Raw genomic sequence first — 52,574 nt, 5'->3', positions numbered from 1 at the left:
GAGGGCTCCCTGGGTGGCCGCGTCCAGGCCTTGCCTTCTACTTTCTCCGGGAGGACTCTGGCCTGGCTTTCCAAGCCCCGGGGCTCTGCATCTAGAAGATGCCTGCCCCCGCATTCCTCACGAGGCGCTGTGGCAGCGCTGAACCTCCCTCAGCAAAGTAGAGGAAAGTGTAATGTCCTGGTTTGGGAACACAGACGGTGTCCACATTCCTCAGGAGCTCAGGTTTCCTGGCCTCCCTGCCTCTCCTTTTTAGGAGGTTCATCCCACCCACGTTCCAAGATGGACTTGCAGGTTCTCTGGTCCGTAGCACACAAAGCCGAAGGGTACGAAGGACCTAACCTGGGATCTCTGCAGAGACTTGTTGGGAGTGTTCCCTTGGATGAGCTTTCTCCTTAGCTCTTAAATGGCCAGTGCTTCTCTATGCCTGCAGCAGCTCATCTGAGGTGAGGCAATTTGTGCTTTGGAAATGATAATTACCCCTCTCCAGTGCAGGAAGTCAGTATCGGGAGAACGAGGAACGACAATGCCTGTAGCTGGTTCCAGGGTCGCCCACCTCTGAAAAGGTGGTGATTGGATGCTTTTGGTTATATGGAGTCTCTAGAGAAGAAAGGGGTTGGACTGGGGGCTACTGGGTTTCTTTTTGGGTCAGGTCCTGAGCACATACAGTGCCAGAAGTCTCAATTTCTCCACCACTTCCAGATCCACCAATAAATGAAGCCCCAAATAACCACAGGGGAACTCATTTCTGAGATGATCTGGGTTCTTCCACTTCCAGTGTCTCCAGAAGAGAGAAATGGAGAGTTCAAATGAGGCTTTTCCAGGAACCCAACCAGATCTTCAGGTGCATAGTAGAAAGGCCTGCACCCAAAGATACTGAGAAATTGTGGCAAAGAGAAACATAACTGAGGTAGCTCAGAGATGTGTGTGGAGGGGCGCACCGAAGCAGGGGTGGTCTAGAACCCAAGGCTGGGCTGGATGAAAAGATGAAGACTCTGCCCATGTCCAGGGAAAAGGCTAGGTCGGTGTCTCAGTCAGGGCTCCCATTCCTGCACAAACATCACCACCAAGAAGCAAGCTGGGGAGGAAAGGGTTTATCCAGCTTACACTTCCACATTGCTGTTCATCACCAAAGGAAGTCAGGACTGGAACTCAAGCAGGTCAGGAAGCAGGAGCTGATGCAGAGGCCATGGAGGGATGCTGCTTACTGACTTGCTTCCTCTTGCTTGCTCAGCTTGCTCTCTTATAGAACCCAAGACCACCAGCCTAGGAATGGCACCACCCGCAATGGGCTGGGCCCGCCCCCCTTGGTCACTAGTTGAGAAAATGCCTTACAGCTGGGTCTCATGGAGGCATTTCCTCAACTAAGGCTCCTTTCTCTGTGGTAACTGCAGCTTGTGTCAAGTTGACACGCAAACCCAGCCAGTAGGGTAGGAAGCACATACGTACACACATACATCTTTTTTTTTTTAGAACAACTCAGCAAAGTAAAATTCCGGTTTATTGTTGGACATTGTTTCACACATACATCAAACAGGCCAAACAAACAAACAAACAAACAACAACAACAAAAAACCCAGCAACTTCATAGACAAAAAAAAAAAAAAAGGAAAAAAATCTTTTTATCTTTGGCCTTTTTAGCCATCTCATACAAACCAACTACTTATAGTACAGCTAGGTACATACATAAAAAAAGTTACTGGAATGCTCAGAATAAGATTGTTTTTTGTTGTTGTTTTTGTTTTTTTTAACAAGGTTTTTTTTTTTTTCTCCTTTGAGAGTATAACGAACATGGTCACACCACAAGTAAAATCTGAAGTAGGACAGAAAATGCTCTGAAGGCTGGTTGGTCACCCGTTATCATTAAAAATGGCTGACCCCTAACAATATGTATAAAAATATAAAATGTAAATAAAAAATACAAACAAATTTTTCTTTTAAAGTATTTTTAAGAAAAAAAGCAGGGCAAAAAAAAAAAAAAAAAAAAAAAAAAAAAGCAGGGCCTGGGAAGTTCTGGTTCTTTTCTCCTCCCATGTTGCCAATTCATGTTGTGGTTTTGGTGGGGGAGAGCATGTCATCTGTGGGTGGCACTGCCCGCAGTGGGCGGGCCGGGACTTGCTTCTCTACTCGAAGGTGACCACGTTTAAATTCTGAGACGGGAAGTGGAGGGTGAATAGGTCACGGTGCGTAAGGTTAGCTTTTCCTTTTGGTGTCTGGTCATCCTCATCAGTCTTCTGCTTCTTGGTGTCAACATCATCATCCTCATCATCCTCACCTATCCACTTGCCCGTAGGAGCCTCAGCTTCCTCATCTTCGTCTCCATCTTCCTCCTCACCATCACCTTCTTCCTCCTCCTCTTCCTCCCCACCTTCTTCCTCTTCTTCATGTACCTCATTGTCAGCTCCTGCTCCCCATTTTCCTCATTTCGAGCGTTCCCATGGGCAGGCGCACCTCTTCCATTCTCGGCCTCCTCCACAACTTCCTTCTTCTCCTTCAAGTCCTTGGTGGTGATCTCCCAGCTGGTGTCCACTGCCGCGTCTGACATGGTAGGGCACGCCGGTGGTGATCTGATGCTACGAGTAAGGAATTAGTCGAGTTTCAAGGACTCGGGAGAGAAAGCTGCCAGAGTCCGCGTTGGAGGAGACAGTGGGTGGCGAAGGTGAGCTCGGAGCACGACCTGGGAACAATGCAAAGATGGCTTTTCGGAGCAGCCAGTGGGGGCCACATACATCTTTTTAAAAGTTAATTTAGCCTGGTTGTTGTTGTTTGTTTGTTTCGTTTTGTTTGCTTGTGTGTGTGTTTTTTGTGTGTGTGTGTGTGTGTGTGTGTGTGTGTGTGTGTGTGTGTGTGTGTGTTCTAGGACAGCCACGGCTACATACTGAGACCCTGTCTTGAGGAAAAAAAAAGAGTTTTAATTCGGTGAGAAAGACCTACCTTTAGTCACAATTTGACCTTGAACTTGCTACATAGCTGAGGATGGCCTGAGCTTTTGGTCTTCCTGCCTCTACTGTCTGAGTGCGGGAATTATCGGCGTGGATTACCACACTTTAGACAGTGCTAGGGACTGAACCAGCTCCATGAACACTCTGCCAGCTGAGCTACACCTTCAGCCCAAGTGCCTAGCTGTTTGAAGGCCTCTGGCTTTCGGGAGTGCTGGCTGGATTTTATATACTCAAATTGAGATAGGCCTCATCCTGTCTTTATCCTTCCTTCCTCCTCCCAACCTCCTTCTGTGATTTTGGTTGTTGTTGTTTGTTTGTTTCGTTTTGTTTGCTTGTGGTTTTTTTTTTTTTTTTTTTTTTTTTTTTTTTTTTTTTTTTGAGACAGAGTTTCTCTCTGTAGCCTTGGCTATCCTGGAACTTGCTCTGTAGACCAGGCTGGCCTCAAACACAGAAATCTGTTTGCCTCTGCCTCTGAGTGCTGGGATTAAAGGCTGTAGCCACCACCACCTGGCTTTTCCATCACGCTTTCTAAAGGTGCAGCGTGGTGTCCTCCCACATCAGCCACACTTCCAATGGAATGACTTCCTGATTTGAATCTGCTCATTTGTGGTGTGATTATAATCAAGAAATCCTTCTGTGACTGCTCCTCAGCTGTAAAATAGGGACAGTGACAGTTTTACCTTGGTGGATTGTTGGGAAGACAGAACCAACGGGTGAGAAGTTCACACTGAAGCATGTCTATGGAATTCTGGGCTTGGTCCTGTCATACCAGTAGCACAGAGGGGCAAGCTTTTCAAGTTGGTCCTGTTTCCCTCATCCCTTATCTGCTGTCCCCAGTGTCTTTGGAGCCTGAGGCCAATGTACTAGAGCGTACTTGGTCCAGAGCTGAGGCCAGAAGGGAGAAACATATTACGTGCTCAGATGTTATCTATTCAGGGTTGAGCTGTGGGTAGGGGTAGAAGGGAGGTGTCACTTGCAAGAAAGAGGATACATTTGAGCATTTATTAATAGGTTCACAGCACCATACTAGACAGGGGAACCTGAGAAGGGAATTATCTGAGGAAAAAAGGATACATTCTTTTCAATTAATCCCTAATGGTCTTAAGAGATGCCTACTTGGTTTACGCATTATTATTCCAAGATGGTTTTTGTTTTTGTTTTGTTTTGTTTTGTTTTAGTTAAGGGCAAGAACCTAAGAGTTGTTAAGCTCGTTGCCCAAAGTCATACAGCTATATGTCCAGGACCAAGGCTACAATCCAGATGAAGCTAGCCCTAGGTTCAGATCTTCGACCTGGTCCTGGCCTCTTCTGCCCTGCCCAAGTTTCATGAGTACATGTGCAATAAGAAGGATGGGGGGTGCGGCTGAGCCCGTACCCCTCCCCCTGAGCCCGTGCCCCTCCCCCTGAGCCCGTGCCCCTCCCCCTGAGCCCGTGCCCCTCCCCCTGAGCCCGTGCTCCTCCCCCTGAGCCCGTGCCCCTCCCCCTGAGCCTGTGCCCCTCGCCATTACCAACCGCTCCACTTGCTGACCATCAAAATTAAAGCAGTGAGGTGTTGAGTTCATTCGGCCTGGGGCTCGGGTATTTGATATTTTCATCTCTTTGAATTTCTGTTTTCTAACCTGCAAAATGCCTATAGGAAGAATTGGAAGAATTTGTTTCATTACGTTGTTGTCAGGCTTATTGGAGACAAGAAAACCTTTTATTTTTTTTTTCTTTTCTTTTTTTTTTTTTTTTTGTTCTTTTTTTTTTTTTTTTTTTTTCGGAGCTGGGGACCGAACCCAGGGCCTTGCGCTTGCTACGCAAGCACTCTACCACTGAGCTAAGTCCCCAACCCCTATTTATTTTTTTTAAAGATTTATTTATTATATGAGTACACAGTCGCTGCCTTCAGACACAGCAGATGAGGGCATCTGATCTCATTACAACCATGTGGTTGCTGGGATTTGAACTCAGGACCTCTGGAAGAATAGTCAGTGCTCTTAACCGCTGAGCCACCTCTCCAGCACCCAAGAAAACCTTTTAAACTTTGATTGCTCAGTAGTTCCCAGCCCCACCATGGGCAAGAGAAACTCCACTAGTCTGAGGTGGGTCTGAGTAAGATTCAATGTGTGGGCCTCTAATGTCTGTCTTCTGTCTGAGCCCTCTAAAAGCCAAGGGATCCATGGATACTCTCATAGCAAAGACATGATGAAGGGCCAAGTTAATCTACGCAGTGACTTCTGACCCCTGAAAAATTTCATTTGGCAGATCCCATATCAAACATGGAGGTACCTTCAAACCTGTGATCAGAGGTGCAGCGTTGGCTGGGCCTGGGAACCCAGTGGGTCACTCCTGCTAGGACTCGCCCTTTAAGACCAGCAGAGACTTTTAAAGGACTTGACCAAATGAGGGGAGTTTGGCACAAGAACAGCTGTCAAACCAGATGGAACCAGATGGTGGCGAGCCTCTGACCCAGGAGCTTGAGTGGTGCTGGTGAATGAAGGCTTAGTCCCTTCTCTTGAGACTTTAGTAATGGAAAACGCCTGCATTCCCAGTGCTTCTCTGTGAGTTCCAGAGCAGTCTGATCTACTCTACACACTGAGTTATAGAGAGACCCTGTTTCCAACAAATGAACAAACAAACCCTGCCCCCCCCCCCAAACCTAAACACAAACAAACAAAAGAAACCTTATTTTCTCTTGTGTTAGAAAAAGGTACCTTCTAACCTGGTGGTGGCAGTGGTGCACGTCTTTAATCCCAGCACTTGAGAGGCAGAGGCAGGTGCATCTCTGAATTCTAGGCCAGCCTGGTCTACAGAGTGAGTTCCAGGACAGCCAGGAACAAACACAAAGGAAACACAAAGGAAGCCTGTCTCAAAAACAAAACACAACAAAACAAAACAAACGAAATTTTTCTCTCTTTACCCAAGTCTTACTTACCTACCTCTCAGTAGGTCTTCAGTGCTCACTAGGGAGATGAAATCCCCATGAATCTTATGTCCTGGAAAACTGCACTTTCCAAAGTGAGTGCATAATAATTATTAAGGTGGTTCAGGACCAATGGCCTCTTTGGTTACAACTGATCACACTCCAGATCCCCCCAGACCTCCCCAGTCAAACGATGGGAACCTCAAGGACTGTTGCAAAGTGGTGTGACTCTCTTTTCTAGTCCTCAGTTAGCCCTCTAATTTGGTATGGGGGGTGAAGTAACCAGAGAGAGGTTTGCATAGCATCTCAGGAACTGTGCCTGTACCAGACACCTGGCAATCAGAGGATGTTGTCTCTCTGCTGTTTCCTGGCCGGCCGAGTTTGGCCAGCAGTTTACCTCGCAGACTGTAAAGCGAGGCAAAACCATGGGGTCTAACCAAGTCCTGTGTGTCTGAGTGCCAGCTCCTGACTCAGTCCCAGAAGGATCATCTGTCCTTTGCAGATTTCCCAGGCTGTGCTTCCACCCCACCCCCATCGCTTGATGGCTTTGTGGGACTGGACTTGGGTTAAGGAAAAGAAATTGGTTGGGGCCACATCTGTTCTGTGTCCTCTCTTCTGTGAACATAAGCTAAAGGTTATACCTGCCGAACCAATCAGGGAGTGTTCGGTGGTAATGGGACTTAGTGCAGCTGTGGGCTGGTAGGGAACGGTCCTGAACACTCAAGGCAGGGACTTGCTACTTTGGGCAGATCCTTTTGGCTGGGTCCATTGCACAGGATGGTACAAAACAACTGGCCACCTAGACTTAGTGTGGCTACTTGGGACCTTTTTCTGGTTCTCAGCAACTCAGAATTTCCAGGAGCAGGGACCCAAGGCTTAGAAAGTTTCCCTGGGACCTTGAGGAAGCAAGTGACCTGAATTTCCTGCGGATGCCTTTGGAATGCCCCAGAAGTGGGTGGATGGCACAGTGAAGAGTTCAGAGTTGTGGTTATGTCTGCATGCCTAGGTATTTTGTCTGTCTGCCTCTTCCTTGAAATTCATCAGTAAACCAGGACTCAGATTACAGAGATCGAGTTCCTAAGAGCCCTATCCCAGTACACACTCTCCAAAAGCTCTCATCTTCCTTCTCCAGATTTGCTGTGGCATTAGTGGCAGTCATGGAATTCTGGTGATCCAAGACTCCATGGCTCTAGTGAATCAGTATAGTGGTGAAGCCTGCCTGGTGAGGATGGACTGCCCTTGACCAAGTGTGTAGCCCTTACCTATGTCTGCCCTACCTGTTTTCTCTCAGAATTCTCGGACTACTCAATTAACCTTCTGTCTCTCACTGTGCTTCTCTGAATGATGAGGATAAATAATAGTCCTGCCTCAAAAATGCTCTGCATGAACTTTTTGAGTTTCATCACAAAACAGCGCCTTCCTTGTGGAAAGAGCGTCATAAATGTGGTCATGCTGCATGCACGCACCGTGCTAAATCCAAACTCCCTTCTCTCTTTCATTCACACCCAGTCGGCAAGAGACACTGGATTCAGGCTCTGCCACCCCTGTAGAGTAGGTGATCACAGTTAGTTAGGTCAAGGACCTAAAAATGCCAAGAAGGAGGTGGCTAGAGTTTACAATTACTGTTATATTTTCTGAATAGCAAGAAGGGAGGAGCTCAAAGGCTTCAAATACAAACTAGTAATAAGAGTATGGAAATGAATGCTTTGGGTTAATAAGTAAATTCCTTATACACGTGTGGAAGTATCGAACTGTGCCTCCTGAATATTTTTAACTTTATGTGCTAATAAGGACTTTTTTTTAAAGTTAGAGAGACTATCCTAACTTGTATATCATTAGTATATGCACTCTCTGTCCTGTAACTTGTAAAATTAAATAAATAATAAATAAACATACTAGGAGAGCTGCAATAATCATTTCTGCTTCTATCATTCTGTTCCTTGCTTGGTATGAAAAAAACCTAAAAAAAAAAAATCAAGGATCTGGAGAGATAGCCCAGTGGTTAAGAGCACTAGCAGCTTTTCTAGAGGACCTGGATTCATTTCCCAGCATGCCCATGGAGGCACATAACTGTAATTCCAGTTCCAAGGGGTCTGATGCCCTCACACAGACATAAGTGCAGGCAATGCACATTTAAGAAAACAAACAAGGCAGCCTTAGCCACTTTCTCCTTTCAGAAATGCGTTTCAAAGGCAATGAAATGCAGTGATCACATGCCTTTGTCCATGACCCAAGGAAAATAGTTCCCGCTGTACAGTGGGAGACACCTGATAGACTCCAGGGTCTCCAAAGCGCTGTAAGGCAAGTCTACCAGCCTGCCTGGCTCCAAGTGTCTTTTGTGGAAGATAGGGATGATGATAACCAAGGGCCTGGGACGGATCGTTGAGAAAGTTAAAGGAAGTAACATGTCGAGGACCTGCAGCTGGCAACAGAGAAGAGGAAAACCAACAATTTGCTGGGAGGTGATGGAAATCAAAAGACCAAAGCAATTTCCCAACCAAAGCTAAGGAAAAAGGAGGAGCTCACACCCCTGACATTTCCCATGCTGATGCCTGAGGACCCAGGGAGATATGGAAGGAAAAGACTAAGTTCAGATGCAATGAGTTCCAAGGAGGGGTTCAGGGTGTCAGTTAAGGGACAACACCTTACTGCTCTAAGGCTCAGTCATGTCTCCATCAAGCCTGGGGATGTCTTCCTGCAAACAGAGGTTAGTGTCTCCAGCGTCAGTGTACAAGGCTATTAGATTCTAGAGGAGAACCACCCTCGGTGCCAAGTTGCCTCAAATATGCTGAAGTTGCTTCTGAAATGGGAGGGAAAACCTAGAACCATTTCCCCCCTCATGCTGTTAAAAGCAGAAGTCAGCATTCACATAGCTTCTCATTTCATTCTCCTTACCTGCACATAGACACAGACACATAGGCACATAGGCACATGTGCATATATGCCCATGTGCTCAGATGTGTCAGTTTCCTTTTTACTATTGTATGTGAGAGATTTTGAAGTTAATCAAAACCTTTTTTTATTCATAGTCTCCATTCAAATCTTTCTCACATTAAAAACAAGCCCTCCTGGGAGAGAAAACTAGAATTGGGGGCATTTTGTGAGTGAGGTAGAAACCTAGTACAATGGAAACTCCATGTAATCTGGGAGGGTAACACTAAAGACTCATATTAGTGGGGGAAATGGAGGCTGAACAGGCCATCCTCTGAAATCAGGCAAGTCCTCAAGTGGAGGGATTGGGACACCAACCCAGCCACAGATACACTGAGTTACAGTTTGCCATGCCTGTTGGAGGTGCTGGGATTGAGGCCTAGCAGAATCCTCATAAGAGACCAGACAGACTTCATCCAGCAACTGATGAGAGCAAAAGCAGAATCACAGAGCCAGTATGACTGAGCTCAGGGAGTCCTACAGAGGAGGGGAAGGACTGGAGGAACCCGAGGAATCCAAGAACACCATAAGAACATGGCCAATAGAATCAACTGCCTGGACTAATAATGTAGGCTCACAGAGCTCAGAGATGGGTCTGACCTAGGTCCTTTGCATATGGGAATGGGGGCTATCTGACACTTTTGCCTGCCTTTGGGACTCTTTTCCTCCTACTGGGTGGCACCACCTAGCCTTGACGTGATCGTTTGTGCCTGGTAGCTTGCTATGCCGTGTTTGGTTGATGTCCCTGGAAGCCCTTCTCTTTTCTGAAGGGAGGTGAAGGAGATGTGGATCTGGAGGAAAGGGGAGGTGTGTGAGGGGAGAGACTTGGGGAGAGGGGAGGGAGGGGAAACTGCAGTTGGGATGTAATATATGAGAGAATAATAAGTAAAAAGGAAAAAAAATAAACCCTCCAATTGTCCAACTTATCACCTGTAGTTAATTTTGCAAAAACCTATTCCATTATTCCTTGAATTGTGATTTCCATCTTCTCAAAAGTGTGAAGCAATCAATTATATTAGCCATATGGTTTGATCATAACAGCTAATTTCCATTTCATAACATAATTGTTTAAAAACTGACAGTTTATTAGGTAAGCTATTTAGGAAAGTTCTCTCTAGCTCCGACTCTTTCACAGCATGACTGAAATAACAACAAAACCCCAAAGCCATTAGACTATTGGTTTCCACAGCCGTAGGCTCTGAGATCTTCTGCACTGGGTTTCTGTAAGGACAATCTTCTTGCCTTGCTATCCGGGAATTTCCAGTGGTGAATGCTGGACACAGAGCACCTTAACTTCCCTTGCTAGGCACAGGCTTCAGCAGTGAGAGTTTAACAGAGCCACTCCCTTATGTTGGACAAGAGCACTGGATAGAAAGGCCGTGCTGTCGTACATTACTGCAAACAAAACACGTCACCCTTCAGTGAGCTTAGTGCTTTGACCATTAAATGTAGTCCCTCATGCAAATGACGGTGCGTTTAACTGGCAAACAGATGTTCCCCACCATCATCTCGGAATTAGAAAGCTGTGGCTTATGGTTTGCTTTCAGCTCTGGATGTCTTATTTCCCCAAGTATTTAGCAGAATCAGTTCTGGTTTTCTCTCCCACTCACTTGAGCACTGATCCCATTTTGGCCTTGGAACTCTCCTTGGATCCAGGAATAAACGCTCTGGACACTATAGTACGTACCTTTTGAACCTCTGAAAATATCCATATGAAAGAGATGCTGACCATAACAGTCAAGCACAGTATTTAAGGTAAGCCAGCTTCAGGGCACTCTGGTTTCAATGGGCGTGGCTGTCGTGAGTTGCTCTGTAGCTTCTAGAGTACAAGAGTACAAGAGACCCACCATGTCAGTTTGCTTTGCTCATGCCATAGGTCTAAATGTCAGGTGGAATCGCTAGTCTTTTAAAGGGCACAGATGTTAGACTTTAGATTAGACAGTTGAGAAGGTGTGAAGTTTTTTTTTTCTTCCAATTAAGTAGAACTGAAAATTCTTGGCATTGAGTGCATATGTGTGTGTGTGTGTGTGTGTGTGTGTGTGTGTGTGTGTGTGTGTGTGTTGTATATCTTCTATTCTTGTTGATTATATTTTTTGATAATGATGTAATTTGCAGGCATTTGTTAAGAGCTTGGGTAAGGGGCTGGAGAGATGACTCAGCGGTTAAGGGCACTGACTGCTCTTCCAGAGGTCCTGAGTTCAAATCCCAGCACCCGCATGGTGGCTCACAACCATCTGTAATGGGATCTGATGCCTTCTTCTGGTGTGTCTGAAGACAGTGACAGTGTATTCATATATATAAATAAATAATTCTTGAAAAAAAAAAAGAGCTTGAGTAAGTTTGACACATCATCCAGCACTGAAGAAGCGATGTATCTGTTAAGGCTTTTCCATGCTCATTGCTAGGTTAGCTGGACGTGGTGGTGCACACCTTTAATCCCAGCACTCGAGGCAGAGGCAGAGGCAGAGGCAGAGGCAGAGGCAGAGGCAGAGGCAGAGGCAGAGGCAGAGGCAGAGGCAGAGGCAGAGGCAGAGGCAGAGGCAGAGGCAGAGGCAGAGGCAGAGGCAGAGGCAGAGGCAGAGGCAGAGGCAGAGGCAGAGGCAGAGGCAGAGGCAGAGGCAGAGGCAGAGGCAGAGGCAGAGGCAGAGGCAGAGGCAGAGGCAGAGGCAGAGGCAGAGGCAGAGGCAGACAGATCTCTGTGAGTCTGAGGCCATTCTGGTTCTACATAGTGAATTCCAGGACAGCCAGAGTTACATAGTGAGACCCTGCCTCAAGCAAAACAAAACAAAACAAAACAAAAGCAAAGAACAAAAATTGCTGTTGTCTTAGTTTATTATTTTTACTCATTTTTGTTCCTGCGCATCATCTGATGGCATCCCATATAACTCCGAATAAAAACTAGCACCTTCCAATTGCTAAAGATTAAACAATTTGGTCTTGGTGAAATGTTTCTTGCTGCTTTCTCTGTAAAGATAATTTTCAAATCCGTTTTTACTTCCAATCCCTTAGTTCCCATCAATAACATCTCTGAGACTAATTAGATGTTATTAAATGTCTTGGCCATAGGTTTTGGCTTATTCCCTGACTAGCTCGTAACTTATTTAACCCATTTAAATGACTCTATGTCTACCATGTGGTTAGTTACCTCTCCTTCTGTCCCGGGCCTGCTCCTTTCTTAGAAGTTTAGCATCTCCTCAGAGTCTCCCTGCTGGTTTACATCTGTCTTCTCTCCCCCAAACCCCCTTAAAGTTTAACTTCTGTTTTATTTTTCCAAAGTATTTTTCTTTCTGCCTTCATGAAATCACCTCTTTACATGGGCTTTGGTGGAGGTCGTGGTGCAGTGCCAACAGGTCTGAATCCTGGTGGGAGTGTTCGATCCTTCTAGGCTTCAGAAGATCGATTCCTGACGGCCTTGCTATGAATGGCCAGCTCATGCAGTAATGCAGCTTGACATAGAGCTTGGGAAGCACATACAGGTCAAAGATGATTGCTTCAGATATGTCCCTGACAGCAGCGGCTTCTACAATGTTCCGAATGACAAACTTCTTAATGGCCTTATCCTTGGGCACGGACAGGGCGCAGTTCCTGCAGTGAATTCGCTGCACATGGCTGCGGCCCTTTTTGGCACGACCGGATTTCTCCTTTTTTTTTTTTTTTTTGGTTATATTGGAGCCAAGACTCGGAAGAGTTCTCCATTTCTCTTTTATCGCTTACTATTTCCCAGAATCCGCTCTCTTCCTGCCAGCGTCCCACCTTCTATTTCCTGTGCCAGTTCATTGGCCATCAGCTGTTTTATTGACAGGTGATGCTTATAAGATAGTCTCTCTACATTTCCCTCTGTCTATAAATCCATCTTGCTGTTCCTTGAACATACCAGGACTGCCTCTCCCTGAGACCTTGGTCCTTGCCACCTCACTTACTTGATGGTAGCTCCTCAGGAGAATATATGAAGTCCCTCCATACCCTGCCCCTTTAAAAATATTTACTTAATGTATATGAGTGCTCTATCTACTTGTATACCTGCATCCAGATAGTTGTGAGCCACCATGTGGTTGCTGGGAATCGAACTCAAGACATCTGGGAGAGCAGTCAGTGCCATTAACCACAGAGCTATTTCTCCAACTTTTCTCTTCCCTTCTTTACTCAACCAAATGTCACTTTTTCTCAGAAAGACCTTCATTGACCTGTCAAAATCCACGGCTCCTTGCTTTTGCTAACTTATACAACCTATTCCTTCCTTGTTTTTCCTCAGCACTTCTGGGTATATGATGTGATATTTTCTATTACTTCTTTGGTTCAGGTCTCCTTTCACTAGACTGTAAACCCCATGAAGCAGAAATTTCCGTTGCCTCACTACCGAATACACTGGCATAGGAACACTTTGTGAATCACAGCACAGGGCTCACAAACGAACAGATGCTAGATAAGTGGTTATTGACAAATGCATTAATTGGCTGGGAAAGGAGACCACACTATGTATAATGGGAGAAAATTGCCATGGAAGTCAGAAGATCCCCTGACCTTGGGCAGGTTGCCACCAACTCCATTGTTTGTCAGGTGAGGACAATAGAATAGGCTTCCATTCAGGACCATGTGGGGATGGACCAAGTTGATACAAGGAAGACGCTCTCCAGAGTTAAAACACCTTTTCCAAGGCACCAAAGAAGCCCTCAGAAAAATGAGTTAAGGAGATAAAACGAGTCAGGTGTGTACTACAAAGGCCAGAACTCTTTTTATTTTTTCTCCTGTGAACTATGAAACCGAGTGTGTGCCATGCTTAAACTGCCTTTTGCTCTTGCACCCAATAGGTGTGCTTTGCTTCCCATCTGAGACTAGAGGTCAGGGACTCATACATGCATCTGAGGTCTCACATCACCACTCGTTGGTGAAGTGGAGATTTCTGGGTTTTTGTTTTTGTTTTTGTTTTTTAACTAGGTCATATCATCATGTGATGCTTTTCTGGAAGCTGTCTTGTGAGAGGATGTTTTGCTGGAGCTCACTCTTGAGAGGGCATGTGCTGCTTTGCTGGATCGGACACTTGAAAGGGCGTGTGATGTTTGGAAAGAGTATAAATGGAATCCCACAAACAGGAGAGGTCCCTCTTGCCTTGTGACACCATGTGACACTTCACTGGTCTGCTGGTTCTCCGCTGGTCGGTCTTCACTTGGTAGAGGAAAACATAGCCAAGAACTTCTCGTGGTATTCTGACTGATTCTGCTAATTCAGCTGAGCCTTGTGGTTTCTGCTGGATCGAGCCTCCTCTACTGATTTGTGTCTTGGCTATTGAACTGGACTGGTGGCATCCTGACAACAAAGAGGAGAACTGCTCCAAAGAACTACTACTGAACAGGTCTACACCCCCTTTCTTCTATTAATCTTCTTTCTCCCCTACTTCTGGTTGGTGGGCTTCTAAGGGAGGTTAAAGCGCTTAAGAAGTCTAAATAAAGTAGTTTTGGAGAAAAAGCTAAGCCAACATCTTACACTATTGAGGGCTCACTGTATGCCACACAAATGGTGTTTGCATGGTTATCATCACAACATCAAAACACCTTTGAGCGTATTTTGCTGGAGGGGAAAATGAGGCAGAAAGAGGTAGGAACCTATTCTGAGTTTGGCTGGTGGGGCCAGGATTTGAACTTAAGCTATTATTTTAAAACTCTGATAAAACAACTACTCTGTTATGCTGCCCAGGGTAGAGTAGCTTCCTATGAATCCTTGCTGTAGTATAGAATACCACAGTCAAATCCACAGCCATATGGGTCTTTCTGGTGAACATACACCAGAGGCTGGGCCAGCATGGGTACTCGGATGCCTCTGGGTGTTGTTTGGCTTTGCTATAGGCTTTAAAGATTGTGTCCCTCCCCAGCACTGCCTTATACCTCACACTTATATGAATCACAAGGCAGTCACATACGCTATTGATAAAAATTTAAATTTCGAAGCATATCAATATTTTAAACCTGTTGATCAATGGGGTCAGGGGGAAAGCACCTGCCATCAAGCCTCATGCTATGAGTTTGAATCCTGGGACCCACTTGGTCGTAGGAGAGAACTGACTCCCACAACTTGTCCTCTAACATCCACTAGCACTCTGGCTCCTGTGTACCCATACCGTCACACAAAATAAATGTAACAAAAATGTTAATAACTGCACTGGATCACATAAAATATTTAAATGTGAGTTTTCCTAATGATACAGTTGATCCACATTCCTTGAAGCGTGTTATCAAACTCCAACTTTAAAAATTGGTAAATAAAAGGAGAAAGTCAAGAATTTAGGGGTGGAGAGATGGCTCAGCAGTGAAGACCCACTAGAGGCTCCAGCAGACTTAGTTTTGGTTCCCAGTCCCTCTAACATAGCTTACAACCATATGTAACTCTAGTTCCAGGGGACGGAACTTTGACCTCTGTGGGCATACACATCTAGTCAGACACACACGCATACAAATAAAATAAGTATTAAAAACTTACATTACCTTCTAAATTAAAATTTTATTTATTACTGTTATTGTTGCTCTCTTTCTCTCTCTCTCTCTCTCTCTCTCTCTCTCTCTTTCTCTATCACAAAGAGAGAAAGAGAGAGAGAGAGCATAAGTCTCACTGTGTGTGTGTGCGTAGAGGACAACTTCTGGGAGATGGTTCCCTTTGTCTACTGTGGGTTCCGGGCATGGGTTAAGGATAGAACTTAGTCCTTAGGCTTGTGTGGCTAGTGCTTTTACCAGCAGAGACCACTTACCTACCCTATATTGCCTTTACAACCTTATTGTGATACTGCAGAGTGCAGATGACAAGTGAAGGTGTAACTGACATGGGTACAGCCATGCCAAGGTCCTAATGCCTCAGACCCCTGGAAATAGCGAGGCCTTCCCCGGGTCAGGGTCAGAGGATCTGCAAGGCCTACCTTTGGTCCAAGTTTGGATATTTATGAGTGTCTGGCCTTTAGCTAAATCTGGTGTCTGTAGAAACTATCAATTCCATCTTCGTTCCTCTGAATGACCGTGTCGAAGACTGCTCGCTACCTGTGGATTGTAGATAACCCTCCTCCTTCTGGCTTACCCTGGACATAACAAAGGTCCTGAGCTACCCGATTGCTGTTGTACCTCCCCATCAGAGTGTGCTGCTCAGTCACTCACAGGTTTTCCATGTCTGTCATTTGTTCCCTCCCTCATCCTCCAAGGCAGCTCAATCCCAAATCCATGCAGGTCGCAGAAAGTATGATTAACATACAAAGCTCTACACATGCCTAATGTGTATGAATTTGTGAGGTTTGACACATGCAAATAGCTGTAATTACAACTAAGCTAAGAAACTTTGATTAGCAACCAGGGTTTCCTTTTAATCCTTTGTATGTAGCTAAAGTATTTAACACATTTAGATATTTTTTAATGGTCCTGGACTTTCAGCGCAGAGCCTCTACACACGTCCTATGGATGAGCCTTTACACATGCTCTACAAATGACAACTGCTCTACCACTGAGCTGTGTCCACAGTGCCCCTTCTATCCCAATATGAGGTATACATACTGTATTGTTATCCAAAGAAGCAGCATTTAGCATACCTAATGGTTTAAACCCACAGAACCCATCATTCCCTCCACCCTCTGAGTGTCTGGCCACTATTCCTATTCAGTAATTCCATGCATTTGAGTATTATAACTATGTCATATAGGTGGACACATGCAGCAGTATAGAATAGCTTATTTACACTAAAATTTTCACTTAGTGTAAAAATCTTCCACATTGTTGCAAATGGAAGGGTTTCTGTCTTTGTTTCTGAAGCCTGAAAAGTAGTCCAGTGTATGGACACTTTCTGTGTCCATTCATTTCTCAGTGTTCTCCTCTGTATGATGTCTACTGTGAACAATGCTACATGGTTGCTTAGACATCACTTTGAGCATGTACTGACCTGCATTCTTATGAACATGTAGTCAACAGCAACTCATATAGTAGCTCTATTTTTAATTTTTAAACTTAATTTGCATTCTATTTTCCATAATTGCTAAAGAATTTTATATTTTTCTCTTTTTATAATTTTTTGAGACAGGGTCTCTCTCTTTTTTAAAAAAATCATTTATTTTCTGTATATGAGTACACTGTAGCTCTCTTTAGACACACCAGAAGAGGGCATAGGATCCAACTCAGATGGTTGTGAGCCACCATGTGGTTCCTGGGGATTGAACTGAGGACTTCTGGAAGTGCAGTCAGTGCTCTTAACCACTGAGCCATCTCTCCAGTCCTTCACTGTGTCTTTCTCTCTGTCTCCTTATGAAAGTGGCACCATGCACATCATGGAACTGATAGTGTCTCCTTAGCATTATATTTCAACATAGAAATGAGTGAAAACAATATTCTTGTTTTGCAGCCTAGGATGATTGGGCATCAACAATACTGACCCAGGAGAGGGAAGCAGCACATTGAACACTTCTTGGTGGAAGAGCACAGCACAGAGTGTCCTGCTGTGCTCTCACGAAAACTGAACTTGAGTATAGCCATGCTTAAAAATTCAAAGGAGTATAATTTACAGAAAATACAGAGGACTGTTTAAAGATATTTACCAGCAAAATCTAGTTGGTGGGAAACTTTAGAGACAATCTAATTAATTTTTTCTTTAAAATTACATTTATTTGTGAGTGTATGTATGTGTCTATGTATATTGTGGGAGGGGACATACCTTACCACATGTGTCAAGGTCAGAGCACATCGTGCAGGAGTCTGTTCTCTCCTTCAACACTGTGGGTCATGGGACTTGATCTCCAATGGATGGTCCTGACAGGAAGCACCCCCTACCAGTTGAACCATCTCACTTACCAAAATTTGTTTGACTTAACAAAAAATATTGCAAAGAATAAGTGAAAATTGAGAGTCTCTGATTAAAAAGATAAAATACTGGGGATGGAGAGATGGCTTAGTGTTTATGAGTGCTGTCTGTTCTAGAGGACCTGGGTTATATTCCCAGCACTTACTTGTAAACTCAGAGTTCTCTGTAACTCCATTCCCAGAGGTATGATGCCCTCTTCTGGTTTCTTCTGGCACGGCACATATTTGGTGAACAGACCTACAGACAGGCAAAACACTCACACTTTAAAAAAAGATCTAGATGATTAGTTCACCTAACCTATTACTTACATTTCTGAAATTCCCTCTAGTAATGAGTGTTTCAGAAAATGTTGGCAGATACAAAACATGTTTTTGTTTAACTTTTCATTAAGCTAAAAGGAAAAAGGCTGACAACATTTACATTGCTGAGGTTATAAAGCCACTATAAATCTTGTTCGCTGCCAATGGCCATATAAAGTCACATATCACTTGGGAAACTCTTACAGTGCTGAGCATATGTCTGTCCTACCACCAAGATGTTTGCTCTTTGTTCTGCTGGGAAGTGAATTGAGAGAACATGTATTTGACCGTGCAGCTACATTCGCAGTCCTGCCCTTAAAGCAGATTTCAACAAGAATGTTTGTAGCCATGCTGGCCCTGATGTCTTGTTTCCGAGCATAATTTCCCTGATGTACAACCCCATTCATGATGCTCATATGTCTTTGTCAATGCCAGTGCAGGTCCTATTATTTTTATCTTATAATTTAGTTTCTTCTTCTTCTTATCATCATCATCATCATCATCAATCATCATCGGTATGTATAATGTTTGCATGTGTGTGTGCAAATATATATGACATGGTTCAAAGGGAGGTCAAAGGACAAGTTTTGGAAGTCAGTTCTCTACCTCCACTGTGGGTCCTGGGTATTGAACTTGGATAATTGAATTCAGATCTTTAGGCTTGTATGGAAAGCATTTTTACCCACCAAGCCATCTTCCTTGTTCAAGGTTATTAGTTTAAGGGCCATCTTAGTAACCATTTCCTCTGGATAATTTTCAAGCCCGGTATCTTATGTCCACCTCAAATAGGCTGAGTGAAGTGGCGATTTTGATTGTGTCATGTGATGTTTTGCTGAAGAAGATCCTGAGAGGACACGTGATGTTTGGATAGACTATGAGTAGGACCCAACAGACAGTGACAATATGCATGCATAGCTAGCTGTGCAACACTTTGTTAGCCTCAGCCTTTGCTAGGAAAGGCATGGCAGAGAACTTCTCCTGCCTTTTCGGCTGGTTCTTGGTCGCTCCTGCTGACTCTTGCTGATTTGGTAGAGGCCTGGCAGTTTCTGCTGGATCGTACCACTGTTGCTGACTTATGTTTGGTGACACTTTTGACCTGGTCTGTTCAGATCCTGACACTGCTGAACTGGACTGCTGGTATCCTGACAACAGAGATCGGAATCACCCTAAAGAACTACTTCTGAACAGGTCCACATCCCCTTGTCTTATTACCATCTTTTCTCCCCTACCTTTGGATGGTGGTCGAGAAGTGGGATCAATGCCTTTGAGAACCCTTATTAGAGTAGGTTTTGAAAAACTAAGCCTATAACTGAGTGTCTATCCTCTGTGGACTCATGATACTCTGAACATATCTTCTACTGCTTTGTCACAATGCTATTAAATGCTCTGAAATGGCTCCGGTCCCCTACTGGACAATGGCATTCCTGAGCATGGAATTAAGTCTTACTCATTTTGACATCTTGGCTGCAATCAAATAATCAACAAATTCATTTGTATTTTGATTATTTTTTTTTCATTTTCCTCCCCATCACTGATCTCAGTGGACCAGGCAGGATGATTTATAATGTGTGGCTGAAAGACGAATATGGGAAATAGTCCCATTTGAGGGCTGATTTCCATTCAAGTTAATTATCAGAGCCAAAAATTCTCAGGCTTGGGAAAACAATTACAGGTAATCCAATTTAACTAGCTGCATGACAGTTGGAGACCTTTCAATATTTCTCCGAGTTGAGAAGCTGTGGAAAAGTGTACACCAATGGTGATAGAAAACAGGGACTCTCTAACTGTCTGGAGAGCCTATCATGTCCTCTTTCTTCCAGTTCAGGATGCGTGGGAATGATGCAGCAGGGTTACTTGAATTGGCACACATGTGTTTACATACAGATGCACATGTAACCCACCCCATGCTGTAAGTTTAAATTTGCAAATGGCTTAAGATGATGAACGCAAGCACTTATCTAAAGTGTTAGGTGTTAGCCGGGGACTGAGACAGTACCCTGAGAGAAAATTATTTGTAATTTGAAGTTAAAACCATCTTCCAAAGAAGGGGCTCTAAGCAAAAGAAAAGGAATTGATAGATTACATAGAGGAAGGTAGGGGCGGAGAACCCACCCTACAAGTGGCTGCCAGCTAGAACCAGCAGTTTGGGCACCCTCTTGCTGATGAATGGAAAAACAGACTATGAACTTTGAGCCAATTGTATTGCATTGCCAACTTCAAGTACTATATTGGTCACCGAGTTTTGGGAACTCTTGGGGTCAGATCTGTCCATTACAAAGTAAGGTGTGGCTGCGTTGAAAAGTGGAAAATTTTAACTTTGTCCAGAGGCATTCTGATGCACCATGGCAAATACTCTTTGGTTGTTTTCCCCAAAGTTGAGTTGAATCCAGCCATTCTGGGAGTTGTTGATTCTAGCTTTAGCCCTGGGCACATAGAACAAGTTTTAATTGCCTGCCCATTAATGACCTTTGACTCTTCCAAGGCAGTCTGGTTGTGTGATCGGAAATCACAGAACTTGTGGATACTGTGTGCTTCATACAACACTGGCCCATGGTAGTGCCTCGCAGATTGGAAAGCTCTGGAGTGCTGGGTCTACAGCCGTGTGCTACCAGGTGTAGTACATTTTGAAACGTCACAAACATCATCCAAAGGAGTATCAAAAGGGTGGGTGGATTTAACTACACTCTGTTCGCAATGGAGCAAACAGGCAAATGGAACAAGAATTCATATTGCAGGGTACTTCATGGATTGACAATAGGAAAAGCTGGTTGAAATAGAGCAGAAACACTATTTTACAAGAATTTAAACTTGTCAGGGCGGGGTCCTGGAGAGATGGATCGGACAGAGGTTAGGAGCACTCACTGTTCTTGTAGGTGACTTGGATTCAGTTCTTAGCGTCCATGTCTGGCAGCTTTCAATTGCTTGTAATTCTAGCTCCAGGGATCTGATATCCTCTTCTGGCCTCTGCAGGCACCCATTATACATGTGCATACACACAGAAAGAAATAATGTAAGTCTTAAAAACTGAATTAGAATAGACTCCATAACCATCTGGTATTGACTCATCAGTGTCCCCGGTCAGAAATGCACATGCTAGAAACTGCAGGGTTCTTCAGCATGATTTTGAGGTGTGGGTCAACAGTGGCTGTGACGCACCATTGGCACTGGACTACCCTGTGCTAAGCAGCCATCTTCACAAGACCCTTCGCGTATGTTTGGGAATTCCCTCTGATCTGTGATTCTTGGTGGTTCTGACAGACACTTGATCCTTCTGCCCCAGTTTCTCAATTCCAGCCATTCTATACAATCAGTTACACAAAGGAAATAGTTGACCCAAAGAAAGTGGCATGCCGTGTCTTGCATCCAGTCCAGTTTGGGTTTAATGGAAGAGTTACAAAGGTGGTGTCAGTTTGGGTGTAGTAAGATAAGCCTGGATGTGTATTATATTGGAAGAATAAGCAAGAAGGATGTTGGGAGATTTATCTATCCTTCTGGGGTTTTTCTTTTCATTCTCCTCATTGTCCTTACACATGTGTGCACATGTGTAAGGGTGTGGTGGTTTGAATGAGAATGGCCCCCTTAGGCTCATTTGTTTGAATGCTTGGTCTCTAGCAGTGGAACTGTTTGGGAGGATTAGAAGGTGTGGACTTGTTGGAGAAGGTGTGTCACTGAGGATTGGTTTTGAAGTTTCAAAAGCCCATGCCAGGCCCAGTCAGTCAGTCAGTCAGTCAGTCAATCTGTCTATCTGTCTTTACCTACCTATCTCTCTATCTCTCTACCTATCTATCTCTCTGTCTCTCTATCTCTCTATCTATCTCTATCTCTGTCTCTCTGCTTACCACCTGTGCATCACGATCTAAGGCTCTAAGTTTATTAACTCCAGCAACATGCCTGTCTACCTTCTGCCACAGTGATAATGGACTGATTCTCTGAAACCATAAGCAAGCCACCTATCAAATGTTTTCTTTAGGAGGTTGCCTTAGTTATGGCGTCTCTATGCAGCAGTAGAGCAGGAACTCAGACAGAGTATAGATAAGAGGCCAGAGGTGGACACTAGATATCTTCCTTTGAAACTTTCCACCTTTCTTTTGCTTGAGAAATGTCTCTCATGGAACCCAAAACACACCCATCGTACTAGCTTGACGGCCAGCAGTGCCGGGGATCCACTAGTTTCTCCCTCAGTGCTAGGGTTACCTATGCAGGCCACCACACTGGCTTTCACAGGTGTGGGGGATCCAAACACAGGTCCTTACACCTGCATTGCAAGCACTTTATCCACTGAACTGCCTCCCCCATTTCCAGCCTACATACCCTTTAAAACATGAGTTTTTATTGTTTATTCTTTGGCAGTTTCTCAGATGTGAAATGCATTTTGGTTACTCTCACTCTCTCTCCTGTCTCCTGTATCCTCCGCTCCTATAACTCCTCCCTGATCCTGACCTTTCTCTTTCTCGGATGCATCACTTTGGTTTTGCTGTGTTACCCACTTAGTTTAACCGTTTGCATGACCACTGGGGCTATCTATTGGTTGCTGGCAGGATCCGCAGTGAACAAAACTGAAGGTAATATTTCCTCCTTTCATTAAATTTCTCTGCAGAAAATAGTTCCGCAGTGAGGGGTAGGGCCTCCCGACTCCCCCTCCACCCTCACCTGGCTATCGATGGCTTCGTTCTTGCGCAGATATAGCATAGTCATGGATAGCTGTTTAGAGTGTGTGACCGCAGTGGCCGTGTGCCTCCCAGAGGAAAACTTTTTTCAGTTTTCTCTGTCTTCTAGCTCTTACACAACCTCTCTTCTGCAGCGTTCTCTGAGCCTAGGAGCCTTATTTAGTGCTGACCCATCAACTGCCACTTATTCTCAGCCCCTGAAAAAGCCACAAGTCTCTGCCTTTGTGGGGAGAAACATCTGGAGCTAAGGGTGAGAGTGACAACTGTCTAGGGGGGTATATGCAGCTCAACAGCAGCACTGGGTTTTTCTTCAGTCCTGTGACATTCTCCACCATGGAATTCTAGTGGGCGGACAGTTCCAAGCAGTCCTTGTGGAGTAGGTCTCAAACCCAAGGAGAGAGAAGTTGGTTATTCCTGTAACGGCTGTGCCAGTGTTGCCTATGGGTGCATCTCTCCTGGCACCAAACTGCAGGCTCTTTGTAAAAGATTTACTTTTTAAATTATTTTTAGTTAAGTGTATCTGCCTGGTGCCTGTGCACTGAACGCAGGTTCATGTGGAAGTCAAAGATGTCCTATCTTTCTGCAGCTGGAGTTGTAGGGTTGCGAGACACCCAACATGGATATTTGGAGCTCAACTTGGGTTCTCTGCAAGAACAGCGCACACTCTTTAATTCTTATCTCTCTTCATCCCCACCTACACATTCCTAATGCTTCTTTCGGCGACAAAAATAAAAGGCAATGATAAATATAATTCAACTCACTCGAAGTAGTTTAAACCAGTATTCAAATGTGCCGGCTAGTCACGTGACATTTCAGTGTGGCACAAACTACTGTTTCTAGAGAGGAAGCTGCCTCAGAAGAGAAAAATACTGCCATAAGATTGGGCTGTAGGCAAGCCTGTGGGGCATTTTCTCAATTAGTGATTGATGTGGGAAGGCCCAGTCCATTGTGGGTGGGGCTATCCCTGGACAAGGGTCCTGGGCTCTATAAGAAAGCAGGCTGAGCAAGCCATGGGGAAGAAGCCAGTAAACGGCCCTCCCCCACGGCCTCTGCAACAGCTCCTGCCTCTAGTGTCCTGCCCTGTTTGAGTTCCTCTCCTGGCTTCCTTCACTGGTGGACTATGATGTGGAAGTGGGAGGTAAATAAACTCTTTCCGGGACAAGTTCCTTTGGTTACAGTGTCTCTTCACACTAATAGAAATCCTAAGCAAACATCGTCCCACTGAAGCTGGTGGGGTCAGAGTGTTAGAAAGGAAGAGCAGCAGACGTTTCCACTGCCCTTTTGAGGTTTTAAGTCCGTCTTTGACTTAGACCTCTGACCTCTCTGCGTTTACTTCACCGTCTCCCATTTCCTTCTTTCTCTTGCTTCCCGGTGCTCCTGACACTTTCACGTGGTAGCACTGGGGCCAGTCTTTCTTTTGGTACTGGGGACTAATTCCCAGGCCCCGTGCGTACTAAGCACATGTTCCACCATGTAGACACACACACGGTTGGGGAATTTCTTTTTGAACTCCTAAGGCCTGTGTTCTACACACAATGATTCTGACGTAACTGTTCTGGGATACAGACTGGCTGATCGTGTCTGAGAGTGCGGAGTCCACTGTGCGACCAGAAAGACTGCTTTCTATGGAGAAGGCCGCTGAGTTCCAGAGAGAACGATGTCCTCCCTATGCACGGTGGGTGGAGCCAATCGATGGGCTCAGGCCTCCTGACACCTGCCTAAGGGCTCTTTGTGGAGCTAATCTTTGTCATTGCTTCAAGTGGCTACCTTCTCCCTGGACACAGGCCATATATATATGTGTGTGTGTGTGTGTGTGTGTGTGTGTGTGGGTGTGTGTGTGTGTGTGTGTGTGGGTGTGTGTGTGTGTGTGCACGTGCGTGCGTGTGTGAAAATAGAATCATGTTCCTGTGTGCCATTTTGGTAAAGAGAATAATTTTATCCTTTATGAGTGAAAAATAAGTGCTGTTTTTAAACTCTTGATACTTGATTGAATTGGCCTTCACAAGTCAAGAATACTCACCAGGGATTCAGGTACCTGCTTCAAACAGTTTGCGGTTGTGGCTATGTAGGTGAGGGAGACCGGCACTTTTCATTATCCAAATATTCCTCTGAGCACTCTTAGCCCAGGCTGTTACCCAGGCACCAGGCTTACCAGGCCAACCGACGGAAGGCAGGAGAGACAAGGCTGTCCGTTGCAGCGTGACAGATTATTCCCAAGCCAGAGATACTTTATGACATCTCACAGCTTTGAGGAGTACGCTTGGCTAAATTGTTGATCCGCAGTCTAGGTGACATCATGTGAAGCCTCTTAGGGTAGTCAGACAGAAGCTGGGCTGCTCTGGAGAATCTAATACAGCTCCTTCCAGGTCTGGCGGTTGGGGGAGAGACTGAGCACAGGGCCCTTAAGGCTGTCTACCAAAGCCAGGCTCCCAGCACTTGGGAAGCAGAGGCAGGTGGGTCTCTGAGTTCAAGGCCACCCTGGTCTACAGGATGAGTTCTAGGACAGCCAGGGCTACACAGAGAAATCTTGTTTCAAAAATGATTAAAAACATAATTAAGACTGGCCGCGGGACCAGTATGTGACCCAGTGTGCTGGACTCAGGGTATTAAGGTTTCTTTTCTTTTTTTTTTTTTAAATGTGTGGTATGACTTGCCAATTTCTTCTCGAATTGATTTTTATTGTGTGACAAAGCACTACATATTTACATAGACTTTACCATTTTTGCTACTTTTTAGGTTTCAGTTCAGTGGCGTTAATTACATTGATAGTTGTTCAAACATCTATTTCAAAACGTCTTCATTACCTGTAGAGTAATTCTATAATCTGTCTTAGTTACTTTTCTATTGCTGTGAAGAGACACCATGACCAAAGCAGTTTATTTAGAAATCATCTAATTGGGGGCTTTGTGGGCAGGTTCAGAAGGCAAGTCCATGACCCTCCAAGAGTACGTATGTATGTATGTGCACCATGTGGAAGCAGGAACCCACAGAGGTCAGAAGAGGCATCAGGGCCCAAGGAGCTGCAGTTACAGAAAGTCGCGAGCGTTCATGCAGGTGCTGGGGATCCCGTCTTCTGGGAAAGCAGCAAATACTCTTTAACTTCTGAGGCATTTCTCCAGCTCCCCAGACTAGGTCTTAGGTATCCTCTTAAGAGATGCAGATTGCCTGAGAGAGAGAGAGACAATCTATCAGTGAATGAGGGGGGAGCTACAAAGTAGACAACTGCAAAGGAAACGAGGGGGTGTGATGGTGATTTCTCGTGGCTTACGTACCTAAAATTATCTGTTTAATATATTTAATGCCTTATAAACACTCGAAGAACTTATCAGAATACATAAGCCATTAAAAACACTCTCTCCCCCTGTCTTTCAAAGAACGAAACAGAAAACAAAATGTATTAAGCCTGTGACACAAGCCAGTAAGCAGCAAAATACTGTGTTAATTTTGGAAGCCTTCCATATGTCATCATAACACAAAAGAATGTGTGTTAATGGCTCTCTTATCACAGCCTGAGTTGGCTGAGCATCGGATGGCACAGTACCTTGCTGGTTTAATTGTGCATTTCCTTGCTTCCTTTGGATTCTGTCCGTCAAAACACAAACGCTTTTTACACTGGTGCCTACGAATATAAAAATACTTAACGATGGAACATTTCCACATGCTAGAAATATTTTTGCTTTTATTTTATTTTTAAGTTTTGTAATGCTAGGAACCAGGGCCTTGCACACAACCAGGCACACTTCCTGCCGTTGAGCCACCTGCGTAATGAAATATTTTTAAAAGTTCCAACAAAGCATACATACATGCTTTTCTTTTCTTTTTTTTTAAAAAAGATTTATTCATTTATTATATATAAGTACACTGTAGCTGTCTTCAGACACACCAGAAGAGGGCATTGGATCTCTTTACAGATGGTTGTGAGTCACCATGTGGTTGCTGGGAATTGAACTCAGGACCTCTGGAAGAGCAGTTGGTGTTCTTAACCGCCGAGCCCTCTCTCTAACCACACTCATGCTTTTCAAATTATCAATAGGAACATCCAGAGTTCTGGATCAATGTATCTTCCAGATTAGATTCAGAGAAGAAGGTTTTAATGTGGGCGTTCAAACTGTGTGCAGGTGTCTGTCGCTTACTGAAATGGAGTAAAGATCGGGAGAGCTTTGAAGAGATTAGAACTGAAGTTGAAGAACATTGCACGGAGAACAACTCGGTGCACCGTCTGCTCATCAAATAACAGTCGAGGCACCCAGTGTCCATTTGATAGTGTGTCAGGACAGCCTACACTCACTGCAGAGCACTCTTCCGATTGTAAAATATCTAAGTAACTACAATCACCTAAAATTAGTTAAGGTATTAGGTTTATGGAATCAGAATCTTTTGAGAGCTGACTAAATCGTTGATTATATACAAAGTTTTTTAATTATTAAAAGCCTGAAAAAAATGATACAGCCGCTCATCCTTTAAGCCAGTGATTATTAGATGACTTGAGAATGAGGACAAAGAAAGCAAACATCTGTCCTGATGAGTCCTGGAAGACAAAGACCAGCCTTCTTCACAGGTACTCTCGTCTTCATGCTCAACACAAGGAAAGTATTTAAGAACCAGAGGGCAATGATAACATTGTTAACTTGGATCGGCAAATATTTCTACATAATGGGTCATGTATGTCAAGATAGTAGACCATAATGAGATAACTATTAAACTATAACTAGTAAATCAAACATAACTGTCCTGCTTCATGATTCAAAAGTCCTCCCTCCTTCCCTCTCTCCCTTCCTCCTGCTATGCCTCCCTCCCTTCCTCCCTCCCTCCATCCTCCCCTCTTTCCTTTCTTATTCGTTTTTTCTTTGTTCCTCCCTTTCTTCCCTTTTTTTCTTTTTTTTTATGGAGAAAGCTGACCTGACTCTCCAACCCTCCTCTTGCTTTAATCTCCCAAGTGCTGGGCTTACAGGCCTGAGCCACCAGAGGCCCATAATCTGAGAGGCCCTCTGTAGAAACATAAATTACCATTGTTTATGATTAGAAAATTCTGGTTGTTGCCAAACTGCATGGGAGTTGGGGTAGGCACGCTGTAGTGGTTTGAATTTGCTCGGCGCATTTGGAGTGGCACTATTAGGAGGTGTGGCATTATTGGAAGAGGTGTGACCTTGTTGGAGGAAGTGCGTCACTGTGTGGTGGGCTTCCAGGTCTCTATGTTCAGGCTCTGCCTAGTGTGGAAGTAGTTCTTCCTGGCTGCCTTAGGATCAAGATATAGAACTCTTGGCTCCTCCATCACCATCACGTCTGCCTGCACAATGCCATGCTTTCTACCATAATGATAATGGACTGAACCTCTGAACCTGTGAGCCAGTCTCAATTGAATGTCGTCCTTTATAAGAGTCGCCTTGGTCATGGTATCTGCTCACAGCAGTAAAACTCTAACTAAGACACCAATGAAGTCTGAATGCAACACAAAGAAGTGTAGGCAACTAAGGAAAGTTGGGAGAAAGAGAGGTGGGCCTTCCCTCTGTAAGAGAACACAATTGGTTTGTACAGTGCCAAATGGTTAGCCCTGAAAACGAACATACAAGTTATATGGACTGCACCAGCTACAGTTAGGAATATATACATGTATATGTGTATGTGTATGTATATGTATACAAGAAATAATAATAACTCAAAAACTACAATGAATTTGGAGGAGAGCAGGGAGGAGTATATGGATGGGCTTAGAGGGAGAAAACAGAAGGGAAAATGGTGTAATTATATTAGGATCTCAAAATAAAAACAATTCTGATTATTTGGTCCTTGTTAGACAGAAGCTAATGTTATTTGTCCCAATTCTACTTTGGATTTCATATATTTACAGTGACTTCGGTGAAATTATTCAGGTCCTCTCTTTTTTTAATTAAAAGCAAGTGGAATGCTTCCTGACTTAGCACGTCATCCCTGTGCAGGGTCCTGCTAATCTCTGTGTCGTTCCAATTTTAGTAAATGCACTGCTGAAGCGAGCCCTGGATCTTCTCTTAGTGGTCTAGCTTGATTGCTCTTTTGCTAGCTATTTTTCAACATTAAAAAAATTACAAAAGTTCCGGTATCTGAACATAGTGGTACACACTTTAATTCCAAGTGCTGGAGAGGCAGGCAGAGGCAGGCAAACATCTTTGACTTTGAGGCAAGCCTAGTCCACACAGTGAGTTCCAAGACCAGTCAGGGCTACATAATGAGGCCCTGCCTAAAAAAAATTGTGGTAAGCATGAGTTATCTTCAGTCCATCCCCATAAAAGCTTTATAATGTAAGCATTGATATCTCTATGTTACCAACAAGAAAACAGTCAGAGAACTGAAACCTTCCCAAGGAGCCGTTTGTAAGCTCAGCAGTGGGATTTAATCAGGTCTGGCTGGCTTTAGACCAGAGCTCTTTCTAATATTCCACTGTCCAGACAGTAAACTCACAATAAACACAATTTCTAAAAAGCCAGAGGAAAGGATTTTGAGTGTTTTTACTATAAGAAATGACTGTTTGAGGAGATAGCTATATTCCCTTAGATATACAAATCACACAACATAGACAAGTGCACATCACCCTATGCTCGGCAGAGGTCCATAGTTTGCATGATTTTCCTATGTATCAGTCAATAAATAAATAAAATTAAAACATAAGAAAGTTGAGGTTCCCAGGCTATGTGGTAATTCGTAGATGGAGAAATTTTAGCTGGGACTAGAGAGAACACAGGCAGTTTCTTGTCATGCCTCGTGGCTCAAGGCACTGCCCTGGCTTCCTGGGAAGTGGCCACAGTGTGGGTTTGTGGGTGTGCACATGGAGGGCAGCGCTTTGCCATGCGCTTTGTTTTAATGGGTGTGTCTATTTGTGACTATTTGAAAAATGATTTTAGACTGGTATAACTCGAGTCTAGAAAAATCTGTACTAACCCTTCCTACGTGAGAAAACTCGAAGGAGCAGAAGGAGCAAATGGCTCTCCCGAGCTGTAAAAACAGGGAGCCTCTGCTTCAGATCGCACTTATTCTTGGTACTATTTACATGTGCGTGTAAAGCAGCTAAGCTATGTTCTGTCCTATGGTATTAGTTTAATAGTTTATAACCATCCAGGTAGGAAGAACTTTAGTATTATTTCCACACAAAAGCCATTTGGGATAGAATGAATGCCACATTCATGGCAGAGAGAAAACATGCCAACAGGTGGAGGGAGTTGTTTTAAACAATGTGTAATTATCACTCGATGCTTCTAAACAGGTAGAGATTGTCTCCCCCAAGCTTAGCAGTGATGTTTACAGGGAAGGAGGGGCTGATGGGTTTCTCTGTAGAAGCATGAAGCTTCTGAGGACAGCGGAATTCCCTCTTCTCACAGAAGAAAGACATTGAAATGACCTAGTTTCCAGAATCTCATTTGCTCTCTGGAAATGTAGGCATTCACCTTATAGTTAGACGTCATAGGCGACTTCTCTCTCCTCTCTCTCTCTCTCTCTCTCTCTCTCTCTCTCTCTCTCTCTCTTTCTCTCTCTCTCTCCACCCCCCCCCCCAGAAAGAGAAAGAAAATAATTCCTTCTCATTGTTTCTCATTGTTAACTTCTCTGGGCTCTTCAGTTATTCCCTTTCTCTGCTTAAATGGAATTCTTTCCCTTAAGAGAATCAGGAGATACAGCTAATGATAAAAAGAGACGATTCCTGGGCTCCGTGTGTGTGTGTGTGTGTGTGTGTGTGTGTGTGTGTGTGTGTTACATGGCTGTAACTTCCGACTCTGAGCTTCTAGACACTGACTGGAGTCTAGAGAGCCCAGGATATTCTCCTGTCTTCTAATAGTCCTCCAGCCTACACCTGACCAAAGCACTTGTTCCCTTTCCTGAAGCTGGGCTGGCAATTAGGCTCATGAACGTGAAGCTCATTAATGAAAACTAATTGAAAATTAATTCACCATGACTCCAGGGAAGAGCCTGCATTTAAAACGTTGTGTTGTTAGCAAGTGAGTATCTAATCATCAGAGCATGGCAAAATACTTCAGAGTGACACGGAGGTTAATGAGGTGGCTAAGCGTCAGAAAAACAAAGGCTTGTAACATTAAAATAGCCACCTCGCTTAAAATGCCACCCTGCCCCTCCCTCCTGCATCCCCTTCTTGGTCATTTCACCTTTTTACTTTGTTCTCACCTGACAGAGCAGATGCCATGCTGTTGTCCCTTTGCCCACGGATCATCTCCACTGAAGAGATTCTACAATGATTCTCTAAATTAACTATGAATTCTGCAAATGTCAACCTATCCACTTTCCAAACCCACAGGAATCTTATTTTATGTCTCTTAAGTGTATCCTTACAGAAAATCCAAACTTACCCAAGACAGGGTAGTGTGATGAAATCCTCCCCCCTGATTCCAACAGTCGTCTTCCAGAGACTCGTTTTAAGATGTATTTCAGTAACTATCCAAAGACAAATACTCAGATTCCTGAGATGTTTGTTTTTTGCAAGTTAGACACTGCACCGCAAAGATACTGACTTTTCTTCCTTTTGTCTTTGTTCACTGGGAAATATTTACTGAGCTTGAGTCACGGCTCAGTCGGTAGGGCATTTGCGTAACATGCACAAGGCCTTGGGTTCGAACCCTCCCACCAGGAAACAACAGATGTAGAACGTGCCCAGGCACGAAATAGGACTTAACACCATCTCTTCTAGGAGTTTAAAGCACCCTCTGAAAGCCTCTTTTCTCTGCAAGTTTCTAAGTTTTTGTTTGTTCGTCTAGATTTAATTTCTTTTCTTGTTAAAATTTTGTCGGGGCTGGGGATTTAGCTCAGTGGTAGAGCGCTTACCTAGGAAGCGCAAAGCCCTGGGTTCGGTCCCCAGCTCAAAAAAAAAAAAAAAAAATTTTGTCTTCAGTCACTCCGAGTGTGCTGGTTCTTAGTGGAAAGCCATGTTTCCTGTTCTGCTCTTGATAGTGTTCAGAGGCTGGCATAAAATATCGGCAAACTGGTGTGTGACAGAATCTAAGGATGGCCTTCCTCGATAGATGTGTTTACTTTTATTATTGCTATCATGAGAAAGTGTTGAATAAGACTCATCACATACTAAATTCTGTCATGGATGAAAGAAAATGCCGTGGGTTGGCCAGTTGGTAATGGGGAAGAAACTGGTGCGATGAGCCAATTCTCTTTAGATTGGAAAAGAACGATGCCTTAGTGACGGTTTCTAGTGTTGTGATAAAATACCACGACCAAAAGTGACTTGGAGAGGAAAGCTTTGGTTCAGTCACATTCTGATCACGACGGACGCTGCAGGAAGAGCAGTCGGGCAGGAGCGGAAGCAGGGGCGGAAGCAGAGGCCGTGTGGAAGAGGCCGTGTTCTGCTCATTGGCTTGCTTTTCACAGCTTGCTCAGCCTGCTTTCTTCCCCCTTTCCCCAAATCCCCTACACACAGTGTCTCTGTGTAGCCTTGTCCGTCCTGGAATTTGCTCTGTAGACTAGGCTGGCCTTGAACCCATAGAGATCTGCCTGCCTCTTTTTCCTGGATGCTGGGATTAAAGGCGTACACCACTATCTGCCTGGTTTTAATTTCGTTTTTGTTTTTGGAGACAGTGTTTCTCTGTGTAGCCTTCGACTGTCCTGAAACTCGCTCTGTAGACCAGGCTGACCAAAGCGCAGTTTCTTAGACAGTTACATCCAGAACCACCTGCCGGGGGACGGCACCACCCACAATGGGCTGACTTCCCAATCTATTATCAATCAACAAAATACCCCACTAGCTCGCCCACAGGCCAACCTTTCAGAAGATTCTCTCAATTGAGGTTCCCTCTTCCCAAATGTCTCTAGCTTGTGTTCAGTTGACACAAAACTGGACAGCATAGAGCAGTAGTTTTGTTTTTTTTTTTTTTTTGCAGCGTAGTGGGCAGTGAACGGGCAGTAACTCAGCCTCACTTGTTTTGTTGTTTCTGAAAATGAGAGTGTAAGGAAAGAATTTTAGCTATGAATTATTTTTTTCTATTTGATTGTTACTTAAGTCAAGTTGTGTCTCCTCCAGCATCCGATCCCAGCACATTTAATTTCTCAAGAACTCCAATAAGTATTCTAGCTTCAGTCTCAACCCCAAAAAAGAGGGTAACCATGTTATCTTTGGCAGGTTCTTCAGAAAAAAAAATACTTTATAAAGCTGTCCTCGAAAAAAAATTTTTTTTTTGTAAATTCTTTTAAGGTCTTCTGTTAGTTTATTTATTTTGCAGCTTTACCTTGCTGGAGTTGGAACCCACACTTTAAAGAACTTAGACATAGCCTCCTGGTAGAGCAAAGATGTTTTTGTTTTGAAACAGGGTCTTCGTGTGTAGCCCTGGCTTGCGTGTAAATCACCACACATATACATGCCAGGCTGGCCTCAAACTCACAGAGACCCATAGGACTCTGCCTCCCTGGTGCTAGAATCAAAGGTGTGCACCACCGCGCCCTGCAGGCGTGGATGTGTGTGAGCCTCCTCCTGCTTAGCACACTCACATGTGTGTGATTTGTGACTCCCCGCTTCTAGAAAGTTATTTTAGAATAATTTTGCTTTTGTATTTTTAAAGTGTTCTTATTTTTGAGGCATTAACCCCACGTGACATCGTTGTGAGTTTCTCCTCCAAACTCCCAGTCAAACAAGTTAGTAACAGTAATTCAGGTCTGCTGTAATGTTTTGAAACAAGACCCTTTTAAGACAAAGCACGGGGGTTGGGGATTTAGCTCAGTGTAGAGCGCTTGCCTAGCAAGCACAAGGCCCTGGGGTCGGTCCCCAGCTCCAGGGGGAGGGGGGGAGACAAAGCACACAAATGAAAACCAGGGAGAGTGGCCGAGTAAAAAGTTAGTCAGCCGATGTTACACACTCAGCACTGTCCAGGAGGAAGAGACAGACATCAGGCTCTAATTCTGACGCTGTCTGTCTGTCCTCTTTAATCTTTTTTTCATCTTATTTTTTGCGTGCATTGGTGTTTTGTTTGCAAGTGTGCCTGTGTGGAGGTTGTGATCCTGGGACTGGAATTACAGAGCTGTCACTGGGAATTGAACCTGGGTCCTCTGGAAGAGAAGCCAGTGCTCTTAAGCGTGAAACATCTTTCCAGCTCTGAATTTTCTTTTTAGAATTTAACTACTAAGAAGAATTTTATGTTCTTCAATTTTTAGAAGACAATATACTACTAATACTCACAACCTTACCTAGACTTAGCTTCATTGAAAAACAAGAGTCTCAAAAAAGATGTGGATTATTTCAATGGTGAGTCTGTCTGTTAAATGTAATACGTGGTCAGATATCTCCCTCCCCTGATTGCATTTCTTCTACATTTATAGCTCATGGGGTTATTATGTTGTCTATGTCATGAGACCTCTTTGCCCTGCCATGTACAAGAGTGAATGTATGGAATGCTAGCAAGGGTCTGAGACCAGAAGGGAAGGAGATGGTTGAAGCTCAGACCCACTGCGAGAGGAGTCCAGGGCTGACAGCTAACAGCAGCCCAGGAAGGTCTGCTCTGCTTTATAGGAAGGCAAGGATAAACAGCGTGTGTGCCATCGGAGAGCTTTGCCAAACGAAACACAGGCAAAGCTCTTTTGAGTTTCTTCGTGAATCTTCCTAAATCCGGTACTCATTGTCTAAATATTAAAGTCCTTGGCGGTTGCCAAGACAGGGAGTTTTAAAACAGGAGCCATGTTGAATGGTAGTATCAAAGAGAACATGGCCATATCCCTTTATTACCAACAGCTAGCCGATTAAATGCCCCTATTTGTCTTGGATGACTGACACAAAATTTATCATGGAGACTTGGTCTTGGAAATAGTTACTTGTGTGTGTGTGTGTGTGTGTGTGTGTGTGTGTGTGTGTGAGAGAGAGAGAGAGAGAGAGAGAGAGAGAGAGAGAGAGAGAAATCTTTAGCTTGATTTTAGTTTGAGCATTCAAAGCTGGTATTTGCAAACTCAGAAAAAAAGGGGGTGGGGTGCTTTTCCTTAATGCATGATTTTGGAAACAGTCACTCCTAGCTTACAATCGCATACAAATACAAAATCCTAAAGGGACTATTTTCTTACTAAGCCTGTAACAGTTTACATTCACCTAATGGCCTGGGGTTATGAGCAAACTACTCAATTAGAGAATTTAGGCTGCTTGCCCACATATTTTAGAGCAAATTATCCTTTCACAAATGCAGAACCCCCTATATAAAAAGCCTAACCAGTATTTCCTGTAAAAAACATACTATTCCCCAAATTCCCACCCCGAACCTACTAAGAGTTTGTCTTTCTGCTAGGGCAAAGATTTTATGGAAATATTTGTTTTTATATCACATACCTCACGGTTGGTCTTCCTGCTGGCTTGTGTTTTGACCTTTCAGTAGCTATGAAATTATAATCAAGACATTTCAAAATGCGGAATTTCTTCCTAAGTCCTTTTCCAAAGTTGAGGATTTCAGATTAAAAAATATCGAATCCAGTCAATTCTTTGATAACAGATCTTCTGCTTGGGGGGTTAAATGAATTTCATGGTTATCCTTAACACTTACTATTTCTTCTTAGGCCTCTTTCATTTAAAAGGGGGTCGGTGCTTCCAATCTATAAACACCCATTAAAAGTTGTCCACTCTTTTATACTTGGCTGCTGCTCTTAATTGTCAACAGATGCGAGGGCCACTGCATTTTATTTCAAAGGTAGAGATTTGCAAAATGTAAACGGGCCCATTAAAAGTCCTACATCAAGACTCTCACCACCCATTAAAAGGATCCATGTGTAAATGAGAATTGGACTCAATGGGAAAGTGTCTTTTGCTATCCGGCATTGTAGCTGCATCGAGGAAAAAGTACAGATCACTACCGATGGCTTGCTCAAGCGCTCACCACAGTGCCCTGCTGGAAAGTGCTCTTAAAGATTCTGGCAAAAGCTGGAAGTAAGAAATAAGAGCTGTTATGCACCTTATCCATTTACACTGTCTTTAAGAGGAAGGAGAAGCATTTGTAAAACTTTACATAACAAAATAAAAATTCCACATATTCAGTCCTGTAGAGTATTGAACAGAGCATCTTAAAACATGGTTGTTTCCCACCCACCCACTGAACTATCCTTTTCAATCTTGCTAAAATTCCTTCCAGAAAATGAACGATTTTCAGTTCTAGCCATGACTGAGAGTTGAGCTCAGGTTCACTGCTCACGGGTGTTCTGGCTTCCCTTGCCTAAGGGACTGACAGTTTATCTCAGCTCCTACACTTTCATTTATCTCCCTTTCCCTAGCTTTCTCCCTTAGTCTTGCTCTCATTAGCCCGCCCTGATGGCTGACCACTTCTAATCCATAAACCAAGCCCAGGTTAAACACAAAAAGTGCATGTCTTTTATCTCTGCAAAATCAAATCCATTGCAGATGTGATTTAATTTTATGTTCCTGGATTTAAAATGAAATATTCTGACTAGTACAGAACAACGCTAGAATCTTCGTCCCTCAAAGCCAGCCCTATACAATCACCTTCTACTTAAGACGATGGTGAGCTCGCTGTGGATTTTGTTCACTTTGTCTCTGAGCCCCACAATCTATATAGGGGAATAATATTCCTCCCCCAACCCAATTTCAACAGAATGTACAGTGACAGTGTTTAAAAGATGTTCTAGTCTGAGCTTTCTGTTTGTTACTATTTGTCTGTGACAGAAGAATTTGTGTACCTCAATAGAAAAGAGTAAAATATGTTGAGGTGACTTTCCTTCAGTCTGCAAAAACACACTGACAAGCTTTAAACAAAATTCTACTTTCAAAACCGATTTCAGTATTTGTTATCTTTTTCAGGGTAAGATCTCTGATACTCCGACATGTGGCTCCTATTACGTGAATGGCTGTCTAAACTTACTATTGATCATAATTGCATGAATTACGAACTGTGACTTTATTCCTTTTATAATCTTTGTAGCTCTTGCCATTTACTTTTACATGTCTATGTCTGGCATTATGTAGCTTTGAAACCGTGCCAAAAATATTTATTGTCGTATATCTGGTGTTCTCATGCTAGGTGGTTGGGTATGGACTCCAAGCTGGGTCAAGCTTATTAGCAGATACAGTTCTTGGCATTTGTGTGAAAAAGTCTTAAGTAAATTTAGTGCGTCCCTGAACTATAGGCTTTTGCATTTGTTGAGACAAATATAAAAAGTTGAGATTCAGTGCTGGAATATCTTTTTAAAATACCTTATAAGGTAGGAAGAAGGAATATATATATTCATAGATATATTAATATATATTCATATATATGTATATATATATATAACAGAACAGACAGTCTGACAGACAAACTGACCAGCAAACTCACCCCCAGAAAACGAAAGTATAGATTTAACTGAAAACTGGAACATTCTGAAATATTCACATGCTGGACTGGATGAAATTCCCCTGTGTGTGAGTTCCAGAAAGCTGAGGCAGGCGCTGGTGCCTGGGAGTGCTGGGATTTTGGGGTTGCCTGAACTGATAATGGCAATAAAAAGCCATCCGTGAACAATCCTTTTCATAATCCCCTGCAGCCTGGCTGCTGTGTAGACATAGTATGAAGACATTCAGAACCTGTGCTTGGGTTTGGATCTTAGACTCCTTCACATGGCTGTTTATTATATTCAGACATAGCTTCGTGTTGTTCTTATAGTTCATGCTCAATGTACTTCTGTGTACATAAGTATGGTAACCTATTAGCATTATCAAGGTGTTTTAATGATATTCTTTTTTTTTAAGATTTATTTTATTTATATGAGTACACTGTAGCTGTCTTCAGACACACCAGAAAAAGGCATCGGATCCCATTACAGATGGTTGCGAGCCACCGTGTGGTTGCTGGGAATTGAACTCATGACCTCTGGAAGAGCAGTCAGTGCTCTTAACTTCTGAGCCATCTCTCCAGCCCCTTAATGGTATTCTTAAGACGGTAAAGTTCTTTACAAATAATTTTTAGATTATTTTATGTGTATGTTTTGCCTGCATGCATGTCTGCCCAACATAAGTGTGCCTGGTTACTTCTGCTGCTCAGAAGAAGTAACTGGTGTCTGGTGCTGTAATTAAGAATGACCGTTGCTAGGTTGGGGATTTAGCTCAGTGGTAGAGCACTTGCCTAGCAAGTGCAAGGCCCTGGGTTTGGTCCCCAGCTCTGGAAAAAAAACAAAACAAAAAACAAAACAACAAAAAAAACCAAACCAAAACAAAAAAAGAATGACCGTTGCCCTGTAAATACTGGGATCTGAATTTGCTGGGATTTCAGGATATCTGGCACCCTCTTCTGGCCTCTGTGGGTACTCAAATCCATGTACATATACATGCAGAGACATACACACATGCATATAATTAAAAGTAAAATAAAAAAATTAATAAGAGGGCTTGTGAGATGGCTCAGTGGTTAAGAGCACTGGCTGCTCTTGCAGAGGACCTGAGTTTGGTTCCCAGCACCCACACGGCAGCTCACAGCAGCCTGTACCTCCATCACTGCTGCCTGTAACTCCATTTCTGAGGATTTGGTACCTATTTCTGGACAATGCAGTCATCAGGTAGCAGGCACACACATGATGCAAATACATACATGCAGGCAACACACTCATAACTTAAAAAAGAAGTCCTCCTGGGATCATGGGTGCCTCGGTGGCAAAGTACTTGCTCCATATGTCCAAGGTTTCAGATTCAAGTCTCAGCATTTAGAGAACAAAAACATTTTCCGGGGGAGGGGGGGGGACCAGTCAGAGAATGTGGAAAGTAAGACAGGAAGAGGAGACAGAAAAGTAGGATGAATCCAGACTGATTCCTTCATACGTGTCTTCAGCCTCCCCCAGTGGGGCCCGTTTCTGGAATGTTAGTTGGGTCCAGAATGGTCCTGGTTAGAGAAGAGCCTGATCCTTCATCCACCTTGAGGCAATGTGAAGTGGGAGAAAGTAAATTCCAGTCACCTTCCAGGGCTGACAGAATGGAATGCAGTGTGCCAAGGACGCCTTCTGACAGACAGTCTGATGTTTGCTGTTGGAAGCAGAAGCAGGCAAGGAGGGAAAAGCCATTGCAAAGGCAAGTTAGTAAGTGGCACTTCTGAGCCTAGGTTGCCCTATAGGAACTGTGTTTCTCCACTATGATGGCTGGAGCTCAGGGTGATTGGAGAGATAACAACAAGGACCGAAAGAATGCTGATACAAAGTGACAGGGACCGTAGGGTCCCTGGATGATGCCAAGGAGCTGAGTGTCTTGATGTAGGATATTCACCTTGCAATATGACGTCAGGGAGATAGGATGTCAGGGAGATAGGACGTCAGGGAGATAGGCCATTTTCAAGCCACTGTGCTGTCCCTGCATCTTTATCACAGCAACTCTGAACTTTGCCAGTGACTATGAGACATATTCTCGTTACTAAAAATTGGTACACTTTATAGAATCCTCTTGCTATTTTCTTCTACTAGAACATGCTATATGAGAGCAGGAGACTTGCCGTTTTCACTAGCTCCAGATCAGTATTTATTTAGTGAATAATTGAAAGTATAGCGTTCAAATTGTACCCCCAAACACCACAGAAAACCAGAACCACGAAATTTATGGTTCTCCCCTGCTCCGCAAAAGCGCACATAAAATAGTTCACAGTAGAAGAACTTACTGCAAAGCCACTTATGAGTGATACGGAACAAATGAAAAAAGTTCAATAAAAAATAACCTAGATAATAAGATGAAGTAGTAATATATTTAAAACGGGAAGAAGATAAATTACATACTATAGAAAGAAAAAAAAACAGCTAAGGCGGCAGGGCACCTTGGTAACTGCCATGCTATACTGGGAAGATGATTATAAAGGGGCTGCTGACCAATTGTTTCCCATGTCTTCCGAGGAAAAATCAGCAGGAAGGAGCTTAAACTGACCTGACAGTAATAGTGATTAAACATTAGAAAAGGCTCCAGGGTAATGTGCTAGAATCTCTGTCTCAGGTGAATTTTAAGGACAAACCATCTGTCTTAGACATTTTAGGCAGAACCTTGCAAGAAGAGAGAGGTCTGGATTAAGTGATGCCTTGAGCTAGCTTCTTTTCTATTTTAGATGCCTATGTCATTATGTAGGGCAAGGAGGGGCTAGGGAAGTACACAGTTCCTTGCATTGACCTCTGATTAACTGGTATTTCTTGTCTATAACTGGAGAGAGTTATGTCTTGAGCTGGAGTATAGGGAAATGAAAGATTAGCTGACCAAATAATAGTAAAAAATGTTTTTTCCAATCTCACACTTCTAAGATACTTCTAAGACTTCCACACAATAAAAATGACCATAGAAGTCCTAAATCTTTTGATACAATTTAGGCTACACTTTTTTAGTAAGATTAAATTTAATAACAATTATATAAGTATAATGCTTTACTGTTGACAGGAAAATGCCACAGGAGAAAATAAAACTGTTTGTGTTTATTTATAAGATTTATCCACACTGGTGGTGGATCTGTAAAATGAACTAATAATGCTATTTATTAAGTTTACGGTATTTTAATATTATGCTGGGCACAACAGTGCATACCTTAAATCCCAGCACTCGGGAGGCAGAGGTAGGCAGATCTCTGTGAATTCAAAGCCAGCTTGATCTACAGAGCAACTTCCAGACCAACCAGGGTTGGTACATACTGAGATCCTGTCTCAAAATAATTTTGTTGTGTTAATGTTTCTCATGAATAATCATTATAGCAGACTTTCCATCACTGCAACAAACACTTGGGAGAACAGCTTGAAGGAGGAACGATCTATTTTAGCTCACAGTGTCAAAGCTTTTAGTTCACGATCAGTTTGCGCCATTTCCGTGGACCTGCAGTGAGGCAGAAAACCGTGGCGGCAAGTTCGTGTGCTGAGACAAAGTGGCTTACCTCATGGAGGTCAGGTAGCAAATAGAGACGGACGGATTGACACAAGGCATCTTTTTCTAGGGCATGTCCTCTACTGACCTCTTTCCTCTAAGTAACTCGTTTTAGGGTTTGTTTTGCTGGCATCTCCAAAACACGGGATCTTCTGTTGCCTCTGGTCGTACTTACACTGATAGCGTCTCATAGGCTCTCTTCATGGCGCCAAACCTCAACTTCTTTGCCTGTCCCTTTCAGTCCTGGGCCTTCCCTGACCTCTCACAGTGTCAATCCTCAGCTGCTCTCAATTAAAAATAGCAAATAGCCCCAATGGCATCTTTAAATTTTCTTCTGAAACTTTACAAACCAGGCCTCCATCTTCTAAGCTACTAGTGACACTCAATGGCTTGACTAGCCAGACAGTTCAAAGTCCTTCAACAATCCTTCTGAAAACACAAAGACATTATTAGCCAAGCCCCGCCAAAGGCGAGTTGGAGTTGGTGGAGTATGGATGTTGACACAATGTGTAAAAAGTAATGACTGCTGCTTCCTCCTTCTGGATGTTGACAATGTATCAATGTGGTTGGATGTATCAACCACAGCTTCCTTCTCCAGCATGACAGCTGCCTGAGTAGGTTTCCTTACAGAGACCTTCTGTGGAAGTTAGATAACCCTCTGCCTCCTCCTTCATGCTGTCTATGAAAACTCTAGGCTGCTGCTGTCTCTCTGTGAGAGCACGTGGCACACTTAATACCACCTTTTCTGTATATGTATCTCCTGTTTCTTTATTCTTCCATCAGCTCAGTCAGGTCATTGACAAAGTCGTGCAGGTCGTGGTACCAGAGGGCATTTATTGCCCTGGAACTAAGTTCCCACCAGATGTGGGTGCTGTGAACTCAACCTAGGTTTACTGTGAAAGCAATAGGTAGTCTTTTTTTTTTTTTTTCTTTTTTTCGGAGCTGGGGACCGAACCCAGGGCCTTGTGCTTGCTAGGCAAGCGCTCTACCACTGAGCTAAATCCCCAACCCCAGCAATAGGTAGTCTTAATCATTTAGCCATTTCTCCAGCCTGAATAAAGGCTCTCTCAAGTACTCTTTGGACAACATTCAAAGGATACGAAGAAGACAAATTAAAATGACAAAGAATGACTTGACCGAATATTGTCTAAAATCGTCTGATCACTCAGGAAAGTGCATATTCTTATCTACAGTTTATAAATAAAAATTGAGACAAAGTAGTCAAAGAACTTGCTTCTGATTCACAAATAGCACATCACATATTGATACTTCTTAGTCTTTTACTAAAGACTCTAAATGTACCAGGCCCTTCCTTGGGAATTAGATATCTGAGACACTCTGTGAAAGTGATGTATGGATTCACCAAAAAGAGAAAAAGAAATAGGATACTCTGAGCAGCAAGAGAACCTGATAAACACCTAAAATCTATGGGTAGTTTCACCCTAAAGTAAAAATTTTAAATTTAGGACCCCTTAAAAAAAGCAACATAAACTTCTGTGGGGGAAACAACAATTCTATACTTAAAACGTTTAAGTTTTTTCCTGCATATCTATATGTGCACCGTGTGTGTCTAACATCCACAGAAGTTAGAAGAGGGCATTGGATCCCTTGGAACTAGAGTTCCAGTTGTGAGCTGTTGCTAGGTGGGTGCTAGAAACCTGAATCCGGGTCCTCTGGAAGAGCAGCAAGTGTCCTTAACATTTAAGCCATCCCTTCGGTCCTAGGAATCTGTTTGCAAAATTTGCCCGTGGTAAGGAATTTTCAATATGGTCCATTGAAGATTGTTGTATCTTTGGTTTCTGGCTTTTTCTTGGGCACAGTTGGCATTGCTGGTGTGAGTCTGGAACCGTGGGGGTGCTGTGGGGATCCAGGTAAGAGATGGATAGGAATAGGCTGTGACATTATAATGCAGTGGGATTGTATTGCCATGGTTTGTATTCACATTGATAATTATTGCCTCTTCAGAGGAAGAATAACTTCTAATGATGTTCCAGCTCCACAGTGTGTCAGCTTGCTTACTGTTGTGGTATTTATTCATTTGGTTTTTATTTTTCTCCACCCCAACCCCTTTTTGAAACAGAATTTTCCTATGTAGTCCTGGATATCCTGGAACAAACTCTGTAGGTGAGGCTGGCCTTGAACTCAGATATCCATCTGCCTTTGCCTCCCGAGGGCTGGGATTAAAGGCGTGGGTCACTACACCTGCCTCTGGTAAGATGTTATGATTAGGATAGGTTGATAGTGGATGGAATAGAGACCGTCTTTGCACCGTAGGGAGCCAGAAACTAGTCTGGAAAATTCTTTCAGTCATCGGACAAGTAAAGTTGTAAATTGTAGATTCTGTTTTCACTGGCATGTAGTGAAATTGAAAATTTGTTATTATCAAGAGTACTTGCTCATACAGCATTCACAATGATGGTTTTTGTTTTTGATAGGAATTATGCAAAATAGTTTCTCAGGATCCTTACTCTCACTTAACATCTTTACTTTTGTGTGTCTTGTTGTGTTGTGTGAGTGGGTATGCGTAGGTGTATCTGTGTGCATGGATATGGAGGCCAGTGGCTGACACAAATGGCTTCCTTGATTATTGTCCTCTCTATATATTGAGACAAGTCTCTCCTCTGAGCCCAGAGCTGGCTTCTATAGCTAGTCTAGCAAGCCAGTTCAGCCCTAGATTTCCTGTGCTTCCCTCCGCATTGGGATTATAGATGGGCTTCCAGGCCCAGCCAGCATGTATGGGTGTACTGGGAATCCAAACTGGTTCTCATGAGTGCAAGGCAGGTGCTGTATGCATTGGATCATCTCCCCAACCCCAGCATCCCTACCGCATCGCACCCCAGCATTTCCATCACACGTCCATACTTTTAGAAAATCTTTTTTTGTTGTTGTTGTCGAAAAGGGTCTAATTCTGCACCCAGGCTGTCGCTGCACTCAATGCAATCCCCCTGCCTTAAACTCTCAACTTTTGACATTATAGGCATGGGCCATGACTCCCAGACTAATACTGTCTTATTATAAATTATTTTCATGAAAGACATTATTTATATTGGGTAGGTTTTCAGATAGAAAGGGTACACGGAAGACCCTCAAAGTCTTTGACAGCACAAAAAGTCATAGATATATCAAAGAACAGATGTTAACTTTCCCTTTTATTTTGAAGAGCTGAGGACAGTTGAAGTTATTATGTCTTACAGAGAACTGTCAGAAGTTATGACAATAAGACATGATTCAAATAATTAAAATTCAATGCAAATCCTAGAGCTAGTTATTGAATTCAGTTAATAATTTGCATAAAATGTGAAGGAAAGATGTTCCAAATGGAAACAATAGTGATTTATGAAGAATTAACTGAACTAATGTGAAACACCCACAGATACATATGTACACACATGCACACACATACACAAAATGAAAGGCTCAGCAAATAAACAAATACCAACTATTGCTCCTAAACTATAGATTCTGTCTGTCATGAGGAGCATCATTAGGCTTTACTGCTGGGATTAAAAAGCTTATGAGTCATTTTCATTTTGTCACCAATGAAAAACTGGCCTCCTGCTTTATTCAAGGATGTGGAGCATGGGTGGGGTCTGGTTGCATACACCTTTAATCCCAGCACTGGAGACGCAGAGGCAGCTGATCCTTGTGAGTTCAAGGCCAGTCTGGTCTACATATCGGGTTGCAAGACGGCCAGGGCTTCATAAACACTGTCTCAAAACAAACAAATGAACAAACGACCAAATAAACCCAACAAGAGTAAAAGACCGTGGAACACAGTTAGGACAATATTGACCCATGGATGAAAACATTCACGGAGCGTCATCTGACAGCACAGCATCTGTGATATGTGGGGGGAAAGCTCCCAGCACTCCTTAAAGATGTTAATAAGCATGCAAGATGCACACCACATGGGGCTCCGTCCTTCAGTCTGCCGGGAAGAAAACCCACCTTCACAGTTGTTAACCACCATGGGCTTCTTTTGCTCTGCAGGCTCCCTCATATGGGGTATGTTAAACATACACACCAAGATGATTCCTTTCTTTCGTTGTGTTTCGTTTTATTTTTAAATGAAGTCTAATGTAAGGAGCCACCCATTAAAGTCATTCAAGTCTTGCAGCACAAAGGTCAGGTCCATTTGTACATTTTAAGATTCAAATTTTTATTTTTCAAAGGTTTGGAAGGAAAACCCCCAGTACAAAACCAGAACAAAACAGCAACAATAAAAACTTACTCCAAAAGTTAATAAAGACCTGACATGCACTTGGACGGTGACTGAGAGGGACACTTTGGAACATTGCAGCAAGTCGCTTAGGAAACTGGAATTGCTGTTTGCATTACTGCATGAAGGGAACCTTCTTTTATGTCTTTAAAATACTTATAAAAAACTAAGAAAAAGTTACAGAAAGTCGAACATGGGACAAAAATTACAAAGGCAAACAAGGCATTGGCAGAAATCACTCCAACCTTGAGAGTAAATTAGGAAAACGGAAGATTTCAAATCGAAATGAAACCAGAGCTGGAAGAGAGGCTTTTCACAGAGACCCGTGCAGGAGGCTCTCTGCTTGTGTGGTAATCCAATTAATGAGAAGAGCAGATCATAGACATACGCACTGGAAAAGGATTGAACGTTCTATGCCGTTTGGTATAATCTAGCAGAGCAAAATAATAAAACTTGCGTTACTGCAGCAAAAACATTAAGGATGGACAGTAATGGTCACGGATTTAAATACTGTTACTGTTGAATTATTGTACGAAATGCTAAAGCCCTGAATTAAAAATAAAACCGTGTGTGTGTGTGCCTGTGTGTATGTGCATGCGTGTGTGCCTGTGTGTGTGTGTGTGCCTCTGTGTGTGTGTGTGTGTGTGTGTGTGTGTGTGTGTGTGTGTACGTACGTACACTCAGAGGACAACTCTGTGAAGCTCGTTTTCTCCTTTCACCATTACATGTGGTCCAGGAATCAAGCTTAGGCCTTTAGGCTTGCACCCGAAGCAACTTTACGTACTAATCCACCTTGCCAGCCCAAGACCAGAAATATTGTAGTTCAGATACAAGATCTCAAAAGCACTCCCCTTTCCTAAACATTTCCTAAACATTTATCCATTATGAATGCAAAGCTGAAACACGAAAGAAAAGAATGCTTTTCTTTAGAGGAGATTTTAAAAATCACTGTCAAATCAAGAGGTTATCAAAGAGTGTACAGGCTGAGGGATGGGGAATTAATGAAAACAAATTTTGTTGAAAAGGCCATGATGAAACCTAATACTGTATGTATACTAAGTTTTAAAAAGGACGATTAACAAAGACTTCGAGCTCGGAGTGAAAAGCTCTCAGGGAGAACTTTCCCTCGGGATGGAGACCCTCTAACTCCAAAGACCAGACCGAGACACCACAGGCGGCCATCAGCAAGAGGATTTGGTTTATTGTCGGGATACACAGGCACAGGCACCTGCGGGCGCTTCAGTCACTCGGGGGACTGGCGCGCCCCACGGAACCAAGGATGGGCTTTTATAGGATTTTGGGGAGCAGAAGCAAGCATACAAAAGCAGATGCATGGTTACAGGGATATAATTGGTGGATTCTAATATGGCAAGGGTTTAGCCCGGGGGCAAGTTTCCTAGCTACCTTCCTGAAACATAACGGCTGACTCGGCCCCCCAAGGGTTCAGCCCGGGGGCAAGTTTCTTAGCTACCTTCTTGGAACATAACGGCTGACTCGGCCCCCCACCAGGGTGTGGGACCTCTCCCGGGGCTTTTCTCATTGTCAGGTGCTCAACGGCAGTCCTCCTGTTGCCAGGCCTTCAACCAAACACATCTTGCTTGGCAGCCGCTGTGTACTCAGTGTTCTAACCTTTCCCTGAACCAGTCATCTTAAGTACAGCCTTGCAAAATGGCGTTACTGCTGCTAAGCTGGGGTCTTTCAGGAGCGGCAGTAGAGCACAGCCTGGAGTGCACACTCATCACGTGAGGCCTTTAGGCTGATCTTCAGCGTTTCCCCACCACAGAAAAAAGAGGCAGGCAAGCTCCTGATGTCTGATACTGGATATCTGTTTGATAATTAGCACTAAATACTCTAAACAAAGCCCATAAAACAGCTATCTGGAGACTTTATAAAGAGTAAAGCAGGCAGGTGGGAGACACTGGAGAGGTGAGCTATTCAGGGGTGAGTTTCTCATGTCCTTCCTATTTTTACTCACGGTCTTAAGCCAGAGGCTCCTGAGAGCACCAGGAATCGTGCTGCAGACAGTTACAATCCTGAGATTCTAATTTCTGTCCGGAAGGCTGGAGAAAGGAATGCTTACAGGACAGATTGCGTGGGGTAATTGTATTTTCTTGGCTAATCAAAGGCAGACAGCAGAGGCGTGTCTGTGTTCTTCCTTGTTCTCTGGTCAGAGGAGTTGAGAAACGGGTGCATTAGCTCTTATAGAGTTCATAGTTCTGAAAACTATTCTTTTATCTCTTTCTGTTCCTTTGTGGGTGGCCCCAACTGTGAGAACCAGTGGCAGGTAGGAGAGGAAGAGGGATCCTCTTTCTAGCCAGAAGATTAGGCAAAGGACCCCTGGGGGCTGCAAGGTATCAGGGGAAAATCTTGGAAGATAAAGGCTTGAGGGTGATTCTCCAGTTCTGTCTGTAAGCCAATATAATACTTGCTCTCACTTCTGAGCTGCACACGTGCGGAGCAGACCCAAAGCTACATAGCAACGGCTTTGACGGCCGACTATAAATCTCTAAAGTCAGACTAAACGTTAGGTGGTAACCCAGACAAACACAACAGCTCAGCCAGACAAAACAGAACAGAGCAGACCCCCACCCCCAACGCTGAACGACTACCTACAGGAGAGATGAGATCTGTGTTCTGATACATGCTACTGGACCAACCTATGAGGAACCAGCCAATCCTTGACCTTTGAGACCTAGTCCTCTAGACTGCCAACTCCATCCAAGCTTTGGAATTCTACAGTCGCATCAGGGTCCCTCCCCGCCCCCAAATAATCATGCTTTGCTTTATAATTCACTGGAAAGATTAACAGAAATCATGCTGAAAGAGTGGTTATGGTTGATTATGGGGACAGATTACAAATTAAAACCAGTTGAACATCTTTTATATATACAGTATATACATCTTTTATACATGCACAGAGCAGAGTCTGGGAGAGTTCTAAATGAAGATTCTATTAGGTTCTTAGTTTCTTTTAGGTTCTTATCCTTTGCCTGTCAGCCTGTGACAATCTCTGTTAAGTGCGGAAATCTGGGAAGCTCCCTGGAGCTTTGGTGTCTAGATGTTGAACTATCATTCTTTTGAGGGCTTTATTTAGTGTGTGTGTGTGTGTGTGTGTGTGTAAGCGTGAGTATGTGCATGTATGTGCGTGAGTGTGAAGTCTAAAATATGCATATGCATGTATGTATGACATGTGTATAGTTCAGAGGACAACTTTTGCAGTCAGTTCTCTCTCTATGGTGATATCCAAGAATCAAACCCAGGTTGTTGGGTTTATGCTATGTCTTAGTCTGGGTTTCTGTTTCTGTGATAAAACACCGTGACCAATAGTAATTGGGGGAGAAAAGGGTATCTTTCATCTTACCCTCAGGAAGGTTAGGGCAGGAACTGACTAAGAGGCTCTAGAGAAATGCTGCTTCCTGGCTTGCTCCTCGTAATTTGCTGAGCCTGCTCTTTTGTACATCCCAGGATCACCTGCCTAGGCTTGGTACTACCTACGTCAATCACTAATTAAGAAAATGTCCCAGAGACTTGCTTACAAGCCAGTCTTTCCTCAACTGGGTTACCTCTCCTCAGATAACTCTAATTTTGGGTCAAGTCCACAAAAAATACCAACTAGTACATGTTATAAACACTTTTTATCTTTTCTTTAAATTTTTTTTTTATTTATTTATATTTCAAATGTTATCCCCCTTCTGGGTTTCTCATCCATAACCCTCCTATCCCATCCCCCGCTTCTTCTGTGAGGGTGCTCCCCCACCAAACCACCCCTTCTTCCCACCTCCCCACCTTGACATTCCCCTACACTGGGAGGGTCCAACCTTGGCAGGACCAAGGGCTTCTCCTCCCATTGGTGCCCAACAAGGCCGTCCTTTGCTCTATATGCAGCTGGAGCCATAGGCCTGTCTATGTGTACTCTTTGGATAGTGGTTTAGTCCCTGGTATTGTTCTCATGGGGTTGCAAACTCCTTCAGCTCCTTCAATCCTTTCCCTAACTACTCCAATGGGGATCCTGTTCTCAGTTCGATGGTTGGCTGTGAACATCTGCCTCTGTATTATTCATGCTCTAGCAGAGCCTCTCAGGAGACAATTAAATCAGACTCCTGTCAGCATGCACTCCTTGGCATCAGCAATATTGTCTGGGTTTGGTGGCTGTATGTATATGGGCTGGAACCCCAGATGGGGCAGGCTCTGAATGGCCTTTCCTTCAGACTCTGCTCCAAATTTTGTCTCTGTATTTCCTCCTATGAATATTTTTGTTCCCCCTTCTAAGAAGGACTGAAGCATCTGCACTTTGGTCATCCTTCTTCTTGAGCTTCATGTAGTCTATGGATTGTATCTTGGGTATTCTGAGCTTTTGGGCTAATATCCACTTATCAGTGAGTGCATACCATGTGCATGATTTTAGTGATTGGGTTACCTCACTCAGAATGATATTTTCCAGTTCCATCCATTTGCCTATGAATTCCATGAAGCCATTGGTTTTAATAGCTGAGTAATACTCCACTGTGTAAAGCTACCACATTTTCTGTATCCAGTCCTCTGTTGAGGGACATCTGGGTTCTTTCCAGCTTCTAGCTATTATAAATAAGGCTTCTATGAACACAGTGGAGCATGTGTCCTTGTTGTATGTTAGAGCATCTTTTGGGTAGTTCAATGTCCAATTTTCTTAGGAACCTCCAGACTGATTTCCAGAGTGGTTGTACCAGTTTGCAATCTCACCAACAACGGAGGAGTGTTCCTCTTTCTCTGCATCCTCACCAGCATCTGTTGTCACCTGAGTTTTTGATCTTAGTGACTCTGACTGGTGTGAGGTGGAATCTCAGGGTTGTTTTGATTTGCATTTCCCTGATGACTAGGGATGTTGAACATTTCTTTAGGTGCTTCTCAGCCATTTGATATTCCTCAGTTGAGAATTCTTTTGTTTAGCTCTGTCTCCCATTTTTTAATAGGTTTATTTGACTCTCTGGAGTCTAACTTCATGAGTTCTTTGTCATTTTCTGATAATCCTTTTTTTAAAAAATAAAATTTTTATGTGCATAGGTGTTTTGTCTGCACGTATGTATCTGTGCACCACATGTGTGCCAGGTTCCTTTTGAAGCCAGGATCCTCTGTAGGATCACCTGGAGCTGGAGTTGCGGTGGTGAGCTGCCAGTTGAGTGCTGGAAACTTAACTCTGGTTCTCTCCAGGAACAACTCTTAAAACCTCTGACCTTAGAGCCTCCTCTCCAGCTCTTTTTTTTTTCTTTTTTCTTTTTCTTTTCTTTTCTTTTTTTTTTTGAGACAGGGTTTCAGTTGCTCAGACTGGCTCAAACTCTCTGTAGCCTACATTGGTCTTGAATTTGTGGCAGTTTGCCTGTCTCAGCCTTTCTAGTGTGAACTGCCATGCCTAGCTGCTGCATCAGAATCGTCATTGTCACCACCACCATCATTAGCAGCAGCAACAGTAGCATCATAATTTGCATCGTTCAGTAGCAAATTCAAGATTTCTGCATGGTGATTACTCTATCATTTCTAGCTCCATTTCCAGCTAAAACACACAGAGGGGGGGAGGGTACAGAGACAGTGTATATATATATGTATATCTATACATATATATTATTATATATATTATATATGCATAATGTTAGCAAACAAAGTAATGTGGTTCCCCTCCTCCCTTTTTCTTTTCGGAGCTGGGGACTGAAACCAGGGTCTTGCGCTTGCTAGGCAAGTGCTCTACCACTGAGCTAAATCCCCAACCCCCAAAGTAATGTGTTTTATTATAGTATTTTCATATCTTTTTTTCAAGACAGGATTTCTCTGTGTAACCCTGGCCATCCTGGTTGGCCTCAAACTCAGAGATCGCCTGCCTCTGCCTACTGAGTGCTGGGATTAATGGAATTTGCCACCACTATCCAGCCAAATAACTTGTTCCTATTTATCTTTCTCTCCACTGCCTTCCCAGTTCTGTGCCATCTTTCTACAAGTAGCCCCTCCTTTGCTCTGTGTTACCTGTATTTGGTTACCTTCTCTTGCCTGGTGTCCAGGGAGGATAGGGGACTGCATCTGATCCTTTGGAACTGGAGTTCCAGATGGCTGTTTGCTGCCGAGTGGGTGCTGAGTATTGAACCTGCACCTCTGGAAGAGCAGCCAGTGCTCTTAACCTCTGAGCCATCTCTCCAGCCTCTTGTACCTTTGATTCTGAATGCTTCTTGTGTTTGTATGTTCATTTATTTCTCTAGACTTGGGAATTTTCTGCTATAATTTTATACCTAAATTGCTCATGCTTTTGTTTACCTCAGCTCCTTTTCCCATCTTGTAGATTCCTTAGGTTTGGTCTCTGAATGTATTTAAGTTCTTGGAAGGTTTGATCATGCTTAATTATTCTGGTTTTTATAGATGCATTGTTACCTCAATGTTGTCCTCCACCTCCAATATCCATTCTTGAGGTGGAAATTTCTGGTTTCTTTGGAGACTCGGTTGTTGTCATGTGATGTTTTTCTGGAAACTGTCTTCTTATGTAGACAGTGTTGCTGAAGCAGACATGTGGGAGGATGTTTTGCTAAGGACAGACACGTGGTGTTTCTCTGGAGACAGCCTGGAAAAAGGTCATGTGATGTTTTGCTAGAGCAGATGTTTACGAGAATTTGTGATGTTTGGGGAAGCTATAACTACAGCCCATCAGGCAGAGGATGGTGCTGGACCGCATTGGTTCACCTTGCCATTGTGTACTTGCCACTCCTCTTTGGGCTTGGCTGACACTGGTTTTCACTGACAATGACGGTAGGTGGTATCGGTACGCCTTACCATTCTCTGTTGGTCATCATTTGTTGTGACTTCATAGAGAGGAATGCACCAAAAACCTGCTGGTGGTCTGGCAGCTTCTTGCTCCTTCCACAGACTTGGGCCAATGGGCAGAGCCTTGCAGTTTCTTCTGGATCTACCTGGACCTGCTGTTGCTGGTTCATGGATGATGTTTGAGAGTGGATCGAGCTACCCCCGCCCATTCATGTGAACTGAACTGCTGATACGATGGCAAGGCAGATTGGATTTGCTCCAAAGAAATATTTCTAAACAGGTCCTTGTCCTCCTTTGTTCTATTAACCTTTCCTCTCCATTGCCTCTGGTTGGTAGCAGACTAGAAGGGAGGTTAAAGCATTTAAGAGCCCTTATTAAACGTAGGTTTTGAAAAATCTAAGCCTACACGTTCCTTTTTCATCATCCCTTCTAATTTGACACTATCGATTGTGTTATTTTTATTGGCTCTTGCATTTACATCCCGTCTGTCTGGTTCTTTTACAGAGTCTGTTTTCTTCCTGAAAATTTCCTCTGTGACTTTGAACTTCACCTCCGTGTTTATTCACTCGTGCTTAACATTTTGGCGAGGCTCCCAGTTGATTTACTTATTCATTTGCTTGTCGAGTTCTCTATGTGGTCACTGACACTTTTAAAAAGTAGGATTTGAAAACTTTTTTTGTTTTGGAATTCCAGCTCATTAGCCTTAGTCTCTAGTGCTGAAGAGCTGCCTTGTAAAGGTGGGACAGCATCTTGTTTTCTGATGCTGTTTCTTGTTGTCTTTTGCCACTGTGTTGGGATGAATGCATCCTCCAAGTTTCACTTTCCCCTCTGATCACTGTCCACTCTATTGGTTTTGTATTACGCAATTCTTCCTGGTGAGCTGTCAACTGAATTTATGGCCCTCACTGTTTTAGGAAGGAAGCTTAGCACAGTAACACATACAATGATTTGGTAGCCGAACCAATGCTGACCTGCAAAAGGAGGCACTTACTTCACTCCCAGAGACGTTTCAGAGACAGCGACCCCAGGGAACGGAATGGGTGAAATTTAGTTCAGTGTTTTGAAAACTATGGGAATGGTTAAGAAGTAAAAAGGGGCAGGAGGATCGGAAATGAAGGAGCAAGGAATTGAATGACACAGAAAGTGGATGGTAAGAGGCAAGAGAACTATGCAAGAAAATAGTTTAGGTATAGGGGAAGGGCCATAAAACAGTACAGA

At 43.5% G+C, this 52,574-nt stretch overlaps 3 pseudogenes; all 3 read right to left on the bottom strand.

Annotated features, from left to right (window-relative positions):
* Positions 1-2,029: 2,029 nt before the first annotated feature.
* Positions 2,030-2,624, bottom strand: Ptma-ps8 (prothymosin alpha, pseudogene 8; annotated as a pseudogene).
* A 9,459-nt stretch (positions 2,625-12,083) lies between these two features.
* Positions 12,084-51,526, bottom strand: Rps26-ps2 (ribosomal protein S26, pseudogene 2; annotated as a pseudogene).
* LOC120101965 (U6 spliceosomal RNA) lies at positions 28,449-28,549 on the bottom strand (annotated as a pseudogene).
* Positions 51,527-52,574: the final 1,048 nt, after the last annotated feature.

This window comes from Rattus norvegicus, chromosome 3, assembly GCF_036323735.1.
Source record: "Rattus norvegicus strain BN/NHsdMcwi chromosome 3, GRCr8, whole genome shotgun sequence".
In the NCBI taxonomy this organism is placed as follows: domain Eukaryota; kingdom Metazoa; phylum Chordata; class Mammalia; order Rodentia; family Muridae; genus Rattus; species Rattus norvegicus.
Note: the sequence above shows the minus strand (reverse complement) of the source record. Positions and strands in the feature narration are given on the sequence as shown.